The sequence below is a fragment of the Solanum dulcamara genome, chromosome 9 (assembly GCF_947179165.1).
Source record: "Solanum dulcamara chromosome 9, daSolDulc1.2, whole genome shotgun sequence".
In the NCBI taxonomy this organism is placed as follows: domain Eukaryota; kingdom Viridiplantae; phylum Streptophyta; class Magnoliopsida; order Solanales; family Solanaceae; genus Solanum; species Solanum dulcamara.
In genome coordinates this window covers 47,946,358-48,018,446 of record NC_077245.1, presented here as the reverse complement: position 1 = coordinate 48,018,446, position 72,089 = coordinate 47,946,358, and the positions used below count along the sequence as shown (strand labels likewise).

At 35.7% G+C, this 72,089-nt stretch overlaps 2 protein-coding genes across 3 annotated transcripts; both read right to left on the bottom strand.

Moving 5' to 3' along the window:
* Window positions 1-12,379: 12,379 nt before the first annotated feature.
* Window positions 12,380-20,685, bottom strand: LOC129903941 (costars family protein). The gene is made up of 2 exons (XM_055979462.1): window positions 20,519-20,685; window positions 12,380-12,901 (listed from the first exon to the last, which is right to left on the bottom strand). The coding sequence occupies exons 1-2, from the start codon at window positions 20,597-20,599 to the stop codon at window positions 12,722-12,724; spliced, it is 261 nt and encodes an 86-aa protein (XP_055835437.1). The 5' UTR covers window positions 20,600-20,685; the 3' UTR covers window positions 12,380-12,721.
* A 3,204-nt stretch (window positions 20,686-23,889) lies between these two features.
* LOC129903291 (dynamin-related protein 3B-like) lies at window positions 23,890-65,947 on the bottom strand. Of its 2 annotated transcripts, XR_008770244.1 has the most exons (21): window positions 65,393-65,947; window positions 59,627-59,909; window positions 59,519-59,547; window positions 59,321-59,422; window positions 50,903-50,971; window positions 50,758-50,817; window positions 38,725-38,838; window positions 38,500-38,548; window positions 38,107-38,216; window positions 37,417-37,509; window positions 37,193-37,285; window positions 36,970-37,107; window positions 36,454-36,567; window positions 36,261-36,356; window positions 36,069-36,108; window positions 35,711-35,853; window positions 35,477-35,623; window positions 34,631-34,683; window positions 34,262-34,361; window positions 24,291-24,669; window positions 23,890-24,153 (listed from the first exon to the last, which is right to left on the bottom strand). XR_008770244.1 is itself a non-coding variant. In XM_055978800.1 (20 exons), exons 1-20 carry the CDS (start codon window positions 65,753-65,755, stop codon window positions 24,397-24,399), a joined length of 2,469 nt encoding a protein of 822 aa, XP_055834775.1. In that variant the 5' UTR covers window positions 65,756-65,947; the 3' UTR covers window positions 23,890-24,396. The 2 variants fall into 2 exon arrangements, 1 of the variants encoding a protein (XP_055834775.1); XM_055978800.1 differs by having other exon boundaries at window positions 23,890-24,669.
* Window positions 65,948-72,089: the final 6,142 nt, after the last annotated feature.

The window sequence follows — 72,089 nt, the reverse complement described above, 5'->3', positions numbered from 1 at the left end:
TATTTTTATTTACTGCTGTACAGTTTTAATACGTTACCCTTAGTATATGGTTAACCTCTTAATTTCTTAATAACGAGCATGGATTAACCTATAAATTTCTAGAATTCTTGGTCTTGAAAGTCCGCTTAATTAACAAAGGACGAATTTATTGCCAGACATATATCCGGGGTATGGTTAAAAAAGAAGTTGTTAAGAACTTAGATTAAGAGGAAGAGATGAACAGGGTAAGATAAAAATAAAAGAAGTAAAAATGGGGAAATTCTGGATATACATCACTGACAAACATGATAAGACTAAAAGAGAGAGGGGGTACTGAGTAAGATTTACAATATCGATAATCCACATCGAATCCACATATTACATATCTAAATCACCTTATTTATCTAAACGATTTTAATTTGATATCAGAGCAAGAAGTTTTTGAGAACACTAAATGAGACGACCATTAAAAAATATTAAGGCGTTTAAAGAGACAAAGGACAAATTGTAGAGTTTATATTGGGAATATAAAAGATGAAATCATACAAAAGAAGATAACTGTAGACTAGACCAGTTTATTGATATAATATCTCGATTTGAATATAAATTTGTTATACAACTTAAAGCACGAGCAAGATATAGATTATGAAGAAACACCCATCGTTCTGCAATGTAACAAAATCATAAATCAGAATTAACAAACACAGACCATAGACTAAGAGAAATTTTATCCTCTATAAAAGAAAACACACATACATGATATCTGTTTAGAGAATTAGAAAATATTGAACAAAACATAGAATACTCAAATATCAGAATAAAACGCTACAAAGACATACTTCAATTGGTTCCTTTAGGATAATATTATTTATGCCATTAGAATACATAAATAGAATAAAATTAAGACAAAATTGGATACACGAAGAGATATAGTATAGACTTAAGCTTAGACAGTCTGGAAGTTTATATGTGTCTTACATAATTCCATTTTCTTTTTACTAATTATTATTTTATATTTTAAAAATAGTCTGAAAATTGTTTGTAGATGTCCTAAATGTTCATGGATATCTTTACTAAATACTAAGATATCATCTACATAGACTAATACAAAATTTTGTAGTCTCCAAACATATCGTCTATTTTTCTTTGAAAAATAGGCGGCGCTGTTTTTAAACCAAAAGACATAGGTAGCCATTCAAAATGTCTTTCAGGACAAATTAATTCTATCCATTTTACGCTTTCTGGATGCATTTTAACCTGCCAGTATCTGGATTTACAATCAAATTTGCTAAATAATTTTTTATCTTGTATTTTATTGATTAATTCATTTTTATTTGGTAACTTATATGCATCTGTTCTAGTATTGTCATTTAGTCTTCTATAATTTATCACCATTTTAGCCTTTTCTCTTACTTGTTCGCTACGGTTTCTTACCATAAATGCAGAAGACTTGTGCTTAGAGGTAGATGTTCTTATTACTTCTAGTTTTAATAATTCTTTAGGAGACGAAAAAATAAAATTACAACCACACATAACAAAAAGGGTATTAGATATGCCAGACAAATTGGATAATACAAAAGACTTACAAATATTTTTAGGCCTTGTAACGGCAAAAACAACAGCTTTTGAACGCCTTTATGCTGAACTAGAAGAGAAAGGTGGGGATAGAAAATTGTTCAGGCTAGCTAGGGCGCGGGAGAGAAGGGCACGCGATGTAGACCAAGTGAAGTGCATTAAGGACGAGCATGGAAAAGTATTGGTAGACGAGACCCTCATTAAACAGAGATGGCAGTCCTATTTCCATAAACTCTTGAATGAGGAAGGGGACAGAGACTTTGTGTTGGGAGATTTAGAACATACAGGGAGGCATTGCGATTTTGGGTATTGCAGGAGTATTAAGGTCGAGGAGGTTAAGAGTGTCGTTCATAGGATGCGCTGGGGAAGAGCAACCGGACCTGACGAGATTCCTGGGGAATTTTGGAAGAGCACGAGCTCGGTAGGTTTGGAGTGGTTGGCTAGGTTATTTAATGTCATCTTTAAAACGGCAACGATGCCCGAAGAATGGAGGTCGAGCATAATGATCCCTCTATATAAAAATAAAGGGGATATCCAGAGTTGCAACAACTATAGAGGTATTAAGCTACTAAGCCATACTATGAAACTGTGGGAAAGAGTGGTAGAGATGAGGGTGAGGAGAGACGTGTCTATTTTAGAGAACCAGTTTGGATTTATGCTGGGACGCTCAATTACAGAAGCCATCCATCTTATGAGGAGACTGGTGGAGCAGCATAGGGAGAGGAAGAGGGACTTGCATATGGTATTCATCGACCTAGAAAAGGCTTATAATAAAGTCCCAAGAGAAATACTATGGACATGTTTGGAGGCTAAAGGTGTACCTATGGCATACATTAGGGTGATCAAGGACATGTACGAGGGAGCCAAAACCAGGGTAAGGACAGTAGGAGGGGACTCAGAGCACTTCCCAGTGGTGATGGGGTTGCATCAAGGATCAGCTCTTAGTCCTTTTTTATTTGCCTTGGTGATAGATGGATTAACGCGACAAATTCAAGGTGCGGTGCCATGGTGTATGCTTTTCGCGGATGACATAGTCCTGATCGATGAGACTCGCCGCGGAGTTAACGCTAAGCTGGAGGATTAGAGACATACCTTGGAGTCTAAAGGGTTTAAGTTGAGTAGGACAAAGACAGAGTACTTAGAGTACAAGTTCAGTGAGACACCTCAGGAGGTTGGCGTTGAAGTTAGGCTTGGTGCACAGGCCATCCAAAAGAGAAGTAGTTGCAAGTATCTTGGGTCTATCATGCAAGGCAGCGGGAAGATTGACGATGATGTCACACATCGTATTGGGGTAGGGTGGATGAAATGGAGGCTCGCTTCCGGAGTGCTATGTGACAAGAATGTGCCACCAAAACTTAAGGGCAAGTTCTACAAAGTGGTGGTTAGACTGGCTATGCTGTATGGGGCGGAGTGTTGGCCAGTTAAGACTTCTCACATTCAAAAGATGAAAGTTGCTGAGATGAGAATGTTGAGATGGATGTGTGGGCACACCAAGAGTGATAGGATTAGAAATGAGGCTATTCGGAACAAGGTAGGAGTGGCCTCCGTGGAAGACAAGATGCGGGAAATGCGACTGAGATGGTATGGACATGTGAAGAGGAGAGACACAGATGCCCCAGTGCGGAGGTGTGAGAGGCTGGCCATGGATGGTTACAGAAGAGGTAGGGGTAGGCCGAAGAAGTATTGGGGAGAGGTGATTAGACAGGACATGACGCAGTTACAGCTTACGGAGAACATGACCTTAGATAGGAGGGTGTGGAGGACCCACATTAGGGTAGAAGGCTAGTTCATAGTCTCGTTATTCTTCTCTATTCATAGGCGTAGTAGTGCATTACGATATCTTGCGCTTTGACTTCTGATTTCTGTTATTTCTGTTATTATTTATTACTTTCTATGCTTTGATTACTCAATTTTACCTGTGACTATTTCATTATTTATTTAATCATTATTTGTTATTTGTATTTATTTGTTATCTATTCGTTATTTGTTTGTTGTTTTTCTCATAAAGCTTTTAATTTTCTATTCTTATCTAACATTTTTTTTATGCATTTATGCTTTTACTGAGCCGAGGGTCTCCAGGAAACAGCCGTCCTACCTTGGTAGGAGTAAGGTCTGCGTACATTCTACCCTCCCCAGACCCCATGTTGTGGGATTTCACTGGGTTGTTGTTGTTGTTGTTGTTGTTGTAAATAATGCAAGAGATTTTATTCAAAATTTAGGAAAAATAGCAGGACCTCTATATGCAAAGACAGGAAGTAAAGGAGAAAAATATTTTAATATAGAAGATATTAAATTAATATAGCAAATATAAGAAAAAGTTAAAAATATACTAGATTAAAAAATCCCCTTAGAATCAGATTATTTAATAGTCCAGACAGATGGAAGTAAGTTAGGATGGGGAGCCATTCAAAAAGTTAGACCTAATAAATATAGTAATAAAAATGAAGAAAGAAAATGTGCATACCAACGTGGTCAATATAAAGAAAAAGTAAATATGTGTAGTATAGACGCCGAAGTACTAGCAATAATATACAGATTTAATAGCTTTAAATTATATATCTTAAATAAAGATGAAGTATTAGTAAGGGACAAACTGTGAAGCCATAGTTAAATTTCATCAGACCATAAATAGTAAAGCTAATAGTAAGAGAAGATGGCTTAACTTTAGGGACATAATATCAATATATAATTGTAACATCCCTCAAAATGCTCATAAGTGCCTTAAGAATGCCTTGGGAATAGGCTGCTCATGTAATGCGTTATCCTTAATCTTTTTAAAAAATCCAATTCGGAATATCGATTAGGGGGTCAAAACCTGTAGTAAAATAGTCTCGATGGATTTTTAGGATCCGTAGATCGAAAGATAGATTTCTCAAGAAAATTCACAAAACAGAAAGGTCCGCGTCGCAGACCTGGCAAGGGTTTTCTGGCCGAGCTAGATTTTTAGTAAGGGCATTTTAGACTTTTCCCAAATTATTAGCTAATGAACCTAGACATTTTTAGGACCTAACTCAACTCTATAAATTAACCTAAACTTCTAATTCTATTCATTCTTCTACAATTCACCTACTCAAATATTTCTCTCTCTACAAAAGACTCTCAAGGACTCCATTGAAGACTTCAAATAAATTCACTCAAGCTCTCCATCAAAACTCTCAAGTTCTTCCAAATTATTTGGTCTTCTTACTTAAGGTATGTAGGTATTGATTCATGGATTTCTTCATCCATGAAGCCCATTCAATTTCTCAAGTTTTCTATTAAATTAAAGTATGGTATTTTATGGGCATTATGATCTCTACTACAATTGCATGAATTATGATTCAAATTATTATTATGAGTCTATTTTGATATAAATTGATGGTTATTGCATTAAATTGAAGAGTTTTTCCATAAATCCTCATATTTTGATTTCTAGGGTTCATGATGTAAATTATGATTATTTTTCAATTATACTTTCAAAGGATATTATCTATATGAATTATGTATAGGCTAAAAGAAAGTTTATGATCATGCATGTTTTCAAGTAAATTTCATGGTTTTCAAATCAATTGATCATGCATTCATGTCTTACCTTAATTTCAAGTACAAGCTATTGTCATAAATTTTCAAAGTATGAATTATGATTATGTATTTCAATTATGATATGTTTATGTATGTATGATTTGTAATGTGGAAGGACAATACCCGCATTGCACCCATGTTATGAAAATGAGCTACTTTATGATTTCAAACCTATGATAATGACTATGATATATGAAATTATGATTTCTATGTTATGTATGTATTCCATGGGATTTGACTTAGCACCGAATGTGGACTTGAGGTGGGGGCTCAAAATACGGGGTCCTTATATAAAGTCTCTTGTCTCATAATTACGTGCCACCGTAGGATTGCCTTTTTGGCCTAGCTAGTGGATCCACATATAGTGTATGCATGACCCGCCTAGCGGAGTAGAGTCTACCTTGGCAAGTAGATTCTCCTTTCCTTTGATGTAGGGGTAACATTGGGATTTCATGGTATAGCTCGCATGGTCTTATTGTCGGTTATGGTTCCTATCCCACATATGTATGGTCTTTTTATGTTTTAAATGACTAATCCTATATTTTACTTTACACGATACTCTTATGGTTTATTATGCATTGGTCCTTCTTAAAGACTACTTATGATTTTCGACTATTTCTCCTATCATGCTATGTAAAATGGTCATTTGTACAAATATGGTTTTCTATGCATTGCATTGCCTACATACTTAGTACATTCCAACATACTAATGCATACTTTTGCTTACATTTTCTCATAATGTAGGGGTTGAGGTTGAAGATCATATTCGTCCACATAGCTAGTAAGCTTTTTTATTCGGCGGTGTGTGGTGAGTCCTCATTTATCGGGGACTAGTCATCAAGTTGGTTACTGTTTTTAAAGACTTTTGTTATGTTTCATATTGAGGGTGAGCTAGGGACATGTCTTAGCCCCCACCCATACTCATATGTAAAGGCAATTAGTTGGATAATTGTTTTGAGTCTATGTTGTCATGTGAAATTCTTCATTTACTAATCATGGTTTAGACTCTCTTATGATGTTTTCACTTTTACTTTACCTTATGTATGCTTATGATATGTACAAGAGGCTTGGTTGGAGCCCTTCAGGGTTTCAATCGTCGTATTACGACTAGGCCCTAGGTTGGATCGTGACACCATCAAAACTTTCAAGTTCTTCCAAATTATTTGGTGTTCTCACTTAAGGTATGTGGGTATTGATTCTTTCATCCATGAATCCCAATCAATTCCTCAAGATTTTCTATCAAATGAAAGTATGGTATTTTATGGGTTTTATGATCTCCATTCCTATTGCATGAATTATGATTCAAAGTATGATCATGAGTCTATTTTGATATAAATTGATGGTTATTGCATTAAATTGTAGAGTTTTTTCATGAATTCTCCTATTTTGATTTCTAGGGTTCATGATGTAAAATATGAGTGTTTTCAATTATACTTCCTAATGATATTATCTATATGAATTATGTATGGGCTGAAAGAAAGTTTATGATCATGCATGTTTTCAAGTCACTTACATGATTTTCAAATTAATTGATCATGCATTCATGTCTTACCCTAAGTTTAAGTATAAGATATGATCATGAATTTCCAAGTATGAATTATGATTATGTATCTCAACTATAATCATGGACTATAAGTATGTTTTGAATGACGATTTTCATGCAAATTATGGAAAGGGTGACTTAGGGTCCAATGTGGTGCCTTATGGCCTAATGATATGAACTATGTATGTATGATTTGTAATGTGGAAGGACAATATCCACATTGAACTTATGTTATGAAAATGAGCTACTCTTAGAACCGAGGGGACTTGAGGTGGGGGGCCTACCAAAAGCCCTAGTAGCAACCTCATGTCTCTTGAACTACGTGCCACCATAAGAACAAAGAGATTAGAGGTGAATACCCAAATCTCTAAGAGGTGACTACCCAAAATATCAAGGCTTGGAGGTGAATACCCAAGTCTAAGAATTAGGGGTGAGTACCCAGTTCACATAACTGCTTAGTGGATCCACTTAGGCATGTAGGAGTCTATCTTGGCAAGTAGTCTCCCCCTTTCCTCCGATGTAGGGATAACATTGAGATTCCATGGTATAGCTCGCATGGTATTTTTGTTAGTTATGGTTCCTATCCCACATATGTATGGTCTTTTTCATGTTCTAAATGACTAATCCTATCTTTTACTTTATATGATACTCTTATGGTTTATTATGCATTGATCCTTCTTAAAGACTACTTATGATTGTTACTACTTCTCCTATCATGCTATTTAAAAATGGTTATTTTTACAAACATGGATTTCTATGCGTTGCATTGCCTACATACTTAGTACATTCCAACATACTAATGCATATTTTTTGCCTACATCGTCTCATAATGTAGGAGTTGAGGTTGAAGATCATATTCGTCTACGTGGCTAGTCAAGCTTTTCTATCCGACGGTGTTTGTGGTGAGTCCTCATTTATCGAGGATTGGTCATCGAGTTGGTTATTGTTTCAAATACTTTTGTTATGTTTCATATAGAGGGTGAGCTAGGTACATGTCTTAGCCCCCGTCCATACTCATGTGTAGAGGCATCTAGTTGGACAAATATTTCGAGTATATGTTGTCATGTGACATTCTTCATTTACTATTCATGGTTTAGACTCTCTTATGATGTTTTCTCTTTTACTTTACCTTATGTATGCTTATGATATGTACAAGAGGCTTGGTTGGATCCCTTCGGGGTTTCGATCTCCATGTTACAACTAGGCCTTAGGTCGGGTCGTGACAAAAAGATTCATCTCACCAACCAGAGAAGATCTAGATCCATTTGACATCACCCATGACATCAATAGTCCTCCATTTGACATCACCTATGACATCAAATTTTTAGATTTATCTTTATAATAATTTGAGTTATTGTTAGGCCCCTCCTTCAAACCTATAAATACCCACCTTATTTCATTATTTTGTTTATCAAGCTTTCTTAAGCAACTCTTCTCTCTATGCACTTCTTTACTCTTTCTCAAACTATAATTTTAGTTCTTAGTAGTGTAGAAATACTATTCCAGTGATTCATATACTCCGGGTAGTACACAAAACACTCCAGCAAGGAGAAAAGGCTGGATTCAAGAGTGTTCATTAAGTCATTTGATTCTAAATAAAGCTTCAGATTCCAGGTGTGTAAGGCTTCAATGAGAGTATTCCTTTCACTCTCATGCCTAAATTATTTTTATTATATGATAAATTATGTTTATTTACCCAATTCTTTTCAAACTTTACTCTAAGGTATGTGGGTGTTTATCCATGGATTCTTTCACCCATGGAGTCCAAAACTTTTTCAACTAAATCTCTTAATTTCAAGTAAGATTTTCTTATGGTAATTCTTATTTAGATTTTCTTATGGGTAATTCTTATTTCTACTTAATAGCATGAATCATGGTTAAATTAATGATTATTGGTCTATTTTGATGCAAAATGATTTTATATGTATGAATTGATGGTTTGCAAGTATTTTCTCTATTTATCTCTTTAAAGGTTCTTGGAATTCATGGTGGGTTGTTTAAGGCAACACTAGTCTAAACCTAGACTAAGTCCAAACAAGCTTCCAAACAAAACCATAGGGACAAAAATCATCACAAGATAGAAACAACCAACAACCACAGGAGTCATGCTTACACAGTCCAACAATTACTGGAAATAAGGCCTAGGACATGGATTCTAGGAATTTGCATGCTCGACACCCAAATCCCTCCAAACTCATACAAATCAATGTACAATTGCTTAAACATGCTCAGTCTTACGAGGGGAAAATAGTAGTCTACCTATAAGCCGACCACGCGCACTCTAACTCACGAAATCAGAGCCTTTCCCTTTCGAGCGGCCTACGAATGCTGACACTCTATAAACAATAAAATCCTAACTTTAATATGATCGTTATGACACTAACATTATCGAATTTAGAGACGGACCAATTTCAGGGTCTAGAATGAGAAATGTGGGACTCGCATCCCAAATTCCGGAATTGACCCCAAAAATAATTTCTAAACATCACCCAAGCTCACAAATCAAAATTATAATATAATTCAGGGTGGAAAACTACGCGAGACGATCATGCAACTAAAATTCACAAAATTCGAACTAAAATATAAAAATGGCAACTTCTTCGATCAGCTATAACTCAAGAATGAAACTCTCCCAAACCAAACAAATTATACTACGACGTTCCTTGAGAAAAACCCCCGCAATCTAGCCTCAAAAATCACCAAAAATGGAGTTAAATTGACCAAGTTACAATTCTCCAAAGTTCAATAATTATTCACTCCGAAAATCACTAGAACAGTAGCTAAATACGAGTTCTTACCTCACACAAAGCTTCCCCTTGTGTTTATGAGCTCACCACTAGATTTTTGTCAGATTTCCCACAAAAATCTCTTGAATTTGGACCTTGGATCTCCTAATTTGAGCTTAAGATGGAGGAGATATCTATGTTTGAAGTTGAGGAAGAAGTGTTGAAATATTCCTTGGTCTTTTTTAAAAGACCAGGACATTGGCCTTCGAGAGGCTACAGTAAGGCCTTCGAGAGGCTACAGTGCTCCGCAAAAGCGGAGGCCAAGACACTTGACCTTCGCGAACGCAGCCAGAGGCCCGCGATTGTGGAGGACAAAGACTCAAGCCTCTGTGAACGCGGCCAAGGCTCTGTGATCGCTGAGAGCAACTTTCCAGGACCTCCGAAACGTGGCCAAGGGCCCACGATCGCGGAGAGAAATTTTTTTGTACCAGATATCAGCTAAAAGCTGGGTTTTTCACCAAGTTCAAATACTCTGACAGGGTACTCGAAATTCATTCGAAATCCCGTGTACGCAAACAAGATATGCTATCCTACCAAATTTGATGTTCCGAACTCAATGGCACAGTCGAAATTTTCATACGAGGTTGTTACGAGTGAAAGTGGGTCCCACACTCAAGGGTCATTTTAAGCCAAATTCCACAATGGGCCTCAGGATTAGACCGGAAGCCTCAGGAAGTGAACCAAGGATCGTTCTAGACCAAACTCGACATTTCAAACGCGTTGTTTGAATTTTCATCCGAGCGTGTTTTTTCAAAAATATTGACAAAGTCAACTATAGGCCAAATTTCAAAGGCAGAAGTGCCAAATGGTCTTAAACTCGTACTGATTGTCTCGATACTCGTGTCGACATGCTAATAGCCTAATTTGGCCATTTCGGAGCTGATAGAATCGTCAGAATTCCGTTCTGAGGTCATTTTCCTGAAGTTATGACCAAAGTCAACTTTTCAAGTTATAAAAGCTTCAAGACAGGAAAACAGGCCTAAAACCCAAACGAATGACCAGGCGACTGAACAGTCAGTGCCAACAAGTCATAAAAAGACTTGGGATCGCTATAGGAATGCTCTAAACGACGGAATAAATGCTTAAATTCAAAAATGACCTAGAGGGTCATTACACATTCAAGGTAATATTTGGTCATAAAATATTGATGATTTCTTCATCTAAACACAAATTAATATCTTTTACCCATGGAATCCATAGGTTTTCAAGAAAATCTACCTCTAAGGTTCAAGAAACGAATTCTTATGATCTTTTCCTCCAAAGATCGCACCTTTCTCAAAAATTTGGAGCTTATAAGGAATGTAAGGCTATGATAGTGAGGAACTAAGTTCTTCCTCACACCCTACATCTATAATCTCAGTTAGTAAGAACAAAGTTAGGACTTCACCCCAAAGTTCATGATTTTTGAACTCTCCTATTTCAAATATGTACATTGTTGTTTCTATTATTGAAATCGCAATACTTTATGTTGTTAGTGATCCTTGATTGATTTAGGGTTCATGCTATTCTACCACATGTCTCCTTCTTAGCTAAAGTTGGTATAGAATCTTGTCATAGCATTCCATATGTATTATTTTCATGAGTAAAGCAAGTTTCAAGATTTTCAGGAATATATTTTTTTATTACTTTAAGAAGTATATTTAGTTTCAAGTGCATTATTTTAGAAGAGTTTCAAGAAAGTAGATTTTGCATTAAGATGCATATTTTCAGAAAAAAAGTATAGACAAAATTTTGAAGAAAACATATTCACCTTTAAAGAAAGCATATTTCAAATTTGAGAAAGCATAGGCAGATTTCGAAAAAAAAAGGCATAGTCATGTTTTAAATTAAAGTTCAGTTCAGTTATAAAGAAGAATTATTGAGCATAGACTCAGAGTATCATATTATCAGTTTTTTCCCCTAAAGTGGGATGTCTTTACAGATTTTGAGCATCGTGCATTTTTCGGGAAGTAGTATTGAGTATCGAGTTGGGTAATGGGTCAAATAATTCAAACCCAAAACTGTACTGCCACGTAGGATAGAATAGTGTCATTGATTCAGGCGATTCCTCAGAAAGCTCTTGATAAGGGCCCCGATATTGGATCCATTAGTTAAGTTCGTCCATTACCCTAACAAAGTATAGGACGACTCTAGTAACATGGGCAAAGACAATTGTATCATCATGAGGCTCACATGGTGGTTGTCGATTAGAGAAACTCCCCAAAAAATTAAATTATATTATTTTCACTATTTGCTACTATTGCACACAAAGCTTGATTGTTAAAGAACTCATGCATGCTTTACTTTTGAGTTGACTATTTTACAATTTACCTTCAAATTTATTCTTTTAGTTCAGTATATTCAGTTTAGCCAATTATTTCATTCAACTATTTTTACATATTGTACATTTCATATATTGACGCCATTTGGCGCTGCATTTTAAAATGATGCAGATTCAAGTTTTCAGGATCAACAGCAAATGCATCATCTTTCCCCATCAGCATTTAGTGAGACCTCTTTATTTTCAAAGGGCTTCAGTTTATCGAATTATTCACTACTTAATAGACATTTCTAGTGGAGTATTCACATAGCTAGGGATCTTGTCCTGACACCTATCTTTAGTTCATTAGAGGCTTTATAGATGAGTTAGATGGGTCAGTCAAGTTATTGTTTTCAGATCTTTTTCAAACATATTATTATTCTTATTATTCAGACTTTTAGATAAAGTTGTTGAGATGGTTTTGTTTTGTTTAATCATTGTGATGCTCATTTTTATAAAGCTTTCGCATAAGTTGTTTAGCCTTCCACATAGTAGTAAGCCAGATCGAGGGTCCGTTTTGAGACCAGTAATGATTCTGAGTGTCGACCACGTCCAGAGTGTAAGCTCGGACCATGACACCTGCAATCAATCACCTTTTGTTCTAGTTTAGAGTTTAAACTAAAGGATAAAAATAGATACTCAAAAATCATTGCCATTATGCTTAGAGAAATGAAGTTACAATGGAAAAACTAAGCAAGGAGCATTGTAGCAAGCAACAGCCCGATAACTACTTTTTCTCATCTTATTCCATGCTTCACCCTTTCTCCTTATTACATCTTTGATATGCTATTTCTACACTTATCTGGATTAACCATAAAACTTGTTATACAGCACAAATGGGAGATGTGAATAATATAGAAGTTAACTGAATCTTACACACACACACACACCACATTCTTGGTAAAAATAATTGGACGTGCCCAGTTACTTGTACACACTCCCGATCAAAAAGTAGAATAATTCAACAACATTGCTTGCTTATGAAGTGGTAACAAGTGGTGGCTTGAGAATGATTTCGACATTGTCATGAACACCTTGGAGGAGGAGCTCACCATCGTAGGTTAGGAATTTCCTTTTCTTTGCAGCCCTTAATGTTCCAACTAGCGCCTCAAAGATGTTGGCACATCTGTCATCATTAAACAGCACTCCGAATGTTACCTTCACAACACAAACAAACAAAAATGTTAATCACGCCACCTTGTATTTGTTTAAGATGACAACTATTCTACTAAGTCAATACAATTCCTTTAGATTATAGTTAGGGCTCTCCTTAACTATCTGCCTTTTGCAACTTTTATACTTAAATTATGAGGTGTTGCTATTATCCCCCTTAAACTCTTAAGGTTTCCTATTTAAAACCTCCATGTAGTGCCAAAGTGACATGCATAATGGTTTCACTCTTCTTGCGGTGTGAAAGTTTTAAAAAAAAAAACTAGGCCAAAGAGGACAATCACGTGACATTTTTCATTCATTTTAAATTAATTTTATCATTTATTATTTTCTTTTTTTCCTTTTCTTTCTTCTTTTCTTATTCAATTTTATTGATTTGTTATTCTTCAAACTCTAGATCTTTTACTGATAAAAGTAAATCCAGTTGAAACCATAACATAAAATAAGGCAACACCAAAAATAAAATAATCAGAAAATAATAAACTCAGCTAGAAATCGTGAGTAAGTTTAATTAATATCAGTAAACTAAGTAAAAAGATATGACCCTAGAATAACGGTACCACCAGAAAAATTAACATAAAAGAAACAAGTTGAGCATCAAAACGTAGGAGAATCTTAGTAGTTCAGTTGGTTACTCCCACCTTATTGGTGAGGGTTCAATTCTTCACCTTGTAATCCCCTCCCCATTTCTCCTTCCCCTACCCCCATTTAAAAATAAAAAAAGAGCGTCGACACATAAGCATTATAATCTTGATGGGAGGCTAAATGCAATTTGAATCAAATTTTTCCAACACTAATTTTCAAACATTAACCATGAAAACAAAGACAAAGCCAGCTTCCAATCAAGCAAGGATAGAGACTCATATGGGAGAGACTGGCACAAACTCAAATCTGTTTACATTACTTGCACTCTATTATTGTTCAGTTGATATCACAGTCCTATGCTGCTACCATTTCTCAAATCATTGACTTACTAATGATAGCAGAAACAGTAAACAACTACACCAGGGAATGCCATCCAAAGCTAAACCAACTAGATAAAAAAAATTGTTTTTAGTTCTTGAACAACAATGCTATAGATTTCAAGAACAAACAATTTCAAAAGGCATGAAATAAGCCTTTTAAAACGCTTGTGCTTTCAAACAATCATATATTCAGATACAAAAACCAGCATTTGCCTGCTTCAATTATCTAACCTTAATCCTCATGATTTGTTTCTTGAGACTATACTGAAACAAAGTAGGTAGTAATTTCTCTTAAATGTATTTCACCTGCTCTTTTAATAAAATTTTGGAGTTCAAACCAGTTTTATGTAAGAAATGAAAAGAGGCTACTATATTGTACAAAAATTTAACATCATATGCCCAGGGTTTTTAAAAAAAAAGCAAATATCTTGTGCCATCATAACCTTCTGATTCATCTCTATTCTTGTTGAAATTACAAGCATCCCATAGATTTCAAGGATCTCTCTATGATATATATATATAAGCAAAGCAATACAGACCCAGTTTAAGGCTTTGCTATGTTTTTCTCTGTTTCTTTGATAAAGTAACTCTAAAGCTTTGCTAAACAAGAGACACTCGGTGGTTAAAGTACACGAATAACATCCATCTATTACAATCTTGCTTCAAAGTAATATTATGGAATAATTAAATAATAAATGAAATTCAGTTTCCACTGAGCAAGAAACCTAGTCCAGAAGAACACATTGAGATTGAAGCACACTAACGGAGAGTTTCACTTTTTCTACTCAAAGAATTCACTTTCAGCTATTGCAATAAAATTTCGGAGTTAGCAGTTTGTGCTATCAAGATCTCAACAGTGTCACCAACAAATTTTTAACTAACTGGTGAGATTAATAATCCCTTTGTCCCAATTTTTGTGACACTAATTTAGTACCAAGAAGAATGACACTTGCAATATTTAGTAATAATTCAACTTTAGAATACCCATTTTTACCCTCAATGAGATGATTTACAACCACACAAGTATCTATAGCTTACTTTAAACCACAAGTTTCAAAAATCTTCCTTTATTTCTTAAACTCTATACCCAGTTAAAGAGTCTTCCCCTTCAGGAGAGTATAGGAATCTTTCAATACTGAAAGGAAGGTCTACCAGTTCTAAGCCATTGATGCATTCAGAGGATTCAGCCATTGTCCCAGTGATCCTGTTACAGTTTATCCTTTCAGACACAAACCTTGTGACGTTAAAGTCATCAAATACCACCCAAGGCCCCTCACAAAGGGTTTAGTATCCAGCACATTCCAAAGATCTCTTCTGGTAACCCTATTACAGTCAGCATAAACTGCACTAAGGTACCATGTCATCTCCTGGTTTATGCTAGTGAATTTACATAGGATCAATTGGTTCCAGTATTAATCAGCTCCTCCAGCCATTCTCTCTTGTCCTACATAATAAGAATCCCCCCACTATTTCCCTGGCCCCCAGATGAACTTCCCCTAGCCATTTATTGGACCAGAGATCACCTGTCAGGCTTTTGACATCCCCCTAAAGCTATTTTGCTTAGTCTAATGATGTTTTGCTTTACCCAGGAGGAGGTTCTTATCTCCTCCTCACCACTGCACTCGCTGGAATCAAATTGGATGGGGATGAGATTTTGCAGAGGTATCAATTGGTTTTCTGGCAGTTCTCCGGTTCTATCCAAAACCTCAACTGAGCTCGCCGGAGCTACTACTAGGAGTCGCGATAGAATTTCCTTCAGGGGAGAGGTCGCACTGACCTTGGGTAGAGAATTTTTGAGTTGCATGCAAGATTTGGGCTTTTCTTTGTGGTCGAGCTCACCGATAAGAGCATCGACTACACAATTGTTGAAGGAGGAAGGGGGTGATTGGTGCGTCGTTAAATTAGAATTTACAAACTTGGTGAAGGTCTCAGCCTTGGATGGTTTTGAGATTTTCTGAAGTGGGAGTTGAGCTTTGAGAGGCCCAGAAGGGAGCCAGTTAATAAGAGGTCATTCTTATTAAAAATCTCAGGATTTAACTTTTGGGGGTTATATGAGGGCAGCACGTGTTTTTGTCAGTGGGTACCACATGGTTGGGACACACTTCTTCAACAGCTCGCAAATCAATACCCAACGAGTATTTCCACTCTCTTTTAAGTTTTAACACCTAATTTGTGATCAGTCTCCATCTTTTGAGGTTCAGAGAAGCAGACCACACCATTCTCGTACAAAGTACTAGTTTTTTTGTTTTTTGAGGCCGACCACCCTAGTACGGCGAAACCTTGCCAGAGCTTCTACCCAGATTGGCAAGGAAAAAGTGAGGTCTCCGTCTGAGATTTCAACTTCCCTAGGGATATCGTTGAAGGAGCCTTTAACTTTGAGGCAAGCCCATCGGAGATGACTTTCAGAGAAGTCTCTTCTTCAGTTTCAATCCATCCCCCACACTTATTTCCTAATGACTTTCAGAGAAGTTGCTTCTTCAGTTTCAATCCATCCCCCACACTTATTTCGTAATTCTGTCATGGTGCTGGTTGTCCAAAGATGGAGTGGAAGGCCAAGAACTCGAATCCATGACCAAGCAAATTTGTGTTCTGCTGGCTAGGTACTAACCAGTGGCAACCACCAATCCACCTCCAGAGACTTCCCTGTTTCTTCCATTTTTCCAAGAATGATGTGTTCTGCAACTTCTTTTGAGAGAAACTGTTTCTTGTTGGGATCTCTTCGAATTCAGGAAAGCTTCCCACTAGGCATCACCTGGTGGGATCTCTTTCCCTCTGGCTACCGAGAGCAGAAGTTCTCTGATCAAAGGGGGGGGGGGGGGTTGATCTTGCAAAGTCCACCTGCTACTTTATAGGTGTCTTCTCTCTTTAAAGACTGATGGGCCAGAGACCCTGTATTTGGGAATTTTGGACCATTATTTTGCATAAAAGGCTTTCTATTTATGAAGCTTTCAATGCAGTTAGCCAGACTCAACCAACCAGCATTAGGTTTGTTTTTAGGGATAATGATAACTACCCTGGAGTGACCATTAACCAAGATCAAAGAAAGAAATCTACCAAACTTGTAAGATTTCAGAGAATAGAAGACATAGGAGGAAACATCTCTGACTTTCCAGGTCTTGAAGGACCTCCCCTTGAACTCTGATGCTTCATACATTATTCTGCATATCCAGCTCAGAGCCCCCTTATTTAATGTCATCCTCCTCATATATAATCTAGCACTTTCGACCCATTTGAACCACCCTTCAGATGAAGACTTTGTTTCTGAGATATCCTATCATTCCCCCTGACCTGAAGTAAATACGATTGTCCATTTGCTGGAGAAAAGGTTTTGAAGGAGAGAGAAAGAGAAAGGGTTCCGGTGGTGCAAGGCCACTGAAAGAGGGTTCCAAAGGCCTGGAAGGAGCCTTTAGAGAAAAAATTTGGGATTAGTGTCTGGGGGCATATAACTATACTTTCTTAAGTCATCTTGGCTACCATTTTTGACTTTACAATAGAGAAGCATGTTTGGTGATATTTTAGCAGACAAACAACGAAGATATATGTGGTGGTCCTTCATTCATTTGAATTTTCAACTATTAACAAAAGAAAAAAGGAAAATTAAAGTATGAGAAGTTAATCTTTTTACGTTCTCTTAATTAAAATAATGACTCAATGAGGAAATCTCACATTTAGTCAAAGGGCAAACACCATTCTCTGCCCAAATTCTTTTATCATGTTTGACATGTTCCTAGCAGGTTTCAAAGAGCTCTTAATGTGGTGGATAATTCCTCAAATCCTAACAGAGCCTGAATAATCCTCCCTTTTTTGAGAAGGTAACATTTAATAGTCCTCCCAAATTAACAAAATGTTTTGAAATATTGAACAAGTACTAATAGAAGTCTGCTATCTTGACATCTGCCTCAATCAGCAAACTCAAAACACCCCAATTTCTCAAGCATAATGGCTTTAACTGTCAGAGAGAGCATTAAAATAAGTGCATTATTTTCATTCGATTTGGCAATAAGATCATCAAATGGTAGCATTAACCACGGTTGAAAAGGGTAGTGATCTCCATCAACAACAAAAATCTGAAGTACACCCACTCCATTTATCTGCAAAGATTGTGAATTTAATTTGTTCTTGAATATTTATTTTGGTATCAGTGTTGTGCACTGCTTCTGTAGTAGTAGTTTGATAATGGTATATGCATGTGCGTTGATGCTTCCTCAAATTTCAATCAGTATTTGAACAGACAAGCCTAAATAAGACACTAAGATCATTTGAGAATTAAACTGTACTCCAGAGGAGAATTTGTTTTAGATTATTTGTTTCATGAGAAGGAGAAGAAAAGAAAAGTTAAGTGGCTTAATACTTCCCTGAAACTTAACGTTATGCTACTTATTTCCCAATGTTAAGTAGTGTGCTATCTAATCAAAGGGATGTACAGAGAGAATGAAATGAGATACTACATCATCTGAGTTATTGCTTAGCATGTCTGCTTTGCAAAATCATGAGCATTAATAAAGGATTGTATTATTGATGGCCACTACTATTCATGTTCATTAGCATACAGGGAGAAGAATTATGCTGACCGTTTGCGGCTAAAACAACTGTGATGTCCTGGACAACAGGTACAATTAATAATACCTTCAACTTTTTACTTTGACTCATCAACATCAAAGATGCGATTTATCTACGCTGCTGGCATTTAAGCAAAAGACAAAGGGGAAAGACATAACAATGTAGTTCTTCATTCATTTGATCTATGTTATAAGTTTTGCCCGGAAATTATGTGGCTATACATTAAGTACTTCCATATTAGAACTATTACAAGAGGAAGTGGTGTTAGGTTCTTACGTAATTCGCACATAACTTATAATGGGATTATTTTTTATCATCAGTCGCGCATCGCGAAGGTAAGTACACTAGTATGTTCTTAATTGTAAGTTACTACTTACTATAAATAGTAGCACTTAGGTCATTTTCCTTAGCTTTTGGGTGAATGATGAATTGATGCATGTTTTTTGTGAACCTTAGGGTTATTTAGTTAGGATTTGGGAGTATCTTAGTCAGTGTTATCAAAGGCGAAAAGCGCAAAAAAGCTCTAAGGTCCATTGGGGCTTTAAGCAAAGAGCTCAAATAAAGTGTGGGCTTTAATGAAAAAAGGCGCAAAGGGAGAAAAAGATACAAATATATATGTTTAGTCCAAGACCAATAATTATAAACATGAATGACAAATATATGACCCAAGAAATTGAAAAAAAGATATGATAAAGTGAAATATCAATTGTTTAGTGTCACTTCTTCAAAAGAGGCTCATTGGAAAGGAAAAGTTTGTCATAGAACCTTGATGATCATACTAAAGCGCACATAAAGCGAGGCGAAGCGCTAAACACGTTTTAAGCCTCGCTTCAGGGCTTAAGCGCGCTTTAAGCGTGCCTTTGACAACACTGATCTTAGTCCTCTTTCACAACCTCTCTTGAATTATACCATAGCTAGGTAATTCTTGTAGGAGTTCATCTATCTATCTTCTATCTTTAGGCTGTTCCTTCAATTGAACGTTAATAAAGTTAGTGTTAAGTTATCCTTTGAATGTTCCTTCAATTGGTTACATTCTAATTACTTGATTTGCTAGCTAACTAGATTTGTGATTATTGTTGAGTTATCAAGGAGAAAAGGCCCAAAACAGTCCCTTGAGTTGGGGCTGAATCAAAATCATCCCTTAAATATATACTAGAGCACTAATAGTCCTTATAGTTTTCAAATATGGTGCACTTTTAGTTTTGATTGACGAAATTTGTCAAAAATTAACTGAACCCTTCTTTTTACCACCCAATGCAAAATAACCCATTTTCAAACTCAAATCAAATCGTTCGTACAGAAGCTCTGTAGTTGAGCAAAAAATTGATTATAAATTGGCCATAGAGGGACATTTTTCTGGCAAAATAAGGGCCAAACGAGGAAGAAAAAGATAATATGATCGCACCAAACAGTGGAGGCAGCCATTGATTTTCATTTATTTTTATCACAATTCATACAACTTTTTTCAGAAAAAAAAAAGAGTGGGAGAAACAACCAACTCACTCTCCATTTTCTTACACATACACGTGCATCAATACAGAAAGACACCCACCATTTTCCCATTTTCTAGGATTACCCCCTAGGTCATTCTTTTGACTATACCTGACTCCATCTCTAAAGATGTCAAAGAAGACATCCCCTTCTCTTCGTTAAGAGACTCTCTAGCCATATATATTTACCACAAACGGAGGATCTCTTCTTTAATTTTAAACAGATTTTATCCACCAAAAGTACAAGGACTATATGCTCTAAGCAATGATTTTAATCTAATCCCAAACGTAAGTTACTATTACAGATCCGATGAGTAACTCTTTCTAATTGAAATGGGTCACGCAAGAAGCATATTCCTTATCGAATTTCCACTACATCAACGTTGTGAAAGTTGTGTTATTCCAAAAAGAAAAAATTCTAGACACGTATATATAGTACGAGTTCCAAACAGTGGCCACTGCTTATATGTAAGATCCATCTCCCATCTCTGCAGAAAATATCCTAATACTTCATCTATATGTAATTGAAGAATGCATCGTTAAGCTCCCATAATTTTTATTGGGGAAGAAAAAAGTATGGAAGAAGGTACCTTGTAAGAACCATCATCTTGGGCTATGCCGAGTCGCTTGATCTCTTCTTTGAGTCGTTCAACCTCTTCTTCAACGTTCATGGTTCCGGTCAATGGGGTTGAATAGAGATCTATCTTCTTCTAATATTTATTTTGTTTTTATGAGAAAATTGAATAAAAGGTCACCTTGTTTGGATGGTTGTTACCCTTTCAACCTATACTATTATTATATTGTATGTTAGTTTAGATATAATATTCATTTTGATTATCTTTCTTCCGGTACCACTCTATCCTCCCCAAACCCCACATTATTAGATTATACTGGGTTTGTTGTTGTTGTTGTTGTTATTCATTTTGATTATTACTTAAATTTATTTTATAATATCATTTATTCATTGTTATATAACAATAAAAGGACCCATTTTGTAAAGTGTCATCACATCGTTATTTTAATTTATCTTTACTTTTTATTTAATAATTCTCTTTTTCTTCTTTATCTTACATTTTTATCGTAGCTCTAATTTGTACCCTAATTTTCTTATACATTTATCAGTCAAATTATTGATATGTGACATTATATAATGATGAAGAATGATATAATCTATTCAAACGTTGTATTCATTAAAATAATACAGTTCGATACATACAACATAATATAATATAATACGATACATTATGAAAACATTACTTAACAACCATCCAAACAGAGTGCAAGTGTTGTAATCCCTCATTAAATTCTTTAGATAGTCGCTCATATTTGGAAACTTGCTCTATAATATCACTTTTGTTTTTTAGGACCACAATATCATCAACTATTTTTATTTTCCTCAAAATATATTCATTTCTCCTAATGGGATGTTATGTCACATTATTCTTTCCTCTTTTTTAATAAAAAAATTTAACATTACAATAAAAATTTGTTTAATGTCTCTAGAGTAAATTCTTTAGATACTCACCCATATTCAAAATTTTATCTTATAATATCACTTTTATTTTTTTAAAACCATAATATCACCCAACTATACCTATTTTCCTCAAAATATACTCCTCTCTCCTAATGAGATACCATGTCACATCATTCTTTTTTAAAATAATTTATTTTAACAATACAATAAAAGATTGTTTAATGTCTCAATAAGCAACTTTTATTAGGTATTCAATTGAAACATTTGCCCCATTCTTGAATTTATAAAAGGTAATCAAATTTTAAATTAAAATTAACTAATATTATTATTTATTTATCAGTATTTTTTTAAAAAAATTATAAAAAAATTATAAGTAAAGAATATAAGTAAATAAAATTCACAGACTAATTTACTAACAAAATTATAAAAAAAAATGATAATTCGTATCGAAATTGAACTAAGTTCCATTATGTAAGATTTCTAATATGTTATATTTATTTAAAAGTGTCCTATTCTTATATATTTTTTCGACTGTATCAATCTGCACTAATTTGAATATAAAGATAAACTTTTTAAAATTAACACAAAATTTGAATTTAAAATAAAATAAAATAAAAATATCTGAATTTCGAATCAATATATTTGTCCTTATGGAGTTTTATAATATTTGTGCATTGCGCAAGTACGAAATGCATAGATTAATCACCCATTAAATTTGTATGTTCATGTTTGTATTTTATAGTAGTTTATTACTCTCTCCATTTTAATTTATTTATCTTATTTTAATTTCACACGAAATTTAAGAAAAATAAATTATTATTTTTTTGAATTATGTGATTTTAAATGAAACATATGTCAAATATACTAAAATATCTTTTAATTTTATGTTTTAAACATGTCATGTGAAAAATTTAAATTAAAAAGTTGATTAAAAAAAAGAGATACTTTTTAAATGGACTATTTTTTAGGACAAATAGGTTAAAACAAATGAAGTATTTGATTTTTATCCAAGATAAAATAATCAAAAATAAATATTTGCGTTGATAATAGTTCAACAGAGTACATTATAAACTAAAAGTGTAGATTTTTTTTTATATATTAGTTAGTTTTGCTTTAAAATTTAATTATCTTTTATAAAACTCAAAAATGGGGTAAATGTTACAATTGAATACCTAAAGAAGTTGCTTATAGAGACATGGGTAATTTCCCCAAACAGTCACCCATGTTTGAGAAATTACCTAGAAATATGACTTTTGTTTCTTTTAGAACTACAATATCACTTAACTATATCTATTTTCCCCAAAATATACTTGAAATAAGAAAGACATCTTTCTCTCTCTTAATGGGATGACATGTCACATTATTCATTTTTAAGACATTTTATAACTATTTTAAACCATCCATATTTTATAACTAATAAAAATGTATTAGTTTTCCATATGTAAAAAAAAGAATTTTATTGTTATTAAATGTCATGTCATATTTTTAACTACATTTACTTTTAATAAATTTACTTTTATTTCTTTGTTTTATTAAAAATAAAGTTGCATTTGTATTTATCTATTTTATCATATCAAGAGAATAATAAAGATGAATTTTATTTTTACTTTTAGTTATCAAAAATTGGAAATAATTTAGAATAAATAGTAATTACTAAAAGTAAAAATAAAATTCTTTTTTATCATTCTCTTGATATGATAAAATAGATAAATACAAATGCAACTTTATTTTTAATAAAATAAAGAAATAAAAGTAAATAGAATTAAAAATATGATATGATATTTAATAACAATAAAAACAATAACAATATGGAATAGTAATAAATTTTTATTTAGTTACAAAATATGAATAGTTTAAAAGAGTTAAAAAATTTTATTAAAAATAATAATAATATGACATATCATCCCATTAGGGGAGAGAAAAATGTATTTATTGTTTGAAGTATATTTTGACAAAAATATAAATAGTTGGTGATATTATAATTCTAAAATAAAATAAAATGATATTTCTAGGTAATTTCTCACACATGAGTGATCGTCGTCTAGGAAGCAATTTTTATCTACCTCACACCATTTCCAAAGTCCTGCTAATGCAAAATGCTTCATACTCTACCCTTTTTATACTTAATATCTTCGTACACATAATATATGTGACTAGAAGTTTTATTTGCTCTTTCATGTTCGCTCATAGAATAACTAATTAACCTTTTGGTAAAAAATAAGTTCTAATGATACTAAACGCCAATTATGAATTTCGACACATCATTAAAATCAAGGACGAATGACAAACTTTATACATGTGTCTATTATGACCATAATAACAGTCATTTTCGTGACTAACAAACTAGATGGACGTAAAATAAACATTGGAGCACTTCATGCATGTAAATATTTCCAACATTGTGGTCGGGCTACTCTAGTGACCAACAAACTAAAAAGAGTACATGCGGAAAGATGACTTCTTATTGCACCATCTAAAATAACTGAATTAAGCACAAAAACAAAATAACATTAAAACATATCAACAAAACTTCAAAGCACATTAGAGTCTTGAATTACATCATTTTAAACAACTTTTCTCAGTTGGGTTATAAATCCCTGGAACCGAAAAGAAAAAGTCTGTTTTCCTAAATAAGTGCAAACTATACAGTGCTACAAGTTCATTTGTCAAAGTTACAAATCCTGTCATTTCCCTCTCCTTGGGAAACTTGTATGCAAATGAGGACTCCTTAAAATAGACTCGCTGCACTTGCTATTATCAAAACAAAACAAAAAAATTAGCTGCAGCCTGCTGAAGATGACTTCTTATTATTCCTTGCATAGCTTAAAATCATTCTATTTGAACAATATAAATAAAGAATATTGGGGAAAGTGAAACAATCGGCATACATCATCTTCATTGTGGCAGAACAAATCAAATATATAATGGCTCTTCATTGCACCATATCGGGTGAGGTTCCAAATGCCTAGCAACCCAAACCATTTGATAAATCTCCTACATATCAACTGTTGGATAAAGACCAAGAGAATTACGCCCACCACCATTTGAATCTGCACCAGCATACATTGGTGACTGTAGTTCACCAGAATGGGATGATTTGCGTGATCTTGGGTTTTTAGGAGAAGCAGTGTATGAATCAGTTGAGCCACTGGAATTATACAGGGATGATATTGGAAGACCATGAATCTTTGGTAGGCCTGTTGGGTCAGTACCGATGCTGTAGCCTCTTTCAACTGTCTCCGCTTCAAGTGGCAGCTCATCCAATGTCTGCAAATACCGGAAGACATTAATTCCAACGTCTACTAGGGTATTGTTTACCAAATATTGTTCATTTTCTGAAAATGTTTGATTTAATTTCTAAGGTGTGTCTTGATAAATAGTAGTCTAGGGTTTTAAATTTTGTTTTAGCTTTTGACTTTGAATTGGCCATGGAAAAATTGATCTTTATTTTATTCATACAGAGTCACTTTCAAGAAGGCTGAATCCTTTGAACTTAGCCTTGTTCCTATTGAACATCTGACCCCCAGTCCAAGAATGCCTATCAGACAAATCTGGCACAGTTTCCAAAACAGATTAAGCATGTGTTGCCAAGCCTCTAATATGGCCCAAAAAACAAAACAAATTCAACACGTAATAATGATCTACACCGTAATCTCTTTATTTCTTTGCAAAACAATAAAAATGCTCCATTGTTAATTTATCCGTAAAAGCAAAACAGAAATACAGAAAAAGGAACAATTCAAAAAGATAATCAATAAAGGTATTAAAGGGGTCGTTTGGTTCAAAGATTAATAACGCAGGGATTAGTAACACATGAATTAGTAATGCAAGGATTATTTTTATCAAGTGTTTTGTTCATTGCTTCCCACCTAATCTTGTGTTTGGTTTAAAACTAACCAAAAGCTTCTTTCCAATTGAACCCTTGAATTATTATGAGATTTTCTATTTCATGTAATTCAGTCAAGGTAGATAATTTCCAGACTATTATTTTTTTTTGGCCTTCTAACTAGTTAGGAGAAGAACAATTTTGTCGTCATGTTTGCTATTTTTTCACTTGAATTATTTGAGGATAAATATTGTATCTTAATAAATTGATCACTGACAAAACGTCAATTTTCAATTTAATAAAGATATATCATCTACTTTTAAAATAGAAAAGACGTTAAACAATAGTAAAATCGAATAAACCATTTACGTTTGAACATAAAAATTGCAAGTTGTAATTTTAATATGGAGTTAATATCTCAAAAGGTCACTCAACTTTGAGAATTTATCTAGCAAAGTCATTGAATTTTGTTTTGTATCAATAAAATCACTCAATAAGGACATTGCAAAATATTTTTTTTATATTATGTAAATATTGTTGAATATTTGCTTTAGAATTGTTTAAGTTTTTACTACAGTAATTTTATTAAGATGGACCTAGTCAACTAGTTAGCTCTTTTAATTAGGAATTGAATTCTCTTTGAATTTTGAATAAATATTATTTTATAGACTTTAGGAGTTTGGTATTTTCAACAAATCTTTTTGCCTATTTTTAGGTTTAGAAGTAAATAGTTTTATTATAAATTGTATTCTTATGCTGCAGTAAAAATATATCAGTCTTTCAACTTTAGTATATAAGTTTTCTTTCTTGTTTTTCATTCTTTTAATAATTTTATTCGTTTTCTACAAATTCTTCTTTTTAAAACCAACAATTGGTATCTAGAGCCATTTTTATTGAGGGTCCTTTGAGTGAAGAGATAGATTCTGAAAATAGTTTTTCACAAATGGTTCCATCTGTTTTTGATGGTGAAAATTATCAATTATGGGTTGTAAGAATGGAAACTTGGAGGCTCTTGATCTTTGGGAAGCTGTGGAAGAGGATTATGAATTTAATCTGCTGCTAAATAATCACACCATAGCTCAAATCAAGAGTTACAAGGAAAAGAAAACCACGAAGTCTAAGGCGAAGGCAACTTTGTTTGCTGCTGCTTCAACAACTATTTTCACAAGAATTATGTCTCTCACCTCACCAAAAGAAATTTGGAATTATCTAGAAAAAAAATATGTTGGAGATGAAAGAATTCGAGGAATGCAAGTATTGAATTTAATAAGGGAGTTTGAGTTGCAGAGAATGAAAGACTCCGAGACAGTCAAAGAATACTCGGACAAATTGCTTGGCATAGTTAACAAGGTAAGATTATGAGACACTGAATTTAAAGATTCAAGAATTGTTGAAAGAGTTCTTGTTACAATGCCCGAAAGATATGAAACATGTATAACTACCTAAGAAAATACACAAGATCTGTCCAAGATTACCTTGGCAGAATTGTTAAATTCTTTTAGGCACAGGAGCAAAGAAGACTTATAAGGCAAGATAGTATGGTTAAAGGAGCCTTGTCAGCCATCCATAAAACTCAAAACAGGGGTAAAAATTTCAAAAATTACACACCTTGTGAGTACTGTGGAAAAATGGGTCATCCACCATACATATATTGGAAAAGGCCAGATACGAAGTGTAGCAAGTGCAATCAGCTTGGCCATGAAGTAGTGATTTGCAAAAGTAAATTTGAGGACCATGAAGTAGATGCACGTGTGGTCAATGAAGAAGAAGAAGACGACCATCTTTTTGTTGCAACATGTATCTCAAGTAAGGTTTCAACAAACTTTTAGTTAATTGATAGAGGTTGCACTAACCACATGACTTATGACAAGAGTTTGTTTGAAGAAATAAAGCCTATTGAAATATCCAAAGTTAGGATCAGAAATGGTGATCAGATTCTTGTTGAAGGAAAAAGAAATGTCGTCATCAAAACAAGTTCAGGTAATAAGACAATTTTAGATGTTCTTTATGTACCTGATATTGATCAAAACTTGTTGAGTATTTGTCAGTTGGTAAAAAAGAAGGATACAAAGTATCTTTTGAGGATAAGCATTGCTTCATCATTGATGGCGTTTGAAAAGAAGTTTTAAACATTAAGATGAGAGGTAAACATTTTTTATTTGATCCAATGGAAGATGTTTTTGTAGAACATGAAAAAGATCATAGGCTGAAAAAATTAGAAGATGATCCTCAAATTGAATAAGCACAAGAAAAATGTGAACCTGCTAGGTTCAAAGGAGCTTTCAATGCTCCTAAAGAAATTGAAGCAATGGAGGAGTTTAATTTCAAGATGCAAACGAAGCAGTAAGACATGCCAAAAAGATTTAGTACTCAAAGGTTGCATTCAAGACGAGAAGTGAATTTAGTTCACTACAAGCCCAAAGATAAGTAGTTGCAAGTATACTTGCAACTACTTTTCTTGCATGATAGACCCAAGATACTTGCAACTACTTTTCTTTTGGATGGCCTGAGCACCAAGCATAACTACAGCACCAACCTCCTGAATAAGGTCTGCGTACATTCTACCCTCCCCAGACCCCATGTTGTGGGATTTCACTGGGTTGTTGTTGTTGTTGTTGTTGTATTATGTAAATATGAACCCACAAATAAATAAAATTTGTAAGCTAATTTATTTAAATAAGGTTACTAGTACAAAACTACAAATATAAAACATAAAACCAAGGAAATTAAAAAAAAAATGATTAAAAGGACTTGAGGGGTATTTTTGTCTTTACATATTTAATCCTATGGTATTAAATCCTATGTATTACTAATACCACCAAATGGAAGGTATTAGTTATACATCCTATAATACAATGTAGGGTGTAACTAATACATGTATTAGTTATACATAGGCACAAAAATTCCCACCAAACATAGTACTAAATAATATCATACATAATGCATATACTATTTCTCCTAATACATCCTATCAAACAACCCCCAAGTATCTTTGGTTATATAAATATATATGACTAAATAAAGTTTAATTTCCCCCTTTGTGTTCACACTATTCATAGAATAATTACAACATGAAATTCCACAAGTGGGGTCTGGGGAGGGTAGAATGTATGCACACCTTACCACTACCTCATGGAGATAGAGAGGTTGTTTCCGAAAGACCCTCGGCTCAAAAGTCACAGTCCCAAGTAAGAGAGAAAAACAATGTAAATAGCATAAGGAAAAAAAAGAAGGAAAAGCGATGCATATTTACAAGACAAGAACAATAACGATAGCAAAATAATATGATAATCAAACACAATAACAACACAACTATAATGGCACGCCTAGACCTACGACCATCCTAAACCGACACACGACAAGACACCATTCTATCCCTACTAGCCTTCTACCCTTAATCCGCGACCTCCACTCCTTTCTATCTAAGGTTATGTCCTCGGTAATATGGAGTAGCGTCATTTCTTGTCTAATCACCTCTCTTCAATACTTTTTCGATCTACCCCTACCCCTCCGCATAACCCCCACATCCAACAGCTCGCACCTCCTAACTGGGGCATCGACACCCTTTCTCTGCACGTGCCTAATCCATCTCAGTCTCGCTTCTCTGATCTTGTCTGCCATAGATGTCACTCCTACCTTCTCACGAATAACCTCATTCCTAATCTTATCACTCCTAGTGTGTCCATACATTCATCTCAACATCCTCATCTCTGCAACATGTATCTTCTGAATATGAGAGTTCTTTACTGGCCAGCACTCCACTCCATATAACGACGCCGGTCTAACCACCATTCTATAGAACATACCTTTAAGTTTAGGTGGTATTTTCTTATCACACAGAACTCTAGAGGCAAGCCTTCGTTTTATCTACGCTGCCCCAATGTGGTGTGTGACATCATCATTGATGTCCCCACTACTCTGGATGATAGATCCAAGATATTTAAAGCTTTCTGTCTTGGGGATAGGTTGGGTGGCAAGCCTCACTTCCATGCCCTTTTCATCCATTACACCACTAAATTTGCACTCCAAGTATTCTGTTTTGGTCCTGCTCAATTTAAACCCTTTGAACTCCAGCGTTTGTCTCCAAACCTTCAACCTATCATTAACTCTGTCCCAAGTCTCATCAATCAAAACTACGTCGTCTGCAAATAGCATACACCATGGAACCTCCTCTTGAATAGAACGTGTTAGCTCATCCATCACCAAGGCAAAAAAAAGGACTCAACACAAATCCCTAATATAGTCCAATCTCAACAAAAAAATGTTGAGTCACCTCCCACCATCCTAACCCGAGTCTTGGCTCTAGCATACATGTCCTTTATCGCCCTAATATACACCATCGGGACACCTTTAGCCTCTAGACACCTCCAGAGAACATCCTTCAAAACTTTGTCATAAGCCTTTTCAAGGCCAATGAACACCATATGGAGATCCCTTTTTCTTTCTCTAAATTTCTCCACCAGTCTTCGCATAAAATGGATTGCTTCAGTAGTCGACCGCCCCGGCATGAATCCGAACTGGTTCTCTAAAATTGACACTCCTCTCCTCACCCTCATCTCCACCACTATCTCCCAAATCTTCATAGTGTGGCTTAGTAATTTTATACCCCTGTAATTATTACAGTTTTGGATGTCACTCTTGTTTTTGTACAATGGAACCATAGTACTCCACCTCCATTCATCGGCAATCTTAGCAGTCTTCAAAATAACATTAAACAACTTAGTCAACCACTCCAAACCTGCCTTGTCCGTCTATTCCAAAAGTACACCGGAATCTCATTGGGCCCAATCACTCTCCCCTTCCTTATCCTACTAATAGCACGTCTAATCTCCCCAACCCTAAAACACCTGCAATACCCATAATCTCGAAGATTATGAGAGTACGCCAAATCAACCAGTACGTCTCTGTCTCCTTTCTCATTTAGGAGTTTGTGGAAGTAAGCTTGCCACCTTTGCTTGATAGAGGTCTCATCCACTAACACTTCACCTTCCTCATCCTTGATGCACTTTGCTAGATCCAGGTCGCGGGCTTTTCTCTCTCTCGCTTTGGCGAGCCTATATAATCTTTTATCCCCACCTTTTCCGCCTAATTCGACATATAAGAGTTCAAAAGCCATCGTCTTAGCACTAGTGACCACCGACTTCGCTTTCGTCTTCGCCTTCTTATAGATATCTTTAAGCCTACTCTTCTCCTCCTCATCCACGCACTCCAATCACTCCGTATAGCAACCTTCTTGGATTTCACTTTGCCTTGTACTTCTCCATTCCACCACCAATCTCCTTGTCAACCTCCAAAAATTCCTCTCGATACCCCTAGAACCTCGGTAGCTGATTTTCTAATGCAACCAACTGTCATGTCACACATGTTGTTAACATCCCCACCTACTACTCCAGGCCTCTAAACCAGTCAACCTCTCCCCCATCTCCCAAGAAAGTGCAGGAGTTAGGCCCCCCATCTAATCCTCGATCGGTTATAAAGGGCTTCTTTCTCCTATCCCTCTTAATCTCCAAGTCCATCACCAAAAGCTTATGTTGGGTAGCAATATTCTCACTCGGAATAACCTTGTAATCCTTACAAAAGCCTCTATCACCCTTCCGGAGGAGTAAGTAGTCAATCTAAGTCCTAGCTACCGTACTACTAAAGGTGACCAATTGACCAATTGATTATCCCTCTTCAGAAAACACGAGTTAGCAATAACCAACTCAAAAGCTTTAGCAAACTCCAGGAGCAATACCCCGTCGCCATTCCTTTCCCCAAAACCAAAGCCTCCATGGACATCATCAAAACCATCAGTAGTTGTATCGATATGACCACTGAAATCTCGACCAATGAAAATCTTTTCGGTACTAGGTATACCTCCCACTACCTCATCTAAATCATCCCAAAAGAGTCTTTTGACTTCTTTATCCAAGCCCACATGGGGTGCATACGCACTAACAACGTTCACAATAAGCCTGCCTATAACCAACTTAATTAACATCATCATATCATTGATCCTCTTTACCTTTACCACACACTCCTTAAGGTCCGCGTCGACTAGAATACCTACTCCATTCCCATCTCTTGAGCCTCCTGAGTATCATAATTTAAATCCGTCCACATCCCGATCTTTGAAACCTACCCATCTAGTCTCCTGAACACAGGCTATATTAATCTTTCTCGTCTTAAGACTCCCTACTAGCTCTATGGACTTCCCTGTAAGCGATCCTATGTTCCACGATCCTACTCTCAACTTACGAAAACCCATCTCCCTCTTACCACTATTTCCCCTCGCCTTCAACCCCAATTGAGTCAGTAACCAAAGCCACTAAAACAATATTAACTACAAAGTGAAAAAAGTGATAACAAATAAATTCAGAAAATACAAGTAACAAGATAATTGACAATATAAAATGTATAATATAGAGACAACACACACTAGCTAATAGGCAAATCAAGAACACTACACAATACGTGAAGAAGGAAAATGAAGAACAATAACTAAACACTAATGGTAAGAACTAAGAAAGAAGAACAATAATCAAACTATCAGAAAGTGATACTAAAATATAAATGGGAGCACAAATAATCAATTGAGGAGAGGAAAGATAGAACCTAGCCCGGAAAATATGTGACAGATTTTGAAAGATCGCCGGAAAGTTCACCGGGAGAATCTCGCCAGAAATCAATAGATCTAGGACAAATCTGACCAGATCTGGAGGTATTTCGCCAGTGAACGAGCAAAAGAAAGAAAGAAGATGAAAAGCAAAAAGGGAATTTCGCCGGAGAGACGGGTCTCGCCGGAAAAGCCAAGGAAGAAGAAGAAAAACAATAAAGAAAGAGAAAACAGAAACACTAACAACAGAGACAACGATTATTATCTTTAATTTCTGAGCAAGTTCACTGATGTTGGATATATGACCTATTTGAACACTTCTTTTTTCCCACAAATATCAATGGAACCCAAACATCTGCTGATGAAAAACAGTACAGATTGCAAATACTGTTTTTTGTGGCTCAAAACTCTCTCCACCCCCACCCCCTCTTTTTTTAACTGCTGGATGGCAGGGTGGCAGGAGTATGTGGTGACAAGGAGAAAGGAAGGAGAAATTTGAAAGAAACTAAAAAATGTAGCTATTTTAAAGGCTTTTAATGCGCTTGAAAGGTGTGGGAAGTACACACTTTGCCACAAAAGCACATTGTGTCTACTAGACACAGTTTGGCTCGAGTTCAAGTGTTCAATAGGTATAACCCTTAGTTTCGGTGTCTAATTAGGTGTTTGGACATGCGATTTCAACTAGTGATTTGAAATCATGGGATGAAATCGGCATTTGGGCATGTGATTTCATCTCATGATTTAAATCCCAAATTCTCCTAAAAGCTTGATTTGGGAATTCCACATAATCACATTATGATTGCACATTTTTTCAAATACAAAAAGTGATCCACAAGTTTGTATTTTGTAAAAAAATAAATATATATTTTATATCTACCAACCATTTATTTCATATATAAGCAAAATTTATAATTGATATTATTACTCTTACTAACCTCTAAACCATTTTTATCGGATATAATCATTACTCCCACCAACCAAATTTATAGTTGATATTATTACTCTTACCAACCTTTAAACCATTTATATCGTGTATAACCATTACTTCACCAACCAAATTATATTTGATATTATTACTCTTACCAACCTTAAACTCATCTATATCGAAAAATGCATGTTCAACGTGAGGAGATTGTACGTACTATGCGGAAGGATTATATTAAAGAATAGTACACTACAACATTCAATTTTACTTTTTTATTGAACTAAAGTTCAATCAATAACTGTTTTATTTTTTTAGAATAGCTTTGTGATAGTGTATTATACTTTTGTTATTAACTTTTGCTTTTTGCTAAGGTTGTATAAAGAATTGGGGCAATTTTGATAGTTTTCACAACTTACGGGGCTTTTATGATCATGCGCAAACAATCCAACTTAAAAATCTAAATTGCATGTCCAAACAAAACTTCAACTTTATCTCATATGATTTCATATCATTATTTCAAATCATGATTTCATCTCACATGGCCAAACGGGCCCTAAATGAAAAATCCAGACAAGTTTAAGGAGCTACATATGTATTCAGCCCTTTCAGAAACTTCCATATGGATTAACTTGAAAGATAACTAACTATTCATCTTTATTGGCTAGTAAACCTAATTATTGCAGGGTGGGGTGGGTGGGGATTGTTTGAAGAAAAGGGGACTAAATGAAAGCTGGAAATGAGCTGTCACTACTCTGCTTGGGACACACCTGGATATGGTTTAGGAAAGCCCAACGCTATTCATTAGAAGGAATTTGGGTTTCTTTTTATGCACTAAAAAAAAATTATTGATCTTTGTCATAATGTTGAATGATTCTGAATCCATTAGAGATCCCTGAATTATAAGAACTTTTGGGTCTTGTGTGATGGGTCCATGTTTTGTTCACTATGGTAGTAGTTTCATATCTCAATTACTTGGATTCAATTAAGAGCGTAAGTAAATCATAGAAACCACCATCCACCCATGCTAACTTGAAATACCTGATCATAGGAAAAAATTTGAAACCCAAAATGTCTACAATTTAGACAAATTACCAAACTACAACTAGGCACAGACCTGAACAACAACATACCCAGTGAAATACCACAAGTGAGGTCTGGAAAGGGTAGAATGTACGCAGACCTTACCACTACCTCGTGGAGGTAGGGAGGTTGTTTCCGAAACACCCGAGGCTCAAGTGAAACAAATGCAAAGGTACAATAAGGGAAGAGACAATGAAGACAACATAACAAGTAACAAGGTAATAGTGCAAAGTCTACCGAAAAGGATCCGAAAATAACAACAAAATAATGTGATAATCGAGACACAGTGAACAACTCTAGGATAGATTATTGAAAACAATAATAAACAATGATAAAATCAAAAAACAAGAACTACAATAATATGTAATTAACATTTCTCTGAAAAAAACAGTAGATAATATAAATTCTGAATAAAACTGAACCAAGATCTGACCTTGAAAGCTTGCTGAAGTACACGAAGTGTCTCACGAGTGCGCTTTCTCTTCAAGGCTACCTCATCAGGTTCCTGCAACATCTCTTCAAGGAGGTTGTCTCTGTGACAAGTTGTAAGCACACTGATAAGAATCACGACTAAACCATATGATACATACCATAACATTTTTGAGGCAGCTAAGCAGTTGAACAAGAAAAATATTGTACTATCAGTATATAGTATCACAGCATCGAAAAAGTGTGTCCACCAAATCACTTCCTGAGTGAGGACTATTTTATTCAGCAAAACCCTAGCGAAAGATCAATAAGCAGATGTCTGTAATAACTTGGGGCTTCACATAAACTTGGTTTTCTTGCTCTCATACAATACCTGTAAAGTTTCTTGATAAATACATTGTGGAGTTCTCGTTTTGTGTGGTTGACCTGAACGAAAAGGAGAAAAGACAATTTTATCAAACAAAAAGGTTGAACTTGAATAATACATACACACACTAATACACACACACACATATAGTCACCGATGCAACTACATCATATAAATAAAACAAGAGAACACTTCCTCACACAGTAGACTCTGAACTTTTGGCAGAAAAAACAAGAAAACCTTCAAACTTCAAGAAATTATTTACTCTTTTCCTTTTTGTTTTCCAGTTTATCTAGATTATCACACATATATACAACTTAGCCTACAGCAGAGTCTTAACGGTACTTAAAATTCCACCTGAAACAGATGAATCTCCTTCCCAAGGAGATAAGAGGATCTAGAAGTGGATACACCAGATTATGGGAAGAGTTGCATAGTCAGAAAAAATAACACATTCTAGAACCCAAAGGTAAGGTGTGGCCTACTGGTCAATGAAGTTCGTGCAAACCTTAGGAGACCGGGGTTAAAATCCTCGTAGAGACAAATAAAAAACACAGGGTGATTTATTCCTATCTGCCTAAGCCTAGGTGAGCGTACTTGTTTTGGTGGGAAGTAGCTGGTACCTGGTGGAATAATCGAGGTACTGCAAGCTAGCACGAACACTACCATTGTTTTTTCAAAAAACAGATCGTAGTACAGAGTACTCATCTAAAATTACTTGAGATCTGCAATAAATGGAACTAGAAAATCTTCCCTATCACAAGCACAAGTCCAGTGAAAGCCCACTTAAGTAGATGCCAAAACATCAATGCAAGAGATCATTAAGACACAAGATCATGATATCATTATTACCAGAAAGTGCATGATTGCTTTAGGTACTGAGTCCTCGATGTTTTTTCTGACAATATCATAATATGACCTTAATAACAGTTTTGTAACAGCAATTTCAGTAGTCTCCTGATCCGAATGAGTTTCTGACGGCCTCAGCACACTTGGTGGCTTCAAAATGGTGAGATTCACAAGTAAGATGATCATCAAATTGACTACCTAGTAATCACACACTGCAGGGGGCCTTCAAATACATACCTCTCTCAAGAGGATGAAAGCATGATTCATGCTCTGGACAGGTTCACTGAATGGCTTGCTAATGGAATTGTCTTTGACAGATGTACGACTGTCTGATCCACCAAATATTGATGATATCCCCCAGCTTGAACTAACATTTGATCCTGATTGTGAAGAACAAATATTAAGACATCGCCAATAAAAACATGCAATATTGGATCTGAAACTGGGAGTCCAGGAAAAGGAAATGGAAACTAAAAAGCAGGAAAAAAATCAAATGGTGCAGCATTAGAACTTAAGTTTAACAAACATAACTTGCATACTGCAATACAAAAATATCACATGGCATAGCATCATGTGTTACCAGAAGGAGATATACCTGATGTTGTCGTTTTCTCTTCTGCAGCAGGCCAAGCAACCTGCTTTTCCGGACCAGGTAGCACAATAATCAGGCCAATCTTAATGCTTTCAATTCATCTTCAGGAAAATAAATAAGACACCAAACTAATTCCCCAATAGGATGGCAAGGAAGAGAAGCAAGCTTGCAGATGCTGGTGCAGAGAAGTCATACCTGATCAGGAACAATTCCATTAGCGTGTCTAGCAAGAATAGCACGCGACTTCAGACTTCTTTCAGATGCTGGCGCTTTCTCTAAATCCACTCCATCCTGATCAGTAAGATAAAACCAGTAAATTGTGACTAGTTAGATCTCATCTGAGAAAAAAATCCACTGAAGTCTGTGAAACAACATATCCAGTACTTACTTTCTGCCTCGGAACAGATGCAGTAATCCTGTTGGACTTGACTTGCTGCATTGCCATCTCCACAGCTTTACTCCCCCCAACAAAATTCGGATGTGAAGTGTTTATGTAATCCATCTAGAACGAAATATTATTAAGTTGAAGAAATTTCAACTTTCTATAACAATGGATGCAGTGATGATTAAGTATCCACTGATGCACTTAGCTATTACTGTTTATTGTTTCAATTACATTAGCTACTTTTTATTCAAGTAAGCCATACAGTCTTTGATACTAAAACTCAGGTGTCTCCTACACTGCTGACAGTAAGCAATTGTGAAATAGATTATGATCTTTAAGAAAAGGCGATTCAAGAATAGCTAGGATCCCGAAAGTAGGTTGGGACTATATTAAGCAAATTCACTTCATAGTACAAAGAAATACAGAAGAGTATATATGTACACCCACACACATTTATACACCAGTCCATGTATGTACAAGGAGTAAGTCTACAATAGGACAGACAAAGGTTCAACATACCTCCATCTCAATAATGTGTCCAATCATAGTCTCTGAAGGTTCCAGGCCTTCCCGCAAAAAGTATCCTATAACCTCATCCATCCGTTTTCTTAAAATAGGAAATCGTTGCAATTCATTGACCATGCACCGATGGCTCATCTGTGAATAAATAATACAAGTTGAACAGTAGATACAAACACGTAGCACTTAAAAATCAAATACATTTCTCAAAAAAGGGGCATACTTTTATAAGCTCGTCGTAAATAAATCTTGCACACTGAAGACTTGGATCTAATAGACGAGCTATCTGTCTGCGGATAAGAACTTCAAATGGAACCTACATATATAAAGTGCAAGGCCAACCAAATGAAATAGATTTTATATGAAGCTCCTGGATGAAGCACTCAACCACTGGCACAAAATAAAAGCAATTCCACAAGCAAGTAAAGGTTCATATCAAGAACCTACTTCTGGCACAAATAAAGCAGATTTAGGACCAGTTGCATTTTGAATGGCAGTTCGGATGTCGTCATCAGTTAAATCTTCACAAGGATCTACCTCCTGCAAAAGATGAATGAGTTTGATGATATTTGTTGAATTTTGGAATATTATTTGAATAACATCAACTACGACACTATACTGATGCGAAGAAGCTAAGTTTCTTTTCAGTTTTCTCACTCATCACGTTGGACTATATCCCAGAATTTTGAGTCCAACGTTCAGCTGTAGGGGACACCAGAAATAATTTTTTTTTTTTTGGGGGGGGGGGGGGGGGGGGGGGGTTATAGTCAAAAAGCGCGCTAAAGCAAGTAATTCAAAATGGGAGGCAGTTTCTTCCTGCTTAAACTTTTGTGGATACAAGACACATTGTGGACGAATGATAACAATTTTTCTAAATAGCATTGGGTACCATGAACTTGCGAACCAATTTATCATTAATGTTATTTATTATTATAATAAAAAAGATGAGCAGAACCTCCCAGGAGCAGCATAATATGCTCAATCAAAACTGGCTATCCTGACAATGCACATATACATTGAGACACAAATAAAATTAAATATCACTTAGATGCATACTGTCAGGTATAAAGAAAATTTTCTCCAAGATAGAAAAGAAATATAGATTGGCATTCTCAAGTTGATACGAAAGATGTGCACCTCCAAACTCTTCACAAATATGCTCTGGAAGATGTAATGGATTCTTGCTCCACCAGACAGCTCAGATGTTGACATTTCTTCATTTTTTCCTTCAATCATTGAAGAGAACGCTGTTCTCGAACCCCGAAAGAGAGAGAGAGAGAGAGAGGTAAGAATCTGTACTTCAATGAGATTCGACAAAACTAAATAGATATGATAGAACTGCTGTTTCTTGAAAAGTAACATAGGAGGAATCAGCAACAACATACCCAATGAAATCCCACAAGTGGGGTCTGGGGAGGGTAGAGTGTACACATACCTTGTGGAGGTAGAGAGGTTGTTCTGACATTGTAGGAATAAAAACATAAATATGATTGACAGACTAGCAGTCTCACAAATTTGAGGCCACATTACCTTCACTGTACTTGGAAAGAATGTTCAGTAGAAGTGCTCCCATACCAGCCTAGATTGAGAGGAAAATAAAGTCAACACACGATTAGGGAACACTAAGCCAAATAAGAAACAGAAAATCTACCATGAAAAAACCCGGAAATATCAACCGCCTGTTGTAATATCGCAACAAATTAGCTATAGTTCAGGTATATGCATGGTAAATATGAGCAAGATGACAGGGGATACCTTGGACTCTGTTATCTCCCCGTAGCTGGCATGCTCCTTTGCAACAGACACCAATGCAGCACTAATGCGTGATTTCAATCCTGGAAGAACTGTCTTGATGTGTTGCACTAGAATCTGCGTAAAAAAAAAAAAGAAGAAGTAGCATATATGAAGTTGCACTACAGGCTATTGTCACCTACTTTTTTTATAAAGTAACAATTTCGTTTACGGAAGGGCAAAGAAAACCGCCTGTATATAAGAAGAAGTATACTAAAAAGTAGCAAACCTACAAAATGTAATTCGATTTACTTTACAAGATTTTTGGTTCATAAGTAATACAGAGTCTTTAAACCAAAATAAATTTTATACGACTCGATCTAATTCTTGGTCAAATATGATTGAACAAAATGAGAAACGTAAACAAGAAAACTAAAATTTTGAATATACAATTATATCCCTTCATTTCAAATATAATGTAATTAAATTATGTTAAATTAGGTCTTAAGCCTAACTCACACCCCAAATGTTAGCTCAAGGAGAGGAGTGTTGCCCAAACCTTATAACGGGACGAGAGATCCAGCCCCGATTCAATGTGGGATTCTTTCCATCAATATATTAAGATAACTAGCAATTGTAACTTTCAATGTACAACAACATATCCAGTGAAATCCCACTAAGAGGTTGTAACTTTCAATGTGTTCTATGGAAAATAAAAATCAAAGCAGCTTTTATAACTTTCAATGAGTTCTATGAAAAACAAAAACCAAAGCAGCTTTTATAAGGGAGGGCATTTACCCTCCCATCAACAATACAAGTAAAGGAAACTATCAATGTGTTCTATGGAAAACAAAAATCAAAGCAGCTTTTATAACTTTCAATGTGTTCTATGAAAAACAAAAACCAAAGCAGCTTTTATAAGGGAGGGGCATTTACCCTCCCATCAACAATACAAGTAAAGGAAACTATTTTCATTACAAAAATTCACAAATTATCTATATCAATACAAAAGTAATTAAAAACTTAATTTTCTAACAAAAATAAATCTTAACAAAGTGTGAAAAATAGTTGATGAACTAGCACATGTCGGCTCCATTGTCTTTGTTCAAAAGATTAAGAAACAAAGAATGAATTCAATGGATAAAATGTACACGGGGGTAATAAGGAGGTAATACATTAAAATCACATTCAATTAAATATATAGAGATCTTGAAGAAAAAAAACAAAGAGATAATTTAGATAAATAAACTAACAAATGTGGATCCATTGGACAAATAGTTGAAATACAAAAAGAAAGAATATAAAGGAAATTAGGAATAGAAGAAAATTACAGGAAAAGCAAAAAGGGAAAGAGAAAATCGGATGAGTAGAGGCAATGATTGGTAAAATGGGGGAAAATATCCTAAGCAGATGTAACTACAGGGATTCAAACTTACTCCTAGTGCCTGGCACCCTGGCCATTGGCCAACGGACCAGAAATGATAATGTTACTATGGGAGCCAACATTTATATATATCATAACTCATTACAATTTTGATGTATATATCAGAATTTTACCCGAGCGTCCAAGTGTCGTGGCACCCTCACGCTCCCACGTAGATCCGCCCCTATGCACAACCCATATGGCATAAAAATATATTTAACCACAATCACCTCCCTCAAAAAAGAATATTCTTTGGTCACAAATCTCCATAACTATTTTCCTAACCTAAGATTTTGACTCCCAACCCTCCCCCAATACTTGGGACTTGTCATAAACTCCCAACTCACCAACTGAAACTTCCTTGCCCTGTCAATCGATTCCCATGAAATGTTTCTCTAAAGCCTTTTTTTTTCAATTTTCCTACGACACTTACAAGAACATGAAACAATGATATAAAATATGTGGGACTCAATAAAGTGCTCTTAATAAGTACTACTTTTTTACATTTAAAAATTACCTTCTCCATCACCCTTCAGGTCTCTACTCAATCCTTTGTATTACCGAATCCAAATCAACTTGAAGCACCTCGCGGCAACCCAAGATAGATAGTGGAATCCTGCAGGTCATAGCTTGAGCTAACATGTCAATGTCCACCTCTTAGCTCGACACCACCTAAAACCAAGTTAACAAATGATCTAGATGTTCCAATTGAGATCTATCAGCATCACAAAATACCGACGTGTCCTCTGCAATAAAAGATGTGAGACCTTCACAATACTACTTCCTCGAACTGCAGCAGTAAATCCCTCTAAATAATCACAATATCCATCATCTTGGTTGGCACATCCATAACCAAGATGAACATGGGAGATAGTAGATCCTCTTGTCTCAACCCTCTCAAATTGCCAAAGAAGCCACAATGGCTACCATTAATGAGGTCTGAATACCTAACATTAGAAATAGTGATTGATCCGTCTTCTCCATCAATCACCAAAACTTGTCTTCAACATAATTAAGTCCAGCAACTCCCCGTTAACATCAGCAAACGCTTTTTCAAGGTCCAACTTGCATAAGATGCAACACTCCCTACTTTCTTCAATAATCAACAACTTTATTGGCCAGCAAAGTTGCATAAATAATGTCTACCTTCCACATAAGCATGTTGCGAAATAGACAGATACTCGTCGAAAACCCTCTTAAGTCTAATGGAAAGCACATTAGAAATAATATTAGAGATGCTTCTTACTAGACTAATAGGTCTCTAGTCTTTGATGTTGGATGTTCTCACCCATTTAGAAATGATGATAGTGAAAGGTGCATTGAGATCTCTCAACAACCCCTCCTAAAACTCCTTAATGGTCTCCATCACCTTGCTTATGACAATATTCCAACATTATTGGAAAAAAGTCGAAGTGAATTCATATGTCCCCAAGCCTTATCCCTATGTTGCTCGGACTCTTCAAAAGTGTCAGCAGGTGCGTATCGGATTCTCCAAAAGTAGTGTATTTTTGGAGAATCCGACATGAGTGCAACATCAAAAGTGAAGAGTCCGTGCAACTTAGCTTATCCCCCGCATGACACTCTATTGCCTCTCAAACCTCCTCCCCAAAATCCCTCTCCAACCACTCTCTTCTTCGTATATATTAGTCAAAACCTTATCTCCACCACCACCACCTTGCCCCCCCCCCCCCCCCCAATTTTTGGCCTCCTCACCACTTTCTTTAAATGAACTCCCGTAAAAATCTGAGATAGCCCCTTCTAGTTTCAACAAGTTGAAAAGCAAACAACAAAGACAAGAAATTTGACTCGAGATTTGTTTTAGCAAAAGGTGGGTGAGGATTTTGTAGAATTATTTTTGCTAGGAAAAACAATTGAATGAAAGAAATTGTATTCTTTAGAACAAACAAGGGTGGTGCAACCAAAGGTAGTAACAATACAACATAAGGAAAAATACAACTTTGGATAAGTCAAAAATCCATCTCAATAATCTAAAGCTCTCTTTTGCTCATATATAATTCAGGTATAAGAGGAAATACCATTGTGTATCAATTCGGCTTATGGGAGGCCTAATGCATACTATACATGCCACTTCTAAAGCTAGCACTATCTTGGCGTGGCATTATGAAAGATAATTAAAAGGGAAGCCCGGTGCACTTAAGCTCCCGCTATGCGCAGGATCCGGGAAAGAGCCCGACCACAAGGGTCTATTGTACGCAGATAATTGATTTATCAAAAAGAGGTCATTTATTTAACAGAATACTTAACCATCAGAATGAAGATAGTTTTTGACGAGTTAAAAATATTTTATTAATTAAGAGTATAAATACCGTATAAAAGAAGTATACCAAAAGGTAGGGCATCCTCACAAGAAGATATGATTCTTCACTAAAGATACCCATCTTCTATGCTTAAAGGAATCTCATGGGTGCACCAAAAACAATGAGAGAAAAAAGTTGTTTCTTAGATGTACTACAAAGTCTTCCCTTATTTCTTCAAAAACTCTCCTATTTCTCTCTCCAAATGGTCCACATAAGTGTTAGGGGAGCAACATCCCATGCCCTAAGAAGTCTCTTTCATTTTTTGAAAGCCCAACTAAACATAGCTTCTTTAATTGCGCCTGGCAACATCCACTGAAAGCCAAACCATCCTAGTACTTCCCATCACAAGCAAGAGGCAATTTGACAGTGTAATAGGAGGTGATCCACATCTTCTCCAGGTCTTTGGCACATGAAGCACCAACTACAACATGTAATTCTCATGTAAGCAGATGACTCAATAGTTCTTTGTGAAGTAGAGGAGATTCAAATCAGGTACCCAAGGGCAATTCTCACCATTTTTGAAGTCATTTCGGGATTACATGTGAATTGGAATAAGAGTTCCCTCTTTCCTGTCAAATAAGTTGACAAATATGCAATCCTTAGCTAAGACTCTCTTGGTTGCCAGGTAGCTTCCTTAGCTACAAAACATACCTTGGAATGCCATTGGGAGTTAAGAGCAAAGAGTTGGAAGTCTAGAATGAAGTGTTGGAAAGATGTGAAAAAAAACTTGCAAAATGGAAGAGTCAATATTTATTTCTTGGAGGTAGGTGGACGCTCATCAAATCTGTGTTGGACTGCCTTCCCACTTATTTGAAGAGTCTATTTCCAATACCTAAAAGCATTGAAAAGAGAATCAATCAACTGAGAAGATCTTTTATCTGGCAAGGTAACAAGGAGAAGAGAGGGTACAACCTAGGGAAGTGGGATGTCCTAACACTCAACACAAAAACAAGGGGGGCCTATAAAGAATCTCAGCAAACAGAATGCATGCCTACTGCTAGAATAGGAATAGGTATATACAATCATATTTAGAGTAGGAATATTAATAGAAATAGAAATAGTAAATAGTATCCCACTTGGGGCAACATTGGGGCAGCATGGACGAAATGTAAGCTTGCCTCTAGAGTACTGTGTGATAAGAAAGTACCCTTGAACTTAAAGGTAAGTTTTACAGAATGGTTGTTAGGCCGTCGTTGTTATATGGTGTGGAGTGCTAGCCAGTCAAGAACTCCCATGTTCAGAAGATGCATGTTGCGAAGATGAGGATGTTGAGATGAATGTGTGGACATACTAGGCGTGATAAGATTAAGAATGAGGCTATTCGAGATAAGGTGAGAGTGACCTTTGTGGAAGACAAGATGAGAGAAGCGAGACTGAGATGGTTTGAACATGTGCAGAGGAGGTGTGTCGACGCCCCAATTAGGAGGTGCGAAAGGTTGGATTTGGGGGCTACGCGGAGGGGTAGGGATAGACCGAAAAAGTTTGGGAAGAGGTGATTAGACAGGATATGGTGCAACTTCATATCACCGAGGACCTGACCTTAAATAGAAAGGAGTGGAGGTCGCGTATTAGGGTAGAAGGCAAGTAAGGGTAGTGTGGTATTGTTCGGTGACAGTCTTAGGCCTAGGCATGCAAGTTTAGTTGTGTTGTTACTGTCATCTGACTAACATTTCTTGTTATTAATATTGTTCTTGTGTTGTAGAATTTGTAGCGCTTCTTGTTTTAGCTGATATGGTATATATATATTATTGCTCTCTCTTTCTTGAAACATGTACTTTTAAGCCGAGGATCTTTCGAAAACAGCCTCTCTACCTCCATGAGGTAGTGGTGAGATCTGTGTACATTTTACCCTCCCAGACCCCACTTGTGGGATTCCACTGGATATGTTGTTGTTGTTGTTATCCTATTTAGTAAAGGATTATATTGTAGTGTCTATAAATAGGATTTCCGTAATAATATAAATACACAATTCAATAATAATTTTTCCCTATATTTCTCAATGGTATCAGAGCCTCAACGATCTTGATAAAGAATCAAAAAGCTTTTGCTACCGACAGGCGACTATTACCCATATATACTGCCCGTCTGGCCAATGATTATGTTAGCAAAAGTCGGGGTCACCATGTATCTTTTCGGTGACTATGTTCTCATATCTAATTTGCGTAGCACCATACCTTTTTCCAATGACTACTTCATATTTAATTTGCGTAGTACTAAGCATTTTCCCTGACTACTTTCTCATATCTGATTTGTGTAGCACCGTGCATCATTTCGGTGACTAATTTTTCATATCTTATTTGTGTAGCACCATGTCATCTTTTTGGTGACTACTTTCTTATTTGTGTAGGGTCGTGGCATCATTTCGACCTTACCCATATAATTTCTATTTTCCAATAGGGTTATACCATCATTCCGACCTTGCCCATATCACTCTTTCTCAGTACGTTCAAGCCATCAATCCAACCCTACCCATATAATTTTATTTCTCAGATCGTGACCACTTTCAACCATCAAATCTAATAATCCAGCATATGAGCATGTCCCGGCCAGTTTTACGGTGACTTTCTTGTTTAACATCTACTCATCTCTTGATTTCGAGACGTTCTATATATTTTATACCAAACTTCGAGCACTTTCACCATTGCATTGTTTCCGAGAGATCCGAGTTTTTCTGCAGTGTTTTCTTTCTGTTTTAGATTTACTTTTGCCAAAAAAAAGGAAGGTATACTCAGATATTTGGGTTGGATTACAGTGATATTTTCTCTCCCGTGGCTAAAATGGCATACATCCACCTTTTTCTATCTATAGTTGTCATTCTCCAATTGCCTTTTAATCAGTAGGACATTAAGAATAATTCTCCATGGTGATCTCAAGGAAGAAGTCTATATGGAGAAACCACCTAATTTTGTTGCTCAGAGGGAGTCTACTAGCCTTGTATGTTGATTGTGTAAATCACTCTATAGTCTGAAACAATCTTCTCAAACTTGGTTTGGGAAGTTCAGCATTGCAATTCAGGAATTTATCACTCTGTGTTTTATCAACATTATGCCCCAAATTCAGTATTTCATGAGAAGACCAAGCACATTGAGATTGACTGCATTATGCATCAAATACAGTATTCCATGAAAAGACTAAGCACATTGAGATTGACAATCAGTTTTATGAAGTCGAGTGATCAACTTACAAATATCTCACCAAGCCCCACATCGGTCTCGTATTAATTACATTTGTAATAAGCTAGGGACATATGACTGGTATGCACTAGTTTGAGAGGAAGTGTTATAATAGGAATAGGTCTATACAATCCTACTTAAAGTGGGAATAAAAATACGAATATTAATAGAAATAGAAATAATAAATGATATCCTACTTGGTAAAGGATTATATTATGGTGTCTATAAATAGGGTCTCTATATAATAATGTAGATATAAAGGGGCAGCCTGGTGCACTAAGCTCCCGCTATGCGTAGGGTCCGGGGAAAGACCCAACCACAAGGGTCTATTGTACGCAGTCTTATCTTGAATTGTAATAATGTATATATACAATTCAATAATATTTTCCCCTATATTTCTCACACCTACTATAAAAATGGTTACGGAGATTTTGCATTGAAGAAATGGCTCTATGGAGAAGGTTCATCACAGAAAAATATGGATTGCTCAACGAGTGGACAACTGAGGAAGCTTTGGGTACTTTTGGATGTAGTATATGGATAACCATCAGAAGATTGTGGACATAGTTCAACAACAGTAATTCATTCAGAGAGGGAGATGGAATGAAGATTGATTTCTGGAATGAGCTTTGGATAGGTGATGATACTTTAAGAAATACTTTCCCTCAACTATCCATCATTAGCCTTCAAAAAAAATGCCATTGTCTCTAAGGTTTGGAGCCAGCAAGGGTGGAACTTGATTTTTAGAAGAGCTTTGATTGACTAGATAATTGATAGAGTAGTAGGTCTAGTTCAGGGTTTAAACTCTTTTTCAAGTATCTTTGTGGGGCCAGACAAACCAGTTTGGAGTCCCCATATAGTAGAGGATTTTTTACAATAAAATCTTGCTAGTGGAAGATGAATAACAGGCAATCTTTGACAATTATATGGCCTTGGAAGTAATTTGGAAAGTCAAAAGCCCACTGAAAGTTTCTTGTTTTGCTTGGCTTGTTATCAAATGAGCCTGTCTAACTCATTAGGTGTTACAAAGAAGAGGTTTACAGATTTGCTCAAGGTTTTTTATGTGTGACCCGAAAAAAGAGGTAAATAGTCATTTGTTTTTACATTGCAAAACAACTGTAAATCTGTGTAACATGTTCTTATGTCTTCTGGGAGTAAGCTGGGTAATGCCTAAAACCACCCTAGAGCTACTCAAAAGTTGGAAAGGAACTGGAAGAAGAGGGCATAGCATAGATTGGTGGATGAGCATCCCCGTTTGTATCTGGTGAACTTTATGGTAGGAAAGAAATACCAGATGCTTTGAAGGTAAAAGCTGAAGATCAAAATGAAATGTGCCTTAGCCTTTTATTTTTTTGGTGTAAACAAAATATGGTGGTGTGGTGGTGGACTTTATGGAAGGAAAGAAATATCATATGCCTTGACAGCAAAAGTTGCAACCCACAGAAGATCAAAATGAAATGCCTTAGCCTTTTCTTCTTTTTTTGTGTAAACAGAATATGGCGGGGGAGGTGGTAACTCTGGTTCATTTCATAGGCAAAATGTAAAGCTTTTTAGCTTTTGTTAAGGATGCTTCCCATGCATTGTGGGTTGTAAGTGTCCCACCTCATCATCCTTTTGATGGTGATTTTTCGTGAATATAAAGTTACTTTCTCCAAAAAAGAATCATCCCCCTCACAACTACAAAGTAAAGAAACACATCTTTCTCAGTACCCTAGGAATCCATATCAAGAGATAAGGAAAGTCTTCCTCCGTTCTACTCAGTAGCTTCGCATAAGAAGAGCTAACAGGAAAAACATCATTATTACCCTCCGCCCACCTCCAATCAAAAAGGCTAAACTATGAAATATTTTGTTTATGGAGCAACTCCATCAAACTCTCCAATCTCCTAGTCTTGCAAGTATCACCTAAACCTCAGATCCCAATGAACTTTTCCAACTTTAAGCCTCTTGTATGCATTGGATTGACAGTTTCTTTAGACATGAAATTGTGTACAAGTTAGGAAAAGTAATATTAATGTTACTTTCACACTATTTAGGTCCCAAAAGCTTACCCTAACTCCATCACCCACCTCAAATGATACATTCCCATTAAACTCTTCCTACTCCTTTGAGACATTCCTTCATAACCCATACCTATAGGGAAGTGTAATATTTTTAGTGTTCTATCCCTCCCTCCCAAACACCAATATTTCTCTCCAATTACCTCTCCAAAAGGCATTCTCCTCAACTCCAAATCTCCATAAACCCTCTCTAAGTAGTGCCTTATTAAAGACCCTTTGGTCTCTAATTCCAAGCCCACTACTAGCTTGTTTGTCCAAGCTTCTAAAATCAACTTATTTTGAAAAGTGCTTTTAGAAGATATTATGAAAAAAGGAAAAGTGCTTTTAAAAGAAAAAAAAATGTTGAGAAGCAATTTGTGTTTGGTCAATAAATTTTAAAAAATTTTGAACAACATTTAGTGTTTGGCCAAACAATATAAAAGTGCTTTTAAGTGTATTGTTCTCATAAGTGTTGTTCAAAAAAGTGCTTTTAACTGTATTGTTCTCATAAGTGTTGTTCAAAAAAGTGCTTTTAGGCAAAAGCTACTTTTTTAGCTACAAAAAAACAACTTCTGTTACTCTCCACAAACACTTATTTTCACTCAAAAGCTTGGCCAAATTCTTCATTTTTTTAAAATAAGCACTTCCTAGTAAAAATAAACACTCGTGGGAAAAATAAGCTTGGCCAAATAGGCCATACAACTGTTTGGGGTCATGACAATATCTCAATTTACCAAATCGAACTTGCTTTTCAAGTTTATCATTACTCCCTCCATCTTAATTTATGTGCCACACTGAGGGGAAAGGGGTTCATAATTAATCTCTTTGAGTTATTATTTAGTAAAGGCGATTAGGTTAGGCTAATTGTTGTTGTTAGAAGTTATTTTTTAGATTTAGACTTATGTTGAAGTTACTGATTAATTCTTGAATTTCTTGATCCATTCTCGGGTTCAAGAAACTTTTTATTTTATTTTTTCTATCTATACATCTAGTGATTTTTAGTTTCTAGTCTTTTTTTCAGCTTCTACAATTTTCTTTAAGTTCTTGATTTTCTTTATTAAGTTATTGGGTTCCTACCACAATTCTTATCAACTAAACTTTTGTTTAGAGGTAAAAGAGGTGCTTTGTTGAATGTGGCTATCGATCAACACATATGAAAGAAGGCCACAAGCCCACAACTCAGGTTACTTACTAAAGGAACTTTTTTTATGAGCGCTACTTACCACAGATATTTTAGAGTGGTTCTCTCTCATGTCCTCCAGAACAGACACACCATTCCTATGCCCAAGAATTTTGTTTATATTGCTAAAATCACAGGAAAAGGGTTTCTCTAGTGCTTTTTAAGTTAAAGATGTTTCAAAACACAAGTTTCTGTTCAGTTCAAATGTCCAATTCCAATTTTAACAATGAAATGAAGCAGAAGATATGTTAATAGGAATAGGTAAATACAATCCTACTTAGACTAGGAATATGAATAGTAATAGGAATAGATATAGTAAATAGTATCCTACTTGGTAAAGGATTGTATTGTAGTGTCTATAAATAAAGTCTCTTTGTAATAATATAGATACACAATTCAATAATATTTTTCTTCAATATTTCGCACATGGTATCAAAGCTTCTACGATCTTGGTAGAGAATCAAAGAGTTTCCGCTGCCGGCGGGTGGCTACTATCCATATATGCCTCCCAGCTGGCCAATGATTATGTTAGCAAAAGTTAGGGTCACCGTGTATCTTTCCGGTGACTATTTCCTCATATCTAATTTGCGTAGTACAGTGCATCTTTCCGGTGACTACTTTTTCATATTTAATTTGCATAGTACCGTGCATTTTTTCTGGACTACTTTCTCATATGTGATTTATGTAGCACCGTGCATCATTCTGGTGACAACTTTTTCACATCTTATTTGTGTAGCACCGTGCTATCTTTTTGGTGACTACTTTCTCATATCGGATTTCTGTAGCACCGTGCCATCTTCCTGGGGACTATTTTTTCATATCCAATTTGCGTAGCATTGTGCCATCTTTCCAGTGACTACTTGCTTATTATTGTAGCGTCGTGCCATCATTCCGACCCTACCCATATAAATTTTATTTCTCAGATTGTGACTACTTTTAGCCATCAAATCTAATAATCAGGCATATGAGCATATTCTGGCCAGTTTTATGATTACTTTTGCCAAAAAAAGAAGAAGATATACTCAGATATTTGGGCTGGATTAGAGTGATGTTTTCTCTCCCGTGGCTAAACTAACATATGTTCCTTTGTCTATCTATGGTTGTTGTGATTGGCCTTTTAATCAGTTGAACATTAAGAATATTTTTCTGTATGATTATCTCGAGGAAAAAGTTTATATTGAGCAACCATCTAATTTTGTTGCTCAGGGAGAGTTTGGTAGTCTTGTATGTCAATTGTGTAAGTCACTCTATGGTCTGAAACAATCTTCTCAAGCTTGGTTTGGAAAGTTCAACACTGCAATTTAGGAATTTATTTCTCTATGTTTTATCAACATTATGCCCCAAATCCAGTATTGCATGAGAAGACCAATCATATTGAGATTGACTGGCATTATGCATCAAATACAATATTTCATGAGAAGACAAAGCAAATTGAGATTGACTATCAATTTTGTGAAGTCGAGTGATCAACTTGCAGATATCTCATCAAGCCCCTCATCGGTCCTCGTATTAACTACATTTGTAACAAGCTAGGGACATATGACTTGTATGCACTAGCTTGAAGGGGAGTGTTAGAATAGGAATATGTATATACAATCCTACTTAGAGTAGGAATAGAAATAGGAATATTGATAGGAATGGAAATAGCAAATAGTATCCTACTTGGTAAAGAATTGTATTGTAGTGTCTATAAATAAGGTCTCTGTGTAATAATATAGATACACAATTCAATAATATTTTTCTCCAATATTTCTCACAAAAATCTATAAGCTTTTTAATTTTAAGTCATATAGGACAAACTTGCTTTCAATTCCGACATTTCAAAGAATTTAAATGCCATAAAGGACTTTTTGCATATATGAAAAATCGATAATCAATTATTGCATATAGAAACTACTCTGATTCTTGGACTAATCACTAATTACCTGGTTCAACTTTTTTGCCAATTGAGGAACACCACAACGATCAGCAAGTTCACTATATACCTACACCAGAGAACAGATCAAACATGAGGATACTTAAATCATGGAGACTGAAATTAACTAATGACAAAAGATGGTACCAACATACAGGACGACTTCGAAAGAACTTTTCCTCAGCTATAAGTGCATCCTTAATACTCTGGTTCATCCTAATATCCTGTATAAATGATTCAGTCAAACAATTTAGACGATTATAGGCCTAGAAAACACTAATGTGTGTGTATTTGATGTATGTGCTTATGTCATGTACCCACCCCACTCAAGTACATATATAGACACTAGTATCTAATAGCATGTATTCCATGTCAATCAGTATAGACATTTTAAAATGATATAAAGAATATTAAAATATGTGTGATGAGTTCCACGAAATTTGAAAGTAAAAATGCAAGCACAAATTGATGAATAGTAAGAATATAACCAAGTACCTATTGCAATTACCCCTAGGCATATACTTTTAATATTTAAACACGCCCTGCGTATATGAGAAAAGTAATTTATCAATCTTCAATTCCACTACGGCACTGTCGGCTGCCTCCATTAAATAGCATTCTTCACATGTATTTCTCCCTATAATCACCGTACAATCGATATCACGTGCATTTGTCCTATTCATAGAAGGCTTACATATCAAAGGATAGCCAATTACATCAAGGGATGCAAGTAAAAGAGCCAAGGATTTAAGTTTTTTTTAGCTAATTACGTCTTGGTCTACCATGAGCGTCTAGAGACTTGAGAGTCTGCACGCATTTGATTCTTAAACCATCAGTTTATTCGTAGAGTCCATCATAATTAAACTAAATTAATTATCAAAGACGAACTGGACAAAGAAAATCAAAGACAAAGTACTTCAAGAAAATTACATTTTTGGATTCAAAACGTTGGTCAAAATGTTACGATTTACCCTTTCTAAAATCTAGAGGAGGAAAAGAAAAGGCAAATTAGCTCAAAAGCACAGTTCAAGAATCGAGACAATCTGTACTTTATTATGCCACAAGACACAAGTCTTCAAGTAGGTTATATAATCTGATTGCACTACATATTTTTGGTTGTGTTCCCATAAGCGAAGATATATGTTACGGTCTCTTTAATCAATCGGTCACAAATCTCACACCCCAATATGGCGTTAGCAAGTAGAGTTTTTGGTGATAAATCTATATATCACTTCCACTTTTGGATCTTCATTGTTAAATAATAATTAACATATTGACGTTGGACGATTCCAAAAGTCACCAAATTGAGTAGCTGCCAATTCATTGTTTCTTATCTCGTGTTCAAAGGGATAGATAAATAGTTTTACCTTTTCATATTCTTCATATTAATTAGAATAATAACTAAGATTTGTTAATTTATTCTAATTTTTTGAGTAAAATAAAAATTGTTAATTAGTATGTGAATTCTTGTATAAGTAACATAAATTCAAAGGATAAATAGGACATTCAACTTTATATAGACATTTTGGTTAATCAACTTTTCAATTTAATCTTCCCACTTTTAGAATAGTACAATAAGATATAGATACAAACATGCATGTACATGACGGGCTGTGAATACACATACATTTATAGTAGTTTCTCGAAACGTGCGTTGCACGTGTATTCCCAATCAATTTATACAAATGTTAAAATCACATAAACTTTTATAGGTGTGAGTTAAAATTCAAGAATTTGAACAAAAATTCTTAGACGTGATATGAACCTGTGAAGAAAAACCACCATGCATAGACCCACAACCCACCCCCACCCCACATAGCCTTGAACCCACATCCACCCCGCATAGCCTAAAAACCGCCACGCACTGTTGCCATCCTTACCTGAACAGATGATCATAGAGGAAACAAATGGCAAGAGTAGAATCAAACAGCTAGACTATGATTGGTAGCCTGAGTATTGTCAAGACTGCATGTGCCTTGGTCATGTTACTACTAAATATCCACCGAAAAAGGCAGCAGCTGATAAGAACACTACCCCACGAAACGGCTCAGCCTACAGAAGTTGTTGATGACCTTCAAGGAAAGAAGAAAAAGCACCTCGGCCCCAATACCAGCCTAAATCAGTCCCTAATGATACAGTTGGCCCCTCTAACACAGTTGGTACACAACAGAAGGATACCATGCCTCCTGATGAGGGAAAGAGTAGCTCACTGGTGCCAGACCTGAGGGACTCCATGCCTACACAACATCAATTGAGTGATCAGGAATTGTTGAACCTAGAATTGATACTCAAGGACCTGTGCAGCCCTTACCAAACCCACCATGATCTTGTGCTCTTGGAACATTAGAGGGATGAATCAATCATATAATAAGCAAAAAAGAACTGAGATCCCTTTTGCTTAAGAATAGAATAGACCCTTCAGGTGACTGTTATATTGGCTAGACCCCGGCTGGTTCGCTGCTATGGGGAGAGCAGAGGGTCCCCTTTTGCTGCTTACTTCACTTTTGTCTATGGACTCAACACTAACACGGGAAGGATAAGGAAGGACATCTGGGATAACTTGAGGCTGGTCCATTCTACTATTGTGGATCCTTGGCTCATCCTAGGTGACTTTGCACTAGAATATCAATAACTGATAGAATCAAGGATGCACCAATCCAACAGTATGAGATTCAAGATTTTGTAGTGCGTATTGAACATTTAGGACTTGGGCACTTGACTAAAAGGGGATGTGACTACTCATGGTGCAACAAGAGGAATGCCCGGGTTAGAATACAGTAGGATAGATTGGGTGCTAGGGAATCATCAGTGGTTCATGCAATATCATACCTTTGAGGCTCTCTTTGGTAACCTAGAATGCTCAGATCACTCTCATATCTCTATTAATACTGTTGTCTCATTCCAGCATGGCTTCAAACCCTTTAGACTACTTTCAGTGTTGTTGCATCAACCCAATTTTAAAGAATTAGTTGACCAAGTCTGGGCACAACAGATATAAGGATACTCTTATGTTTAGAGGGTGGAAGAAGCTTCAAGAACTTGGTGCAAAAGCTAAATAACTAAATAGGGATATGTCCGCTCTTGAGTCTTGACTCTAAACTGGCTACTCTAAGGGGAATTAGAGGCAGTACAAGATGACTTCCAGTAAAACTTATTTGATGACTCTATTATCACCACTGAAAGGGAGCTCGTCACACAGATTCATAAGTGGGATGCAATCCATGAACAGGTTCCAAGGCAGAAGTCCAGGGCAACAGGTAATAGCATATGGAGATTCCAACTCCAAGTTTTCCCATGCTCATTAAAGGCCAGACAGGCAAGGAATAGAGTTGCCTCAATTTGTAAGAGCAAGGGGACAGATTTATTGATCCAAAATGTTAGTCCAGCAGGAGTTTCTCTCCTTCTTCAAGCAATTACCGTGTACATCAGCTGCAGAATTACCTTGCCTTGATCACAATATTGCTAGAGATGGCCCATGCTTATCTCCTGATCAACAGAGGCAAATGTTACAACCTATTGCGCCAAAGATGAAGTCCACAGTACTATGTTGAGCCTCCCATGTGACAAAGCCCCCATTATAGATGGGTTCCAAAAAGAATTTTTCAAAAAGAGAACTGGCATGTGGTTGGAGAGGAGGCAACTGATGCTATCTTTGATTTTTTTGATAATGGGAAGTTGTTGAAGAGTGTGAATTGTACTACTGTTACTTTGGTTCCCAAGGTAAAAATCCAAACAATGTCATAAAGTTTAGGCCTATTGCTTGTTGCACCATTGTTTATAAATACTTTGCTAAAATCTTAACTGGTAAGTTGAAAGAAGTGGACTACTTAAGTAAGGCCTTCCCAATCTGCATTTATAGAAAGTAGAAGCATTCTTGATAATGCTATTTTGGCCCATGAACTTGTTAAAGGTTATGGAAAAAAACGTGTATCCTCAAGATGCTTCATGAAAATTGACATTAGGAAGGCCTAACACCTATGATTCTGTAGAATGGAGGTTCCTTAGGATGGTGCTACTAGAGTTTGGACTTCCCTCAAGAATGGTAGATTGGATCATGATTTGTTTGTCCACTGTGAGCTATTCAATCTTGATCAATGGGGCACTGACATATAAGTTTCCACGCAAAAAAGGGACTTAGGCAGGGAGACCCATGTCACCCTACCGGTTTGTTTTGGTAATGGAATATCTAAATAGATCCCTTAAGCAGTTGAGACATGTTCCACACTTTAACCATCACCCCAAGTACGATAGATTAAAGTTAGTGCACGTGTGTTTTGTTGATGACCTGATCATGTGTTGTAGAGCAGACAAGATTTCTATTCAACTAACGATGCATGCTTTGAGTGCTACTGCACTGTATCAGGATTGCAAGCTAACCTTGATAAGAGTTCTTTCTATGTTGATGGAACAAGCTCTTTCAAGGAGCAGATACTACATGATATGAAGTTCACCTTGGGAGAGATACCTTTCAAGTAATTAGGTGTCTCTCTATCTTCTAGGAAGCTGATCATCCAGCAATGTCTACCACAAGTAGAAAAGATCATTGCCAGAATTAGATTTTGGACCTCAAAGCTACTATCTTACAATGGAAGACCACAACTAATCAAGAGTATTTTGTTTGAAATGCAAACTTTGCAGGCTCAAGTTCTCCTCCTGCCAAAGAAAGTCATCAAAATGGTTACCAATGTTTGCAGGGTCTTTCTCTGAACAGGAAGCCATCAGAGCTCAAAGAACGCCTTAGTTGCCTGGGACGCTATGTAGGAGTTTGGCCATGTTTCATTGTGAAATTTGAAAAAAGTAGTTTTTATTTTCAAAGTGAAATGATATTTGAAAACCGGAGTTATGTTTGGCCATGAATGCAAATTGAAATTGTTTTTGACTTTTTGTGAGTAATTTGGAGTGAAAACACCTTTTTGTTGTTTTTTTCAAATTTCTGAATATTCTGGAATTCAACTTCAAGTTGAATTTCAAAATTCTATAGCCAAACGTGTTCTCTGGAGTTCAACTCCGGAAAAAAGTGGGGGGGGAAATGGCCAAACGCCTCCTGTGTCTTCAAAAGTCGGTTGTTGGACTCAACATAATTGATTTTGAAAGATGGAACAGAGTTACACAGTGTAAGCTATTATGGGCACTCTCTCACAAAAAGGATACTCTCTTGGTGCAGTGGATACACAGCTTCTATATCAAGTCCAGGGACTTGTGCAAACTTGCCACTCTTAAACAAGCACATTGGCTTGTGAGGAAAATATTTGATGCCAGAACTTGGTTCCCCAATATGAATCCTATCCAGCACTTAAACCAATTCTCAGTGGGAGGGACCTATAGCATCAAGATAACTTACATATCCTTCATACCTCAACTTCTCAAGGTTACATGGAGGAATTTAGTAATGTCATCAGGGGACACCCTAAGACACTAGTTCATAATGTGGCTAGGAGTGAAAAATAGACTAGCAAGTGTGGATAGGCTTGCCAAATGGAATGTCCAATTTTCTCAAGATTGTGTACTGTGCAATTCAAGTGCTGAGGAAACTATGTGCCATCTGTTTTCTGAATGCAAATACTACACATATATATATGGTCATCCCTTCTCTCTTGGATGAGCATACACAAACAGATTAGGCCTTGGCCTGATGAGGTAGAGTGGTTGGCCAAACATGTGCACAACAATCGACCAAGAGCAAGCATGTTGGGGTTTCTGCTAGCTTCACCGATCTACCACATTTGGGAAGAAAGCAATGCAAGAAGATTCCAGTTAAGAGGCAGAACTAACGTTCAGTTGATCAGGGAGATAGTCTTGCCAATGCATATCAGAGGATAAAAAATTGTGTAATTGGAGCAGGTTGTTAGACAGTTTACAAAGATATACAGTATGAGCTATCAAATTGTAATAGCCTAGGTAGCTACTATAGGGAATTTAGGGACTGGCTCTGCAGTCCAACGATGTTGGTTAAACAAAATCTTTTGTTTGACCCAAAAAAACAATACCTGGAATTATTTTATTCTAATTGATAAAACAACATTATGAATTACTAGTCTAGCTAGCTACTACAGGGAATTTAGGGACTGGCTCTTTAGTCCAACTTGGTTGGCTGTATATTAATGGTGTAGTTTGTTTGACCCAAAAAAATGCATGAAATTATTTTATTTTATTCGATAAAACGACATTAAGAAGTAAAAAATTACTTTTCACTTTTTATTAATTAAAGGAATTTTAAAAGAAATAGAAAAAATTCTTTGAAAAACAATAATTTTATTAAGAAAAGAATGTGTTTAAGAAGAAATTAAACAATATGTTTATTAGGAAAAGGGCATTTTTGAGCCAAACTACTAATGGAGGGCATTTTTGTTCAATATTGCATAGTTTAAGGGCATTTTTGACCCATTCCCAAAAATTTAATTGGTTGGATGCAAGCATAGCCAATGAATAAACATAAATTCTACCTTTCCAATAATTAATGAATCAGTAATTCTAAGAAAGTTAATAGATCACATTAAATGTGTGAATTGGCAGATACATGAACTTCATGCCAATCTTCCCATTTAATTGACTAATTTATTATTTATTGGAAGGTAAATTTACTATTTGGTACAAAAATGAGATGGAAGTAATATTTAGATGAAGGGTAAGAATGTTGTTCTAATTTTTATGAACATTTTGGTAATTCAACTTTACTCTTAAAACCTTCACTTTTAGTATGATATGAGATATATGAACATCTACCATAAAGCCTATCAAGTTGAGCTGCTCGTATTTGACACGTTGGTACCTCATCTACCCAAGAGCCATAGGGCATAGACGGGTTTTATAGACAATTTTTAGAAACTCTTCCACATCAAGTTTTTCATGATTGTAAAGCCTCATTTAGAGCTTCTGCTCTATCTTTGATGTTCTCTTAGCTGTAGACATATAAAGATGCATATACATGACGAACCATGAAAATGTACTCATATATGAACATCTACTGTAGAGCTTATCAAGTAGTATAGCCCATATTTGATATATTGTTTCCTTGACATTCTTATTCTTCTTAATCTAGGCTAGAGCCGAACTATTTTTATAAACAATCTTCCACATCAGGTATTTCATAACTGTGAAGCCTCATTTAGAACTACTTCTAATCTAACTTTGAGATTATGATAGCTTCACCTTTCCTGTCCAATCTTTATTGTTACTTGGTTTGGCATAACAATGGGGAAAAAAGAGGTTCATCACTATCTTTAGCACCTGGATTGCCTCATATGGAAGGAGACACGGAAATTCTTCGGAGACATTTTTTTCGAATAACTTGTCGGAGCCACTTTGTGCGCATATCAACTAATTCCACAGGTACTTACTACCTCTCACGGGCAAGATAATAGGTAACTCTGCCCACCAAGGCTTCGGTGACCTTACTATGCCTACACATAAGTTGAAATTGAAATGCCTTATATTTCTTCCCTTTAGGTACAATGAAGGGCGTGCAGAAGTGGGATCAACGTGTTGGCATGGTTATTACTTATTATTACCTCCAAGAGGTATGGCCTAGCAGTAGATGAATTTGGTGAAAAACCCAGCCAAGGTTCAACTTCTGGTGGGAAATAGCAAGTACTATTATCGAGGTGTGCCCAAGCTGGCTCAGACACCAAAGTCAGCCAAACGAAAAGGTCTACCATTTTTACCCCAACAAAAGAGCCTTATTGTTAGGCATATTGTACATCCTTCTAAACTTCATTATCGTTTATTTCATTTGTTGCTTTGTTCTAGCACTCAGTGTGTTTAAGCATATTACCCCCACCCCCCCAAAAAAAGTGTGATCAATATAATAAAGAAAAAGCAAATTTAATGCTAGAAGCCAAACACCAGATTACTACTACATGAGAATACGACCTTAATTGTGACGAATCTTCAGACGGAAAGTAAGTATGCAATTAAAAGTATTTGACACATAATTATACTGCCAACATTACAGATTATTGTCAATCAAGACAAAGAATTATCCTAGGATTTTTTTAGTGGATAGCTGCATAGGTTTTATAATCATATCAAAAAGATTCAGTTTCAAAGAAAAAATTATAGTAGTATCATGCTGAAGAGACTACTAGGATGAAAGTTTTGAACCACGTGTGAAGCACCAGACTTTTAAAGCTAGCATCTCTTCGCCTAAAGTTTAAACTACTGTAACGCTGAGGAGACCTAGAAAACAGGTCAAGGCACCAAGTAGCCCAAAATATATCAGTTAAAATATAACAAGAATGAAGACATGTGCTATCAAGGAAGAAATCACAGCTTAAAGAAAAATTGATAATGAACGAGGAACAAATGTGCTAGTTAGAGGGATCGGAAATGCCACCACAAAGACGAAATAGAAACATGTCAAATGCCTGCAAAATAGAAGTTGTGAAAATAAAAGGTACAAAAAAAAGTGAAACTCCAAAACGTAAACATGAAATCTCCAAGGGAGCTCAAATCAAGAAACTCTTCTGAATGGAAATGATATTATAGCTTAGGGAGAGAGTTAAATGGCCCATCTGCAAATAAAATCACGTTAACAAGTTTAACTATTTTTCCATCATGTCAAGTTGAAATATTACCTCCTGACTACGATTCACAACGCCAACATAACCAAGGCGGAGGGGAATCACTTTTCCAAGTAAAAAGTTACGAGCATCAGTGCCCCTATCCATGATGTCCAACTAAGGAAAGAAAGAAAATTCAATCAACAAAAACCAACTATGAATACAAAAACATAATACACAAAAGGAAAGAAAATCATTTTCAATCAATCTGACCTTTGTGATTACTCCAATGGTCCGATAACCTGCAAGAAGATACCTTTGAATAAGAGAGCCTCAGAGGCAACTAAAATCACCTAGAGAAATCATATAGTTGGGACATACCATCCGGGTCAGCATTTCCAGCAATCTGAAGCGCATCTGAGTTGGCTAAGTCCGCATTAGCAGGTGTTACAGCCAGTATTAAGCAGCTTGGAAGTTTAATATAAGACATTATCATAGTTCTGATCCGGGCTTCAATATCAGAAGGCTGATCGCCAACAGGGACCTTTGTTATGCCCGGCAAATCCACAAGAGTAATATCAAGAACATTCGGTGAGAAAATCTTCAAACGTATCTGCTTATCCGAAACACCTTTATTCACTCCTGCTTCTCGCTCTGTCTCCGCCTAAAGCCAATCATATAGTAGTAGTTGGGAAAGTAAAGAAATTACTTAACTGTTACCAGTCTCAAAAAAATGAAGAAATTACTTAAGTGCATGAGAAAACAAAAACATTACATACAACAAATTGAGATGTCTCCTCTTGAGTGTCCCACTTATGCAATACTTGCTACTGGATGTTAGTGTTACCAAAACCTACTATGCAAACAGAGAATCCTAAAATGCAGATATTTCCAAGCAAACTCACACACAATCCTTCAAAACTGATTATGTAACTTTATCGCGTTCAACTCAATGGTGTCAGTTATAGTGATCTTAGTATATGCGAAACATGGTCAATTGAGTGAAATTTCTGAATTAAATTGTTTTACTTGAGCAGATAAAATATCCTCTTTATTCTCTATTTCACGGAGGTGTAGTACCTCCACTCTACAATTAAACACATTGACCTACTGACTTTTGTAATTGGAGTATATCATTGTCCCCCTCAAGGTAATCTCCACTTTTCTTACTTTTTAACTTCATTATCTGATGACTGAAATGAACACCATTCAAAAGTAAAGTTATACAGTAAGCAAAATAAAGAGAATAGTACATAAAGAACAACAGACACACAACAGTGTATTTTAATAAATGTGTCACCTTAGAAGAGATCACAAAATAGAACTTCCAATCATGATACTGTGTGTGCATTGCGCACTCCTAAAAAAAGTGTCAAGTGACACGACATGTGTCATTTAAACTGAAGAGTACAATAAAAAACATACTATCACTATTTTTTGAGTTCCACCTTTAAACTATCAGGAGATTCTGGGTTCTAGGGGGATGTAGTTCATCTACATCTGAACTATGATTTTTTAAGGTTAAAAACCCCGGAAGAACATTTTTAATACGGGACAACTTAGGATGTTCATATATATCTATTATGCGCATGTGCATCTAGCATTAGGTTGACCTCGTATAATAACTGTCCTAGCTCTACCATATCTTTTGTTTCATTTCTTCTGGAACAATCAACAGCATTATTCTTTCTGCACTATTACGGATATGAAAATAATGGTCAAAAACTCAAAATCAGATTCAATTTCAATTGCCCCTATCAGAAATAGGACTACTTATTCTGAAAGAACTCTTAGCTATTGGGAGAACCCAAGTAAACTTTCTAGATTCAGGAAACAACTCTATATTTTTTTAAGGTTAAAACACCCCTGAAGAATATTGCTCAATGTGCCTAGTGGCCCTACATTTGACATTATATTTTAAGCCCAAATTTATATTCTATCAAAGTTAATACAAAAATAAATGAGCTAGTTAAAAGTAAAAAAAAACAAATAAAAGAACCAAAAATGAAAAACAGAAAGGGATCAATTGTTGGTTTTGCCGTAAAGGTTAAAGAACACCAGTTCTTTTATTTACTTATTTTATAATTGTGGTGTCCGAGACAGCTTACGCACCTCGACTAATTAAACGGGGTTCTTTTGTTATGCTGTCTCTTTTTCTATTGAAATTAAGGGTAGTCAAAAACTTAGGACTTTTACGTGTTCGGGTTTTTTCTTTCAAAATTAGTGTTCACCCGTATTTGATGACGTATGCCCACAACTACACAAATATTCATTTTCATCCTTAAGAAAGTGTTCAATTTTAAAAGAATATCAAATGAAATCAAGGAAAGGGCGTTGAGGAAGGTGTTCTTTCAATAATATCGAGAAAAAATGAAAGAATAAATAATTTCAAACTAAGACGATTACAGAAGCTAAGTTGGCGGTTACAATGGCTAAGACGGCAGCATTCAAATGCTTGTATGTCAAGCTAGGGGGCAAAGGTGGGGATAAGAAATTGTATATGCTCACAAAAGCAAGAAATAGAAAGGCTCGTACTTGGATCAAGTGAAGTGCATCAAGAACGATAAAGGCAAGGTGTTGGTGGAAGAGACCTCCATTAAGCAAATATGGCAAGCATACTTTCACAAACTCTTAAACAATGAAAGGGACAGGATCATCGTGTTCGGTGATTTGGCAAGCTCAGAAAGACATCGGGACTTTGGGTACGGTAAGTGTTTTAGGGTTGAGGAGTTTAAACGTGCTATTAGTAGGATGAGCAGGGGAAGAGCGACCAATCCTAATGAGATTCCAATGGAATTTTGAAAAAGCACAGACAAGGCAAGTATGGAGTGGTTAATTGGATTGTTTAATCTTATTTTTAAGACGGCAAAAAAGGCCCGACAAATAGAGGAGTACAATGGTTCCATTGTACAAACACAAGGGTAATATCCAAAACTGTAACAATTACAAGGGTATCGAATTGCTAAGCCACACTATTAAGGTCTGGGAAAGAGTGGTGAAGATGAGGGTGAGGAGAGGGGTGTCAATTTTTTAGAATCAATTTGGATTCATGCCAGGACAATTAACTACTGAAGTCATTCATCTTGTGGGGAGATTGGTGGAGAAATATAGGAAAAGGAAGAGAGACCTACATATGGTCTTCTTTGACCTAGAAAAGGCCTATGACAAAGTCCCGAGGGATGTCCTCTAGAGGTGCTTAGAGGCTAATGGTGTCTTGATGGCTTATATTAAGGCGATAAAGGACATGTGTGATGGAGCCAAAACTCGAATTAGAACGGTGGGAGGAGACTCGAAGCACTTCCAAGTTGAGATGTGGCTGCACAAAGATCAGTTCATAGCCCTTTTCTATTTGTCTTGGTGATGGATGAGTTGATGCGGTTTATTCAAGAGGAGGTTTGATGGTGTATGTTATTTGTGGATTTGATCGATGAGACACAAGACAGTGTTAATGTTAGGTTGGAGGTTTAGAGACAAACTCTGAAATCAAAAGGGTTCAGGTTGAGCGAGACCAAAACGAAATATTTAGAGTGCAAATTCAGTGTTGTGTTGGATGAAGCAAATGTGGAAGTAAGGCTTGCCACAGACTATTCCCAGGTGAGAAAGTTTTAATTATCTTGGGTCCGTATTCAAGGAAAGTGGGGACATCGATGATGATGTCACACACGCATTGGGGCGGCTTGAATGAAATGGAGGCTTGCTTCTGGAGTCTTGTGTGATAATAAGATACCTTTTAAACTTAAACGTAAGTTCTACAGACTGGTGGTTAGACCGTCCTTATTGTATGGGGTGGAGTGATGGTCTATCAAGCACTCATATATTTAAAAGATACATGTTGCAAAGATGAGGATGTTGAGATGAATGTGTAGGCACACTAGGAGCGACAAGATGAGGAATGAGGTTATCAGAATGTGACGAACAAGATGAGGCAAGCGAGACTGAGATGGTTTGAGCATGTGAAAGGAAGGTGCGCAGATGCCCTAGTGAGGAGGTACTAGAGACTGGTTGTAGGGAGAATGTGAAGGGGTATAGATAGGTAGAAAAAGTACTGGGGCAAGGTGATTAGACAGAACATGGTGCAGCTTCATATTATCGAGGACGTGACCTTAGATAGGAAAAAGTGGAGGTCGCATATTAGGGTAGACGGTTAGTAAGGATAGAGTGTTGTCTTGCCTTGCTTATTATTTATCTGCATACGTTGTGTATTGTGTTTCGATTATTACGCTATTGTTTGTCTTTTTGTATATTTTGTTGTTGGTATTGTTTCTATCTTGTAGGCTTTACACTGCTTTTAGTATTAATTATTATGCTTTCTTCATGTCCTCTTCTTCTTTTAATAGAGTTTGATGCACTTGAGCAAAGGGTCTTTTGGAAACAACTTCTCTACCTCCACGAGGTAGCGGTAAGATTTGCGTACACTCTACCCTCTCCAGACCCCACTTAGTGGGATTTCACTAGATATGTTGTTGTTGTTGAAACCTAAATACACAAACCTAGATCAATTTAGTCTAAGAAGGAAATGAAGAAGACAGAAGAAAAAACTAAAGAATATAAAGGAAATAAGGAAGAGAAAAAAAATTGAAAAAAATATTTATTTGAGGCCTAATTAACCATAAATAAATGTGACATGGCATCATTTTTCACCTCCCTCGAACCATTCAATCTTCAAAAATCATATTTCTGGATAACAAAAAAATATGATAGTTTAAGTATGAAACTTGCAAAACAATGGTAATTTAAGAGGTTTTCAACCATTATAAAAACCACCCCACATGGATGACTTATTTTACCCCACACTCTTAAGTGAGTGTTAACAAACACTTTGAGCATTTGTCAAGCCATGGGGTTTTAACCCTTGAAAGTTATAGTCCAAGGAGGTAACAGAAATAAGGCATAGCTTAGGTATGAAACTATCAAAAACTTGATAATTTCGAGCAATTTGAACCCACTCTCTATTTTACTCTCCAAATATAGACAATAGGGAGTATTTGGAGACAACCAACTCCAACCCAATTCTCTATTTTACTCTCTAAAAAGAAATCTTTTCCTCTCTCCTCAATATTATATTATTATTTCTATTTCATTTTTATTTTCTTATTTCATAATATAAATCCTTTCTTTCTTTTTTCTAAATAATCACTATATTTAATTTTCATGTTATATTAAATTTATTTATTTCAAATTCTTAATATTTAATATAAAATTAATTTTTTATTTTAAATTTCTAAATAACATAAATTGCAAGCAAATATTAAATAATATACATATTAATGGACAATTCGAATAAAAGGGATATTATTAATGAAATATAATTACGTAAATATTACATAAATACTCAACTTTCAATTTTGAAAACATCAAGTTAGTAATTTAATTTTTAATTTTTCACAATGTTATATCATGTTCAACATAATCCAATCATATCTAATAATACATTTGAAATATTTGACGAAAATTAAAAATAATATAGTTGAAATATTTGACAAAAATTAAAGAGAAGAAAAATTTTAAAAAATAAAAATATTATTAATCTGGAATGATAGTAGTATATATTAAATAATATATTTATTAAAATGTTGTATTACATTAAAAAAGAATTATGAATATTATAGATTTAATTAATGGCACTATATAATTTATTATATGTTAATTACAAATATTGTATAATAGAAAGTAGAAATGTAATATAATAATGAAAAGTATTCAAAAAATGAAATAGAGAGTGTGAATAGTAGTTCTTCTTCAACTCTCTATATTTGGAGTGTAAAGAGTAAAATAGAGGGTGGTTGGAGTGCCCATGCTCTATTTTACTCTCCAAATATAGAGAATAGAGAGTAAAATAAAGGTGGGTTGGAGATGGTCTTAAGGGGGGTTAGTCATTAACTCTAATATATATGAATTAGCATAGCAGTTAAAGTATAAAGCTTTCAAACACAATATTTTAAACATTTAGCGTTATGGCCTACATTTGAACATTCAATATAGACTTATTGGGAGTTTGTAGAAGGTGCAGATTACAGTTCATCAATATTCCTGAATCTGCCTACAAATTTCATTAAAAGAAGCTCAATTTATGAACACTCAACATATCCTCATTGGAAGTTTCTAAAAGTAGATTACAAATCCAAATAGTGGATAAGTGCAATTTACCTGAATCTCCCTACGAATTTCATTGAAATCAAACAATCGCTTCCCCGGAAGGTGCAAAAACTCTCCCCATTCGTCTTCAGTACCATCTGGCTTACGCTTGGTCTGTATAAGCTGTAGAACAAGCGGGCGCCGAGTACAGATATCAGAACCCCTAGGCAAGAAATCACGACCGACAAGGGCTTCCAGAACGCTGGATTTTCCACTACTCTGACTACCGACGACAGCTACCTGAGGCAGCTCAATCGTGGACTGACTTCCGAGCTGTGCGAAGATGTCTTGGAGCTTGTTTACTATAGGAATCACTGAGTGACCCAACGGCGCCGTATTGGTGGATGATGGAACTGGAACTGAATCTTCCGCCATGAAAGTGAGTCAACCCGGATCGAAGTGAGTAAGATTGTGATGTTACTTGGCACTCCGGGAAGTGGAGCTGTAGTGAGATCGGTAAAAAGGAAACCCTAGAGAGTGGTTTTTAGGGGTTTGAGAACTTTGTGGAGAGAAACGAATTTGAAAATCTTAGGGACAGAGAAGCGGGGGTTAGTCGAGAAAATTGAATTACATGCGAAAAATCTCTAATTAAAAAAAAAGTGACGTTATTAAAGTACTGTCAAATTATTTATTAATTAAGAAATTAAGTTAAATAGGGAAGAAGTGTAATTTTAAAATTTGTTAAATTTTTATACTTTTCTAATAGGACCCTCAAGTGACATCATTTCAAATCAGTCATTCTTCCTTCTTCGTTTTCTTCTTCTCTCGTCTTCAACATTGTCATCGTGATTGAGGTAAAAAAAAATCAAATAGTTAGAATTTTGAGTTTGAGTTTACATAGTTTTAAAATATATATATATGCATCTTGTGTATTGTTTATTGTTTCTCCAAATATTTCATAGTTTATTGTTGTGTCTTTTTTCCCTATACATTGTATTCATTATTGTGATGGCGTGACATTGATAAAAATCTGAAGAAATAAATTATGTATAAATGACATAGTAGGAAAAATAAGAGTAAAAACATGTATAGTTGTTGTAGCAATTTTAAAAATTGTTTGATTTTTTTCAATAGACGAGGTACTTGTTGTAACCGCTCTCTTAGTTGTTGAAGAAAAATCATTAGTTGCTTAATAAGTCGCAATAATTTAAGTAGTTGATGAACCAACCGCTTAAATTGCTGCAACAAATTTCTTAACTTGCAACCTTAAGTTGTCTCAACAACTTAAGTAATTGATGAAGCAACTGTTTAAATTGCTTCACTAAATACCTTAAGTTGATGCACCAACTTAAGTTATTGATGAAGCAACTGCTTAAGTTGATGTAGTAAAAATCTTGAGTTGCAACCTTAAGGTGTTGCAACTATTTAAGTTGTTGATGAAGCAACTGCTTAAGTCGATGCAGCAATTTAAGTTGTTGATGACGCAACTACTTAAGTTGATGCAGCAACTTAAGTTATTGATGAAGCAACTGCTTAATGTAATCTAGTAAATTCCTTGAGTTACAACTATTTAAGTTGCTGCAACAAGTTGTTGAAGCAGCTTAAGTAGTTGATGAAGCAAATCTTAAGTTGCTATTGAGAATTCCTTTAGGTATTGCAGTAGCAACTACAAAAATTGTTACACTAAATTATTTAAGTTGCATTTAAGTTATCGTAACAACTTAAGTATTTCTAAAGCAACTGCTGAAGTAGTTGTACTTTTAATTTCTTAAATTGCTACCTTAAGTTGTTGTTGCTGCATCTACTTAACTTATTTCTGCATAAACTTCTTAAATTGATGTAGCAAATCACTCAATTGAAAAAATATATGAAATTATGTGTTGTAGTTTATTTTTCTATTTTATTGAAGAATTAGTTGCGTTAATCTATGTGTTTTATTTCATATGTGTAGATAAAATTGTTCGAACAAAAAGAAAACTTTCTTTAAGCAATGCTCTCGAAAATCTAGAAGAATAATCACACAATCCCAAAGAGAAGCAGAAGCAGCAGCAAAAGCACAAGTATCTACTAATAAATTAACTTTGTTGGTTGATGCCACAATGGTAGATGGTGAGGCATCCTCAAGCCCTAGGCAATCAGATGAGGGTTCTAAGGCCCAACAACAATCAACAATGGATAAAGATGATTATTCTTTAAAATAAAAAAATAAAAAAGAAGAAGAAGAAAATATATGTGATAAGGCTAATTCTTCTTCAAAACAAGCAAGCAAATCAAACGATGTTGTGTTGGATGAAAGAAGAATAAAATTTCATCATGATATCAATGCTAGACAATCAACCCTATGGTTTAAAAGATGATATCGTTCAACAACTGATTCCCCTCCTAACAGTCCTTCAACAGAAGTCGTTGTTATGACAATTAAATTTTCAGACTATGGCTTGCTGACAATGCTGGACAATCAGCCCTATGATTTAAAAGGTAATATCATTGTTCGATCAGGTATGAAAAAATCTTTCAAATATTTTAGAAAGATTCTTGTGAAAAAAAAATTAGAAAAGTATTTTTGATCTAGTATATTTGAGAAGTTTTTGAACATAAATAAGGAAGTAGTTCCACATTTTCAAATGAGTTTGGCATATCAACTTCTTTGGCGAAAAATAATTAGTGATGAACAAAATGTTATTTGGATAAATTATTGCGGCATACCAGTGTAAGACCTCGTAAGTCAAAAGGTTGGAACCAAGAAGAAAAATTCTCAAATCTTGAACTGGACCCAAATTTACGACTGTCTCTATGAGTCGTGGAAGTTTACATGACCCATAGAAATGAGTCATGGAGGAAGTCATTATGGTTAGTTGGGACTAACCTTAAAGGGAGGTCCTACGACTCACTATTACGGTCCGTTCTCTAGTAGAGGAGCTATAGAAAGTTTTCATAGGATGACTTCTGAGGCCTCGTTCAAGGAATTCCTCAGGGCCAAGTATACGACTTGTAGGACGGGTCATAGAAGCTATGACAGGTCGTAAGAACCACTCGTCACACAACTTTAGAGACTTGCATTTTTGCAGGTTTTGGGATCTGCAGGATGGACGAAGTTGACGATCCGTGATGAAGATTACGGATCGTAGAAACTTCCCATTTGCAAACTTCAGAGACTCGATTTTTTAGCCTTTTTCTCTGACCTGCAGGACGAGTCATTTTGATGACTCATCATTGTTTGGACCACCTGTAGGAATGGTCTCGTAGGTCACAAGTCCGAGTTTAATGAGGGGGTAATTATCTCTTTTCCAAAGATCGTTTCAATGAACCTAGACACTTTTATGGCCAAGTCTAAGTCTATAAATATTCAGATCTTCAAATTCCCCTCCTATTCAATTCATTCTCCTAAAATTTTTAAGGCAAGAACAAAATCTCTCAAGGTTTCTTCTTCGAGCAAAAAGCTAGGGTTTCCATATTTCTACAAGGTTTCTTCTTCAATTCCTAGAGAATTCAAGCAAGGTATGTGAAAATTGATTCATGGGCTCTTTTCACCCATGAGGTCCCAAAGATTTCTGAAGTTTTCATTTAATTTTCAATTGATTATTAACCCTAGTTTTGATGAATTGCATTAGGCTAGTTTGATTTTATTTTTAAATATTATCAATGATCTTTATATGCATGTTCTCGTATGAATTGCATGATTTTAAGTTAAATTATAGATGCCTATGCATAAAGCTATATTTTTAAGCAATGATTATGAATTTAAGATGAGTTATGAGTTGATCATGAGTTAAATGATTTCCAATGAAAGTTTTATATGAGTTAAAGTTGAGATTTATGATTCTAAAGTTAAATTTATAATGATGATAAGAGTTAAGATCAAAAGATATTTAAAGATGATGATAAGGACAATTCTCACCAAAGTTATAGATTCTTATGAATCACTAAATAGATGAGCTATTCCTACTATGTTTTTAAAATGGATTGATAGGCAGTTACTATCTTTCCCTACTATGTTATGATTATGTTTTAACGAGTTTCCATTGGGATATTGACTAAGCACTGAGAGGACTTCTAGGTGGGGTTCGATCGAATAACGCAGTTGGTTATCCAAGGGAATCCTAGTAGCAACTTAAAGTCCCAAACTACGTTGCCCACATAGGTTGCCTTCATGGCCTAGATAGTGGATCCATATAGCCCAGTTGAGTTGAGTTGAGTTACCTATGGAGTATGCCCTAGCAAGGTAGCCTCATTTGTTTCGACGCAGGAGTCATTGGCCTGTCTCAATGTAGGAGTCATCGGATTCCATGTAATAGCTCGCATGGTCTTATTTGTCGGTTAAAGGTCCTATCCCACACAAGTTCAATTTAAAGTTATGAGATGTCAAGTTATGAGTTGGAAGTTGAAGTTCTTTTGATATACATTGACCATGAGTTCCATATGTTTTAAGTTGCTTTTAAACTGTACTTATGTTCATTATGATTGGTCATGCATCCTATGGTATATTGATTACGTTATTTACTTGATCATGCATACCTTACATATTTAGTACATTTAAACGTACTAACACATATTTTGCCTATATTATCTCATAATGTAGGGACGGACAACACTCATGGTCACTCCACTCGTGGGTAGAGATTTGCTTTAGATTTCAAAAAAGTTGGTGAGTCCTCATTCTATAGAGGACAAGACTTTTATTTATGTTACTATTGTTTACACTTTATTCTATTATTAGGGTGAGCTAAGAGCTTGTCCTAAGCCCCCGTCAAAGACTAGACTAGAGGCATGTTTAGACGATATTGATTGGTGTAGTCCGGATTGGACGATTATAGAGTTGATTTTCCTTAGTCTTATTCCCCACTTAATGATTACTTCCTCTCATATTTATGTTGTTCTTTACCTTATGTATGCGATGTATGCTAAGATGGCTTATGATTGGGTTCCATCGCATTCCAATCGCCGTGTTACGACTAGGCCCTAGGTCAAGTTGTGATAAACTTGATATCAGAGCACAAGGTTTAGAAAAGTCCTAGGAAGTCTAACATGCCGCATTAAGTAGAGTCTTATTTATTGATGTGAAGCACACCACATTCATGAAAATGAGGGTGCGAAATGTCTTAGGAAAAAGTCTCATTTCTTTCCTGATATATGTCGTGCGGTAGAGTGGTTAAGTCTTGTTCCTCTAACTCTTGTTCTTTGTAATTTTCAGAATATGCCTCCACGAAGATACCCCGTTAGAAGGAACGTGGTTGAAGAGGATCAACAAGCTTTGAATGACCCTATGAATGATCAAGAGTTTGAGATTTCATGAGGATGAATCCTCCAGAGTTTTGGGTTCTAAAGTTGATGAGAATCCCCAAGAGTTTGTCGATAGCATCCATAAGATTGTTGAGATCATGGAAATTAGCCCGGTTGAAAGGTCATAGTTGGCTATGTAACAATTGAGGGATGTTGCTCAAATTTGGTTTGATCAATCTTAAAGTGAGACACCTAGAGAGGTGTAACTCGTGACTTGGGATGAGTTCAAAAGAGTGTTTCTTAATCTCTTCTTCCCATTTGAGTTGAGGGAGGCCAAAGTGCAAGAGTTTATCAACCTTTAAGAAAGTTGGTATGGGTGTGAGGGAGTATGCCCTTAAGTTTTCTCAATTGTCAAAATATGCTCAATTCATAGTTGCCGACTCAAGAGCTCGTAAGAGTAAGTTCGTATCGGGTGTGTCGGACATGGTTGCAATGGAATGCAAAATGACGATATTGATTTGAGAGATGGATATATCTAGACTCATGACCTATAAGGAGCAAGTAGAAAGTGATAAGCTAAAGGTGAAGAATAGGGAGGACCAGTGATAGTGAATTCTCTCATGCTAAGTCCGAAAATGGTGGACGTCCTCATTTTTACCCAAAGTACTTGTCCAAGGGTCTTCTAATGCTACTACTCCAAGGTTTGACAAAGATAGGGTGCCCAACCCTAAACCTCAAGGAGGTGCTCCTATAGGCTAAGTTACTCTCGCATGCAAGAAGTATGGTAGGAACAACAAGGGTGAATGCCTAGCCGGGTTGAATGTGTGCTACCTGTGTGGTAAGCCAGATCATTATGCTAAGGAATACAAAGTCAAAGATGGTCGTCCTCAAGTCCAAGATGCTTAAGGTGGCTAAGGGCAACCAAAGGGTGGTCAATGCAATAATAGGTTATATGCCCTCTATGGTAGGCAAGATGTGGAGAAGATACTTGATGTTGTTATCGATATGTTATAGGTATTTCACTATGATGTTTATGCTTTGCTTGATCCGGGTGCAAATTTATCTTTTGTTTCCCCTTATGTGGTCATGATATTTGATATAGTCCTAAGACATTGCTAGAACATTTCTCCATTTATACTCTCGTATGTGAGTCAGTTGTGGCTAAAAGAGTCTATAAAAGTTGTCCGGATATGGTTTTCCATAAAGTTACCCTATGTGACCTAATTGAGCTTGAGATAACCGATTTTGATGTTATCCTTGGATTGGTTTGGATATATGCATGTTATGCTTCTATTGATTGTAGAACCCGAGTTGTTAAGTTTTAATTCCCGAATGAGCCAATCCTAGAATCTAAGAGTAGTAACTCCATGTTTAAAGGTCAATTCATTTCGTGCCTTAAAGCTCGGAAGATAATTTTCAAGGGTTGTATTTATCATCTCGTGAGGGTTAGGGATGAGAATTCTGAAGCCCTTATCCTAGATTCGGTCCCCATTATAAATGAGTTTTCAGATGTGTTTCCTGATGATTTACCCAGTGTTCCTCTTGAAAG

Bases quoted from the DNA above. Each gene is read 5' to 3' on its own strand.
- LOC129903941 (XM_055979462.1), bottom strand. From the start codon at position 20,599: ATGAACGTTGAAGAAGAGGTTGAACGACTCAAAGAAGAGATCAAGCGA. The intron at 12,902-20,518 runs GTACCTTCTTCC...TGTGTTGTGAAG, and splicing joins AAGATGATGGTTCTTACAAG to GTAACATTCGGAGTGCTGTT.
- LOC129903291 (XM_055978800.1), bottom strand. From the start codon at position 65,755: ATGGCGGAAGATTCAGTTCCAGTTCCATCATCCACCAATACGGCGCCG. The intron at 59,910-65,392 runs GTAAATTGCACT...GATTGGCTTTAG, and splicing joins AAATTCGTAGGGAGATTCAG to GCGGAGACAGAGCGAGAAGC. The intron at 36,357-36,453 runs GTAAGTACTGGA...CTTACTGATCAG, and splicing joins CATCTGTTCCGAGGCAGAAA to GATGGAGTGGATTTAGAGAA.